Here is a 72,089-nt window from a genome sequence, read left to right on the forward strand (position 1 = left end):
GTGGATGTGGAGAGGATGTATCCACTGGTGGGAAAGTCTAGGACTAGAGGTCACAGCCTCAGAATTAAAGGACGCTCTTTTAGGAAGGAGATGATGCTGTGATAGGGTGAATGCATGGTCAAGGGACAGTAGTAATAGGCAGGTCAGGGGGAGGTCAACACAACCACCCCATAATGTCTGTCATTATAAACGTGACACACTTAGGTCAACACCAAATTTAGGAACAGCATTTTATTTTGTAGTCACTGAAATCATCATGCTCCTGTCCCGTGGAAGGGCTTGTGTTGAATCAGTGGAAGGTTTCACTGCACTGCCAGCTTGGTGTTTAGTTTACACGGCACGTTATTAACCAGCCAAGCGCAGGAATATTTCCCAGCATCTTCCTCTTCCAGCCCCATCAGGACCAACGAGGCGTCCCGTGTCTCAACCACGTTTGTTTTCATGAACTTCCTGCGTCCGGGTGACCCTGGATATTGCGCACCGTTCCTCTCAGTAAACACAGCGATCGTATCTTTTCCTTTCGTCCACAGCACCACAAATTTATCGGCTCCACCGTCTTCTTTGGGCATTTTGCAGGATAGTTGAGCAGAACCACCCTTACTGGCCGTCACCACCGTCCATCTCATCTCATCCGGAGCGAGGTTAACAGCGCAATGTGGAGTTGGATTTTCGTTGACTTGCCGAGGAGCCCGTGCGTTCCACCCGGGCAAATTTGCTTCCTCTCCCCATTCTCTGGAGATCGGACCTGTTCCAGTTCCGGAGACTTGCCACACCATCTCCACAAGGACCATGAATCCTATCCATCTCTGCAGTCCCATGGTCCTGTGGGTGAAACAATGAGTCACCTTATTGCAACCCAGTAGGATTCATGATGACATTCCCTGAACCTGCCCAGAGTTGGGGAATCGAGAACCAGAGGACATCGGTTTAAGGCGAGGGGGGGAAAGATTTAATGGGAAACTGAGGGGTGACTTTTTTACACAAAGGGTAGAGGGTGTTTGGAACGAGCTGCCGGAATAGGTAGTTGAGGCAGGTACTATCACAATGATTAAGAAACAGTTAGACAGGTACATTGATAGGACAGGATTAGAGGGGTAAGGGTCAAACGCAGGCAGATGGGTCTAGTTTTAATGGGACACGTTGGTGGGCGCGGGCAAGTTGGGCCGAAGGTCTCGCTGTATGACTCTATGACTCCATCACTTGTCCCACCCCAGTCAATCCTCCTTCTCCCTGGTCCTGTCTAGCAGAAGGTACAGAAGCTTGAAAGCGCGCACCACCAGACTCAGGAACAGCTTCTTCCCCTCTGTTATCAGGCTTCTGAACTGGGGGAACAGTGAACAGAGACAATCCCACCCCCATCACTCACAGACACTTGAAGGATCCACAGGGTTGGTTACCAGCTCCGGAGTCTCCACACAGGGTGACGGGGTCGGTCTTGTTCACATCTCCTGCCATCGCTCGCTCCTTTTATACCGACTCCCGGCTTCTCCTGACCCTCATTGTCAGCCCTCACGTACTTTCAACCAATCACTGCCTCCCACGGAGCATTGGCCGGAGTCAGCCGCGACCTCTCCACCCTCTGCCAAATGTGTCGTTGCATCAGCCGTTAACGTTTAACAAGAACAACGTCATCCCAGCTGCCAGCGGCCAACCAGGCGCCCCACACATCCTGCTTGTGTCTCCACCACGTCTCGTTCTGGCCACCCACCCGCTCCACTGTGATTGAGAAGACGATGTAACATAGAACATTGAATAGTGCAGCACAGGTACAGGCCCTTCGGCCCACAATGTCCGTGCTGAACATGATGTTGATCATGATGCCAAGAAGTTAAACTAATCTCTTCAGCCTGCACGTAATCCACTAGTGGGGGAGTCTCGGATAAGAGGTCAAAACCTCAGAATTAAAGGGTGGTCGTTTAAGAAGGAGATGAAGAGGAATTTCTTTAGTAAGAGGGTGGTGAATCTGTGGAATTCATTCCCACGGAAGGCTGTCTGTGGAGGCTAAGTCGACGGATATTTTTAATGCAGAGATGGATAGATTGTTGATTTGTACAGGTGTCAGAGGTTATGGGGAGAATGTAGATTATTATCTGAATGTTGTCAGATTAGGAAAAGGGAAGATGCAATGAGACCTCGGTGTGCTTGTACACCAGTCACTAAAAATAAACATGCGGTACAGCAGGCAGTGAAGAAAGCAAATGGCATGTTGGCCTTCATAGCGAGAGGATTTGTGAAGCGGGACAAGGAGGTCCTACTGCAGTTGTATAGGGCCATGGTAAGACCACACCTGCAGTTTTGGTCTCGTAATTTGAGAAAGGGCATTCTTGCTATTGAGGGAATGCAGCGTAGGTTCACCTGGTTAATTCCTGGGATGGCGAGACTGTCATATGATGAAAGAATGGGTCGACTGGGCTGATATTCACTGGAATTTAGAAGAATGAGAGGGGATCTTACAGAAACATACAAAATTCTTAAGGGATTGGACAGGCAAGATGCAGGAAAAATGTCCTCGATGTTGGGGGAATCCAGAACCACGGGTCACAGTTTAAGAATAAAGGGTAGGTCATTTAGGACTGAAATGAGGAAAAACATTTTCACCCAGAGTTATGAATCTGTGGAATTCTATGCCTCAGAAGGCAGTGGAGGCCAATTCACTGGATGTTTTCAAGAGAGTTAGCTCATAGGGCTAATGGAATCAAGGGATATGGGGAGAAAGGAGGAACAGGGTACTAATTGTGGACGAATAGCTATGATCATAATTGAATGGCGGTGCTGGCTAAATGCCCTACTCCTGCGCCTACTTTCCATGTTTCTACGTTTCTAAGTCATTTCCAATCAAGCTCAGAAACAGTCTTGAGGTGAAAATGAAGGTGAACAATCTGAATGACATTGAACAGGGGACGAGGTATTATTGAAGAGAAAATATTGAAGTCAAGATAAGAACTATTATTTTCCCTTTGTAAATAGCAGGAGGATCATCGTGACTGCCCTTTCTTTCCGATAAAGGGAACGACAAGCAGATTGGATTATTGTTCGTGATAAGCTCATTGTATAAAAGAGGCAGCTCAGGTCTAGTCAGCAACAGTAACAAGATGGCAAAGCTACTTCTTGGAACAGGTAAGAGCCTTTTGTTGTTTCATTCCTTTTGATATTGGAATACTTTTTGAAAGAATCAGGTTTAGACATTAAATGATGAGAACAGGTTAAATTGTTTCTCAAGTTTTATTATAAAGGTGTCTGAAGAAGGGTCTCGACTCTACCCAACCTTTTTCTCCAGAGATGCTGCCTGACCCATTGAGTTACTCCAGCACTTTGTGTCTATCTTTGGTGTAAATCAACTTCTGCAGTTCGTAGTTTCTTAATATTTTGTATTTTCCAACGGACCCGAAACGTCACCCATTCCTTCTCTCCGGAGAAGTTGCCTGACCCGCTGAATTACACCAGCTCTCTGTGAAAATCTTCAGAGACATTTAGAAAATCACGAGGGGCAGAGATTGAAGGATGGTCTCTGCCTTTCTCCAGGGAAGGGGAGTCTAAAACTACAGGACATTGACACTGAACGTGAGAGGGCAAAGAATTAAAGGTGAATCCAGGGGCAACTGGGACAAGCTTAGATGGGGCATCTTGGTCAGCATGGACAAATTGGGCCAAAGGGCCTGTTTCTGCGCTGTGTGACTCTATGACTCTAACCTGTTGCCCAGAGGGTGGTGAGTATATGGAACGATCTGCCAGAGGAGGCAGATGAGGCAAGTATAATAACATTTAAAAGATATTTGGACGAGTACATTTGGGAGGAAACCAGAGCTCCTGGAGAAAACCCACTTGGTCACAGGGGGAGGGAGTTAAGAGTGTTATTGTCATATGTACCAGAAACAGAACAATCAAATTTATACTAGAATTGTAAGCATAACAGGGTTGATGTACAAATTCCACACACGTTCAACACCCATAGTCAAGATCGAACCTGGGGCTCTGGCGCTGTGAGGCAGCAACTCTACCACTGCTCCACCGTGCTACCCACAAGGTAGATCTTCATAGTTTCACAACCACTTACATAACAGTGTCATTGTGTAGAGGCCGTAATACAGCCAAGGTTTCATAATTTCATACGTGATAGGAGCAGAATTAGGCCATTCGGCCCATCAAGTGCACTCTAGCCACACAATCATGGCTGATCTATCTTTCCCTCTCAACCCCATTCTTCTGTCTTCTCCCCATAACCCCTGACTTATTACGGTTTGTCATAATTCTAACACGCTGCTCTGTTTTCTGTTCCAGCGGTGGTCTTACTGGCCTGCCTGCAACTGGGTGAGTCTTTGTGCAATTGCAGCCTTGCTTTGCTTTGCTTTGTGTGAGTGCCACAGAGACATTGTCCTGACCACCCTGTCCCTCCCTTGCCCAGGCTCTGCCTACAGGCTGGTGTGTTACTTCACCAACTGGGCGCAGTACAGACCAGGAGAGGGTAAATACATGGTCCAGAGCGTGGACCCTTGCCTCTGCACGCACATCATCTACGCCTTCGCTGGAATGAAGAGCAATCAGATCGCCACCTACGAATGGAACGACCCAAAACTCTACAAGGAGGTCAACAGCCTGAAGAACAAGTACAGTCGCTGAATAAATACTAACGCCTCTGTCCCACTTTCCCGAGTTACCCACAAATTCTCCCGAGTTTTTCCCGTTGATTCAAACTCGGACAATGTCCGTAGCGAGTCCGTAGAGCCGTAGGTACTCGGGGCATCAGGTAAGTCGGGACGTTTTTTCAGCATGTTGAAAAATGTCCACGAGTAAAAAAAAATAGCCCCGAGTACCTACGGCTGGCATCTCCGAGTTTGAATCAAGGGGAAAACTCGGGAGAATTCGGGAGTAACTCGGGAAAGTGGGACAGGGGCTTAACCTTGTTTCTCAAATGCTGGGCATTGTACGCGATGTTTACATTGTCCAGTTTAGTTCATTGTCAACCTGTACTGATACAGTGAAAAGTTTTTGTTGCTTGCTAACCAGTCACTGTATTGGATATTCCCCAAATCCATATTCCATAACCCATATTCCACAGTTAATTTAGTTTAGTTTATTATTGTCACGTGTACCATGGTACAACAAAAAGCTTTTTGTTGCGTGCTAACTAGTCGGCGGAAAGACTGTACATGGTTACAATCAGGCCGTCCACACTGTACAGACACAGGATCAAGGGTATAATGTTTAGTGCAAGATAAAGTCCAATGACGTCTGATTAAATATAGTCCGAGGGTCTCCAATGAGGTAGATGGGAGGTCAGGACTGCTCTCTAGTTGGTGAGAGGACGGTTCAGTGGGATAAGGCCACTGTATGGGTTATTTAGACTAAGTACCAAGGTGATGCCTAACTTCTCAGAGACAGCTCGGTGGAGACAAATCGGTGGAGAGGAACCCTGCTGATTTGGGACTGATTTAACCATGAAGCGAAGGGACATCCAGTGTTTAATGAACATTCCATTTCAAACTCTTCAAAATGGTCGATCCAAGTGAACAAGTCGTTTGGAAGCGTATGTGGCAAGAATCCACCTGTTGTACGTACCGGGTGGCACAGTGTCGCAGCGGGTAGAGCCACTGCCTCACCGCGCCAGAGACCTGGGTTTGTTCCTGACCTCGTGCACTGTTTGTGTGGAGTTTGCACGTTCGTCATATGACCGTGAGGGTTTTCTCTGGATTACCGGTTTTCTCCCACATTCCAAAGGGTTTCCAGGTTAATTGGCCTCTACAATTTGCCCCAAGTGCATAGGGAGTGGATGAGAAAGTGGGATGAAATAGTACTGGTGTGAATGGGTGATCGATGGTCAGCGGGGTCTTTGACATGACCCTGTTACACATCCATTTGTTGAAGGTTTTCTCATCTCATCCACCTCCCCTGTCTGAAAGGTGACTTGGTTTAGGGGGATATTCAGGAGAAAGCTATTGGACAGGCCAACAGAATCATTGTCATAGATTGAGGAAATAGGCACTTCAGCCCAGTGAGACTGGCCCATTGCTTATGAAGCCTTGTTGCATAAACTTGCACCTCATTTTCTGTGACCCCCTTGAGATCCAGACTGAGGCAAATCCCCTCAACTAAACGTAACACCAAAGGGGCGAAAAAAACAGAAGATCCAGAAGTTCCTGAGAAGTTCTGAAAATGTTTTGTTGTTCTAAACATCATTCTAAAACCACATTTTGTCTATTTTTTTTTAAGGAATTCAAACCTCAAGACTCTGCTGTCCGTTGGAGGCTGGAACTTTGGCACCCAGAAGTAAGATGGAAACGTTTACATTAGCATTAGATTAAAAAAAGTTATTTTCCAATTGACTGTGATATGGAATTAATATTGAAAGACACAACGTGTTGGAGTAACTCCTCAGTAACTCAGCCTGAAGAAGGGGCTTGACCCGAATCGTCACCTATCCATGTTCTCCAGAGATGCTGCCTGACCCGCTGATTTACTCCAGCGCTTTGTGTCTTTTCTTTTTGTAAACCAGCACCTGCAGTTCGATGCGCCCGACGTAAACAGTGGGTGTGTTTGGTAATTTTGCCATAAATGCCATGTGCCGTTTCATGCCTTTTTTTTGATGATTTTACCAAGATGCCTTTTTCACGATCGAGTGGCTAAATCAGCCATTTTTTGCTGTTTTGCTAAAAGGTCATGCTATTTTGTCTAGTTGTACCATGATTACAATGACATTTTCTATATTAACACGTTAATATTAATGTTATTATTCAAGTGTTAACATAGTATAAATTACAAGAAGATTTTCACCACCGGGATGAAACTGGGGGCGCCACTGTCAGTCATTCATTCATTCGTGCCGCTGCCCGCTGGTTCAGTCTTCCCCAACACCTATTCATTGCTTCCAATTTTGCAAACTTCCCACAAGCTACCACTTCCCTTGAGAAAGGTGGTAAGACGTTAGTGAATAACTTGCAGGTTTTCCACAAAGTAACTGAAGATATTCGTAAAGTTCCTGGCGATGTAGGTAAAGACATATAAGGAAATTATGAGAGAGTGATTTTAGCTAACAAAGATCATGAAGAAATACAAAACATAGCTAAAGTTCTCAAAGGTAATTGTAATGCACAAGATATCGACATGAATACAGAGTCTTAGCTTGTTTCTGGTATGCACCAGTGACCTCAGCTGGGGTACAAATAAGTTTTTCACAACTGAAGAATATTCTGTCTGACAGACGGCATAGTTTAACACCAGATAATTTGAAAAATGCTAGTAACCAGGCAACTTTGGTCATTTAATATACTATAACTTAATATTTTCATTTTTAACCATATTTTGGTGGTGGAAATACATGCCTTTTTATGTCAATAAATGCCTTTGTAGTTTTATTATGCCTTTTTGCCTGCCTATTTCAGAGTTTTTTAGTGCCTAAACATCCTGTAATGATATACACAGAGATAAATATCAAGGGGATAATTTTACAGTGAACTGTTTCAGGAGTATTATTAAACAGAGCAGTTTGCAAATTGTACTTTGAACAATATAGGATATTGTTTGCCAAAAAGTAAAATAACATAATTTTCCGAAAGAATCCTTTCAATAGTGTGTGGCACAGCGGTAGAGTTGCTGCCTTATTGCGCTTACAGCACCAGAGACCCAGGTTCGATCCTGACTACGGGTGCTGTCTGTACGGAGTTTGTACGTTCTCCCTGTGACCTCCTGGGTTTTCTCAGAGATCTTCATACAAATTTGTAGGTTAATTGGCTTGTTATAAATGTAAATTGTCCCTTGTGTGTGTGTAGGATAGTGTTAGTGAGCGGACATCGCTGGTCGGTGCAGACTGGGGGGGGCCGAAGGGCATGTTTCCACGCCGTATCTCTGAACTAAACGTCATTTTCAGAAATAATAATTTCACATGAAACTTCGGATAATAGCAGGAGAAAGGAGTAATTTTTTAACCACGAACATTTAATGAAGGCGAAGGTGAATCCGTACATGATAGGATATAACAGCAGATTCACTGCGTCACTGAGTACAGCGGCCGTTACTACAGTTCCTTGTGTCTCCGGCACATTTAATTTCTAACTCCTCTCCCCACATTCATCCCTCCTGCAGATTCACCGCGATGGTCGCCTCATCAGGAACTCGGCAAATCTTCATCAAGTCAGTCATCGCCTTCCTGAGAGGATACGGCTTTGACGGTCTGGACATCGACTGGGAATATCCTGGATCTCGAGGAAGTCCTCCCGTTGACAAGCATCTCTACACTATCCTGGTTCAGGTTCGGTCAAGTACATCTCACTATGAGTTTCTTTAAAATAAATGGGCCAAACGCAGGCCAAACCTATCCTTTATCTCCGCAGATGCTGCCTGACCCGCTGAGTTCTCCAGCACTCTGTGAAACGAAACGTCACCTATCCATGTTCTCCACAGATGCTGCCTGACCCGCTGTGTTACTCCAGCACTCTGTGAAACGTCACCTATCCATGTTCTCCACAGATGCTGCCTGACCCGCTGAGTTACTCCAGCACTTTGTGGGACTAGTGTAGATGGGACATATTGGTCGGTGTGGGCAGGTTGGGCTCCACGCAGCATAACTCTATGACTTGAAAATGTATCCAATAAATGTAACCTTATTGTCAAGATCACCAAGGACAGATTTTCACAAAGGATTTTAAGAATTCAGAATTTAAGAATTTAATAAAGTTTAATAAAGTTTGAACCAAGCACCATTTTGAGTGGGGATTAAAAGGTTTCTTCCCCACTCTTGGCTGACACGGTGGCGCAGCGGTAGAGTTGCTGCCCCACAGCGCCAGAGGCGCGTGATCGATCTGACCATGGATGCTGTCTGTACGGAGTTTGTACGTTCTCCCTGTGACCTCAGGTGCTCTTGATTCCTCCCACACTCCAAATATGTGTGGGTTTGTAGGTTAATTGGCTTCAGTAAATTGTCCCAAGTATGTAGGATATAACTAGAGTGAAAGGGTAATCGCTGATCAGCATGGACTCGATGGGCCGATGGGCCTGTTTCCAAGCTGCATCTCTAAACCAAACTGAACTAAAATTGAAATTGACACAAAGTGTTGGAGTGACTCAGCGGGTCAGGCAGCATCTCTGAGGAAAAAGGATAGGCGATGTTTCTGGTCAGGACCCTTCCTAAGACTAGACTTGACCTTTTGCTAAAGGAGCCCTCGATCTCTCTGACCCACAGGAGCTGATGGCTGCCTTCGAGGCCGAAGGGAAAAGCGCAGGAAAGCCACGACTGCTGCTCTCGGCTTCCGTTGCTGGTGGGAAGAGCAACATCGATACTGGCTACGAGGTTCCTCAGCTCAGCAAGTGAGTGTCCTTCCACATGCAAAGAAACCCAACTTTTCCTGTGGGCGTTTAGCGAGTTTGACGTCGTATTTGAACTAGTTTTTCATGGCTCCGCAATTTCAATGGAGGGAGCTTCCAGCACGGTGATTGAGATCCATCCACAACCCTAAAGCATTCAATGCCTTCATCAGTCGGGGTATTGAGTGTGAGAGTCAGGAAGCCAACTTGCAGCTCTGTAGGTCTTTAGCCAGGAGGCATTTAGAGCATTGCGTGCAGGTCTGGTCGTCTCCATTACAGGAAGCATGTGGAGGCTTTAGAGACGGTTCAGAGGAGAGTTACCAGAGTGCTGCCTGGATTAGAGGGGATTAGCTACAGGGAGAGGCTCGACAAACTTGCATTGTTTCCTCTGGAACGTCAGAGGTTGAGGAGAGACTTGATAGAAATTTATAAAATCACTAGAGGCATAGATAGTGTAGACAGTCAGAACCTGCTGAGGTGGTGGTTGAAACAGATATCTTAGTGGCATTTAAAAGACCTTTAAATAGGCACATGATCATGCCAGGCATGGAGGGATGTTGGTGATGTGCAGGTAGATAAGTGATGGACTTGGCATCATGTTCAAGTTTAAAGGAGATGTGCATGTTTTTTTTACAGAGATAGTGGTGGGTGCCTGGAACGTGCTGCCAGGGGTGGTGGTGGAGGCAGATGCGATAGTGGTGTTTAAGTGGCTTGTAGATATACAAGGAATGGAGGGATATGGATCACGTGTAGACAGAGGAGATGAGTTTATCTTGCCGTCATGTTTGGCACGGACATTGTGGGCAGAAGGGCCTGTTCCTGTGTTGTACTGTTCTGCATTCTGATGTTAATTTGGTGCATGGAGTATCAGGGTGACTCGTCTCCTCTCTTGCAGGGTAATTGACTTCTTCAACGTGATGACCTACGATTTCTATGGTCCCTGGAGCCACGTTACTGGAGAGAACAGCCCCCTCTATCCCCTGCCTAATGACAAGGATTACACCAACATCTACTTCAATGTGGTAAGTGCTCAAGAAAAATAAATCCTGCTCAACTTTTTCAATTCCTCTCTCGAATTAATAAACCCATTTTGCCAAGTCCATATAAGTGTTCCATACACCATGGAGAGCAGACTGTGGAGTTGCATCACAACTAGGTTTGGGAACAGCTCTGAGCCCAAGACCACAAGAAATTGCAGAGAGTTGTGGATGGAGCCCAGTCCATCACACAGACCACACTCCCCACCATTAACTCCATCTACACTTCACGCTTCCTCAGAAAAGCAGCCAACAGAACAAAGACTTGTCCCACCCCAGTCATTTCTCCTTCACCCTGGTCCTGTCTAGCAAAGGTGCAGAAGCTTGAAAGCGCGCACCACCAGACTCAGTAACAGCTCCTTCCCCTCTGCTATCAGGCTTCTGAATGGTCCTTCCATAAGCTAGGGTACTGTCCGATTCACCTCTACCCCATTGCGGACATTGGACTTTGTCTCTGGAACTGATGCGCTACGATGCTGAGAACTATATTCTTCACTCTGTATCTTCCCCTTTGTTCCACCTATTGTACCCGAGTTCGATTTGATTGTATTTATGTACGGTATTATCTGATTTGTTTGGAGACTTTTCACTGTGCCTCGGTACACGTGACAATAATAAACCTAAACGTAAACATGAGCCTAAAGTCCTTTGATACCAACTGTGTCTCTGCAGGAATACGCCATGAACTACTGGAAGGGCAAGGGGGCTCCATTGGAGAAGTTGAATGTGGGCTTCCCCACCTACGGACACACATTCAGACTGACCTCGTCCAGCACGGCCGTGGGTGCCCCAGCAGGAGGCGCTGGTCCAGCTGGCAAATACACCCGCACAGCCGGCTTCCTGGCCTACTATGAGGTACTGTACCTACCGACCAATCCAACCGCATGGCTCTTTACTCAATGTTATCTTCCAATCCAATACTGAATAACCACACACAACATAGATGGACACAAGGTGCTGGAACCTGAGGAAGGATCTCCACCCGAAACATCGCACACCCACATTCTCCATTCCCCTCCTCTCAAGAGATCCCCATTTCCCTTCTATCCTCCCCTTCCTCTTTGCCCTCCCCACTATCTCCTTCTCTCCACATCCCTCCCTCCGGCTTTATATCTCTCTCCTCCACTTTCTGGACATATCGCTCTTTCCTCTCTTTATATATCTTTCTCCTCTTTCTTTTTTTCTCTTTCATGTATTTCTCCTCAACATCTCTCTCTACTCTTTCTTCCTCTTTGCACATCTCTCTTCCCCTCTCCTCTCAGTATCTGACACTATTTTGTCTCCTGTTCCCCTCCAGCCTTTGTCACTATCTCCACCCACCACCTTTGGAGTCAAATGGTTACCTCTCAGATTTAATAGACAATAGGTGCAGGAGTAGGCCATTCGGCCCTTCAAGCCAGCACCATTCCTATTAAACCTTTCTCCCTCACCTTATGTCCTCTGGTTCTCGATTCGCCGACTCTGCGTTTGTGTTTACCTGATCGGTTCCTCTCATGATTTTTTTCCACCTCGACAAGATTGGTCCCTAACATCTCCGTCTCTGGACAGATCTGCGGGTTCCTGAACGGTGCCACCAGCGAATGGAACGCCCCACAAGACACCCCGTACGCCTTCAAGACTGGAATATGGATCGGCTATGACAACGTCAAGAGCTTCGGAGACAAGGTACATCTGACCATCGAAGTTCCACCCTTTCCACGTGAACCATCGTGGTCTCGTTTATCTCAATATCTACTGCAGTTTCCAACAGTGAGCTCCAGAATTATGCTTCAAAATCCTTAGAATCTTTTGTCGTTACATTGTGCATAAAATTTCCAGCTCACCATAAATTCATGGTGTTCATGTGTCATGGGTTATGGGGAGAAGGCAGGAGAATGGGGTTAGGATTCACATCGGGGAAACTTGGAATTTCTGTTTTTATTTCCCAAACCGTGCTGTGATGAATCCCGATAGAAAGCTTTCTACAGCGCATTGTAGACGCCATTATTGACTGAGGGGTGCTGGTGTAAAGTTGTGAACCGTGTCTTCCAGGTTGAGTGGCTGAAGAAGAACAACTTTGGAGGAGCTATGGTCTGGGATCTGGCTCTGGATGACTTCTCTGGTGCCTTCTGTCACCAGGGACCCTACCCCCTCATCAACAGTCTGCACTCTGGCCTTGGCATCTCTGGAGGTAATGGGGATGTGCGGGACAAGTCCTTCACACAGAGGGTGGTGGGTGCCTGGAACACGCTACCAGGGGTGGTGGTGGAGGCAGATAGTGGTGGGACTAGGTATGATAGCTACGTTTTCCCACACAGAGGGTGGTGGGTATAGGGAACAAGCAACTGAGTTACTCCAGCACATTGTGTCTCTTTTTATAGACCAGCATCTGGGGTAGATGGGAGGTCAGGACCGCTCAGGAGTTGGTGAGAGGGGGGGTTCAGTGGCATAATCCCATTGACTGGGATATTCACACTTTGTAGACCTGCATCCACAGTTCCTTGTTATTATGGGGAGAAGGCAGGAGAATGGGGTTGAGAGGGAGGGATAGATCAACCATGATTGAATAGTGGAGTAAACCCAATGGGCTAAATCGCCTAATTCTCCTATGAATTTAGGAGAACTTATAACAAACTGTGTTTCTTTGCAGCTTGCGTCCCATCCAAGACCACATTGAAGCCGGCGGTCCCACCTACTGATGCTCCTAGTGGTGGTGGAGGTGGTGGCAGCAGCGGTGGTGGAGGCAGTGGCGGTGGAGGCAGTGGCTTCTGTAAGGGCAAAGCGAACGGTACCTTCCCCGATCCCAAGGACAAGAACAAGTTCTACCAGTGCGCCAATGGTCGGACCTACCTGAAGAGCTGTGCCACTGGATTAGTCTTCGATTTATCCTGTAAATGTTGCAACTGGCCTTAATGGCAGAAGGTGAGTGCCTGCCGACCTCACACTCTATACTAGGCATCGGGTCATACAGTTCAGAACCAGCCCTTCAGCCCAACAAGTCCATACTGACCCTACTTGACCCTAATGCTCGTAGGGTAAGAAACACAAGAGTAGTATGTGACTGGCCGTCCTAAACATTCATTGGTCATAGTATTTTCACCTCTAGTCTTTAGAGATACAGCGCGAAAACAGGCCCTTCGCCCCATCGAGTCCACGCCGACGAGCGATCACCCTGTACACTAGCACTATCCTACACACTGGGGAAAGTTTACAATTTACAGAAGCCAATTAACCGACAAACCTGTACGATTTTGGAATGTGGGAGGAAACCGGAGCACCCGGAGAAAACCCGCGCAGTCACAGCGAGAACGTGCAAACTCTATACCGACAGCACCTCTGGGGTCAGTATTCTCTGGGGTGGAACCCTCTCCAAGACAGACGTGAAGCTCACCGTTTGACCAGTTTTTACAAAATGTTAAATGGTCAGCTCGACATAGATCACAAGACCTACACCAAACCCAAACCAATTAGGAGCAGACGAGGGCATTCGATCCAATTTGTGATCCCAGCTACAAAGACAGATGTGTTGGTACAGCAATTCGTTCTTCCCCCACACAATTAAATCATGGAATAATCTCCACCCTACTATAGTTACCCAACCAGATGCAACTACATTTAAAGTAGCTCTTTCTTCCCAATAACCCTTTCTGGCTTAAGTCCTCCCTCCCCAACCTCCAGTTTAAATTCCATTTGGAATATTTTGGAGGACCAAGAAACCAAGAAACCCGAGGTCAGGATGGAACCCGGGTCTTTGGCGCTGTAATGTAAGCGGTATGTCTACCACCGCACCACCGTGCCACCTCGTCTCTGGGTGAAGATTGTGGTGGTGGGGGTGGGCAAGGGAACCAACAGGCCAGGAAACAGGCGACCATCCCAGTAAATGCTCCAGAGAATGTAGCTGTGCAGCGGGTAGAGCAGCTGCCTCACAGCTCCAGGGTCACGGGTTCAATCCTGACTGCTGGAGCTGTCTGTGTGTGTAGTTAGGAAAAATGTAGGTGCGGGAGTAGGCTATCCGACCCACACACACACACTCACGCTCACCCACTGACACACACGCTCACCCACACACTCACACACACACACTCACACACACACACACACACACCCTCTCACACACACACACACACACACTCACACACACACACCCTCACACACACACACACACCCTCACACACACCCTCACACACACACACACACACCCACACACACACCCTCACACACACACACCCTCACACTCACTCACACACACACACACACCCTCACACACCCCCCCCTCACACACACACACACCCTCACACACACACACTCCCTCACACACACACACACCCTCACACACACCCTCACACACCCACACACACACACAGCCACACACCCACACACCCACCCACATACCCTCACACACACACACCCTCACACACACCCTCACACCCACACACACCCTCACCCTCACACCCACACCCACACACACCCTCACACACACCCTCACACACACACCCTCACACCCACACACACACACACACACTCCCCCACACACACACACACCATCACCACACCAAAACCCCTTTCCCACACCCACACACCCACACCCTCACCCTCACACCCACACTCACACACACACCCTCACACACACCCTCACACCCACACACCCACACACACACGCCCACACACACACCCACACAACAACCCAACCCAGCACCCACACACACACCCACACACACCCAACCACCACGAGGCCGGGATGGCCACCACCAGGAGCAGCAACAACACCCACCGCCTCCCCGGCCAAACCCAGGCCCGGAGTCGGACACCGAACCCGACTCTCCCCGGTCGGGCGGGGCCGGGACAGAGTCGCTGGCGTCGACCCTCACCCCCCCCCCCCCCCCCCCCCGGCCACAGATCTATGCTGCTGCCGCCGACGCCTGTCTCTATCTACGGGCCACCGCCGACCCGACCCTCGCCTCGCCTCGTCCCCCCACCGGTCACCGGGCCGGAGCCGACACTCACCTCACCAGAGGCCCAGGCGCAGCACGAGGCCCACAACCAACCGCCACGTGGCGGGCAGCACGTGGTCTGTCCCTGCTGGGTCCTAGTGCCCCCCCCCTCCTCCTCCCCCCCACAGGGAACACCCATCAGTAGTGATGACTCTGCTGGGTCCTAGTGCCCCTCTCCCTCTTACTTCCTCCTTCCTCCTTCCTCCTTCCTCCTTCCTCCTTCCCTCTATAGGGAAGATCCATCAGTAGTGATGACTCTGCTGGGTCCTAGTGCCCCTCTCCCTCTTCCTTCCTCCTTCCTGCTTCCTCCTTCCTCCTTCCTCCTTCCCTCTATAGGGATGATCCATCAGTAGTGATGACTGCTGGGTCCTAGTGCCCCCAACCCCTCTATAGGGAAGATCTATCAGTAGTGATGTCTCTGCTGGGTCCTAGTGCCCCCCCTCCTCCTCTCACCCCACCCACACTCCTATAGGAAAGACCCATCAGTAGTGATGGCTCTGCTGGGTCCTAATGCACCACCCTATAGGGAAGACAAATCAGTAGTGATTGAAAACCCATCAGTAGTGAAGGGTCTTCCCCTTCCCCCTCTTTTAATCAGGTTACCCCGACCTCACACCCGCTCGTTAAAATTCCCCATTATTTTGGTGTTTTGTATACAGGGGTGCCCTCCGGCAGCACTGCACCCCTGGCCCTAAGAGCTATATCCAACTCTCTCTTGAAAGCATCCGGTGAATTGGCCTCCACTGCCTTCTGTGGCAGGGAATTCCACAGATTCACAACTCTCTGGGTGACGGAGTTTGCACGTTCACCCCATGACCGCGTGGGTTTTTCTCCAGGAGCTCCGGTTTCCTCCCACATCCCAAAGTCGCGCAGGGTTTGTAGGTTGACAGGCCCTCTGTAAATTGCTCCTCGTGTGTAGGTGAGGGTTGGAATCTGGGGAGAACTGATGGGAATGTTGGGGAAAATGAGTGAGGGTCAGGTCTGCACTGAACGGGGTGTCTCCCTGCTGTGTAGACCCATCACACTTTGGACTATCTCTGATCGGACTTTACTGGACTTTACCTCGCACTGAACGTTAACCCCTCCATCCTGTATCTGTACACTGTAGGCGGCTCGACTGTAATCATGTGTAGTCTTTCCACTGACAGGACAGCACGCACACAAAAAAAAAATTTCACTGCACCTCGGTACACGTGACAATAATAAACTAAACTAAAAACTTTAAAAATAAAGACGTACTTTAGATATTGTTTTTGATGTGATGTGTAGACATCCTTCCTAGTTGTGAGAAATCTAAGATGATCTTTCTGTTGCAGATTGCGCTGGACAAACAACTGGGAACTTCCACCACCGATCGATTGTCCATCACAAAGATAATTGTTGCTGTTAAAACAATAAAATAAAGTCATAATTTCAAGCACATAACAGCGTACTTTGTGTCTGTTTATGTGCATCAGTTCCAGGAGCAGAATTAGGCCATTTGCCCCATCAAGTCTACTCTGCCGTTCAATCATGGCTGATCTGTCTCTCCCTCTCAACCCCATTCTCCTGCCTTCTCCCCATAACCTCTGACACCCGTACTAATCAAGAATCTGTCAATCTCCACTTTAAAAATACCCACCGTCTGATTAAGGAAATTCCTCCTCATCTCCTTCCTAACGGTACTTCCTTTTATTCTGCCCTCTGGTCCTGGACTCCGTAAATAATGGAAACATCCTCTCCATATCCACGCTGTCCAGGCCTTTCACTATTCGGTAAGTTTCAATGAGGTCCTCCTCTCATCCTTCAAAATTCCCCTCATCCTGATAAACAGTTTATCAATTAAAGTCAGCAATTTCAGTTGCTATGAATTGACTTGAATAAATGTTATTAGCCAAGTATGTATACATACAAGAATTTGCCTTGTTGCTTTGCTCACAAGTTACAACACGATATACAGTTAACAATTAAGAATGAAACGTTACAATTTAGCCAGGTGAAGAATGACATAAAATACCAGCGCATAAGGAGGCTACAGACTTCTGGTTGTTGAGTAGAGGTACTGCTCGTGGAAAAAAAGCTGTTTTTATGTCTGGTTGTGGAGGCTTTGACAGTCCAGAGTCGCCTTCCAGAGGGAAGGAACACATCAGTATGAATGTCACAATCACGTATAGTTATTACCTTTCAAGCTTTGGACCATCTTGTTTTCAGAGAGACACAGACCCTTTGTGTCCATGCCATCCATCAGCCATCCATTTACACTAATCCTACACTAATCTAATCCAACGTTATTCTCTCTATATGGTTTTCAATTTCTCCCAGATTCCACCATTCACCTGCGGACAGGTTAAACTAATCTCCTCTGCCTGCACGTGATTCGTATCCCTCCATTCCCTACATATCCATGTTCCAATATAAAAGCCTCTTAAACACCACTATCGTATCTGCCTCCACCACCACCTCTGGCTGCGCGTTCCAGGCACCCACCACCCTCTGTGTGGAAAAAAACTTGCCCAGCACATCTCATTTAAACTTTGCCCCTCTAACCTTAAAGCTGTGCCCTCTAGTTCTTTACATTCCCACCCTGGGAAAATAGTTCTGATGATCTACTCCAACTGTCTGTCTGACGTCCTCTAGTAATTGGTATTTCTCTTCTGGTGAAAAGGGTCTGGCCCTTGTCACGGGGAGAGCGTGCAAACACTGTATAGGCAGCACCCATAGTCAGGATCGAACCCGGGTCTCTGGCGCTGTGAAGCAGCAACTCTACAGCTATGCTACCACTGTGTCACCCCAATACAAACTGGTATCAAGCAAACATTGTCATTCACAGTGGTGCCCAGACTTGTCTCTGTGTGGTTGCTAGTCAGCCACCGTTAATTACTAACGAGATTGTGGTCATCAAAGATGTCCCAACAGTTGACAACGTGTCCCACACATCCTCGTTGTGGTTCCAGCGTGTCACAGAAACTTAGAAACATAGAAAATTGGTGGAGAAGTAGGCCATTTGGCCCTTCGAGCCAGCACCGCCATCCAATATGATCATGGCTGATCATCCAAAATCAGTACCCCATTCCTGCTTTTTGCTCATATCCCTTGATTCCGTTAGCACTAAGAGCTAAATCTAACTCTCTCTTGAAAACATCCAGTGAATTGGCCTCCACTGCCTTCTGTGGCAGAGAATTCCACAGATTCACAACTCTCTGGGTGATTTTTTTCCCCCTCATCTCAGTCCTAAATGGCCAAACCCCTTATTCTTAAACTGTGACCCTGGTTCTGAACTCCTTTGATGAAGTGCCACACGTGAGGCTGCTAAGGAAGACGAGTGCCCACGGTATTAAAGGGATACAAAAATAGGTGGAAGGGCAGAGTCTCTACAGGAGGACTTGGACAGGTTGGGAGAGTGAGCAGAGAGAGGGGGACCTCACTGAAACATACAGAATAGTGAAAGTCTTGGATAGAGTGGATGTGGAGAGGATGTATCCACTGGTGGGAAAGTCTAGGACTAGAGGTCACAGCCTCAGAATTAAAGGACGTTCTTTTAGGAAGGAGATGATGCTGTGATAGGGTGAATGCATGGTCAAGGGACAGTAGTAATAGGCAGGTCAGGGGCAGGTCAACACAACCACCCCATAATGTCTGTCATTATAAACGTGACACACTTAGGTCAACACCAAATTTAGGAACAGCATTTTATTTTGTAGTCACTGAAATCATCATGCTCCTGTCCCTTGGAAGGGCTTGTGTTGAATCAGTGGGAGGTTTCACTGCACTGCCAGCTTGGTGTTTAGTTTACACGGCACGTTATTAACCAGCCAAGCGCAGGAATATTTCCCAGCATCTTCCTCTTCCAGCCCCATCAGGACCAACGAGGCGTCCCGTGTCTCAACCACGTTTGTTTTCATGAACTTCCTGCGTCCGGGTGACCCTGGATATTGCGCACCGTTCCTCTCAGTAAACACAGCGATCGTATCTTTTCCTTTCGTCCACAGCACCACAAATTTATCGGCTCCACCGTCTTCTTTGGGCATTTTGCAGGATAGCTGAGCAGAACCACCCTTACTGGCCGTCACCTCTGTCCATCTCATCTCATCCGGAGCGAGGTTAACAGCGCAATGTGGAGTTGGATTTTCGTTGACTTGCCGAGGAGCCCGTGCGTTCCACCCGGGCAAATTTGCTTCCTCTCCCCATTCTCTGGAGATCGGACCTGTTCCAGTTCCGGAGACTTGCCACACCATCTCCACAAGGACCATGAATCCTATCCATCTCTGCAGTCCCATGGTCCTGTGGGTGAAAGAATGGGTCACCTTATTGCAACTCAGTAGGATTCATGATGACATTCCCTGAACCTGCCCAGAGTTGGGGAATCGAGAACCAGAGGACATCGGTTTAAGGCGAGGGGGGGAAAGATTTAATGGGAAACTGAGGGGTGACTTTTTTACACAAAGGGTAGAGGGTGTTTGGAACGAGCTGCCGGAAGAGGTAGTTGAGGCAGGTACTATCACAATGATTAAGAAACAGTTAGACAGGTACATTGATAGGACAGGATTAGAGGGGTAAGGGTCAAACGCAGGCAGGTGGGTCTAGTTTTAATGGGACACGTTGGTGGGCGCGGGTAAGTTGGGCCGAAGGTCTCGCTGTGACTCTATGACTCCATCACTTGTCCCACCCCAGTCAATCCTCCTTCTCCCTGGTCCTGTCTAGCAGAAGGTACAGAAGCTTAAAAGCGCGCACCACCAGACTCAGGAACAGTTTCTTCCCCTCTGCTATCAGGCTTCTGAACTGGGGGAACAGTGAACAGAGACAATCCCACCCCCATCACTCACAGACACTTGAAGGATCCACAGGGGTGGTTACCAGCTCCGGAGTCTCCACACAGGGTGACGGGGTCGGTCTTGTTCACATCTCCTGCCATCGCTCGCTCCTTTTATACCGACTCCCGGCTTCTCCTGACCCTCATTGTCAGCCCTCACGTACATTCAACCAATCACTGCCTCCCACGGAGCATTGGCCGGAGTCAGCCGCGACCTCTCCACCCTCTGCCAAATGTGTCGTTGCATCAGCCGTTAACGTTTAACAAGAACAACGTCATCCCAGCTGCCAGCGGCCAACCAGGCGCCCCACACATCCTGCTTGTGTCTCCACCACGTCTCGCTCTGGCCACCCACCCGCTCCACTGTGATTGAGAAGACGATGTAACATAGAACATTGAATAGTGCAGCACAGGTACAGGCCCTTCGGCCCACAATGTCCGTGCTGAACATGATGTTGATCATGATGCCAAGAAGTTAAACTAATCTCTTCAGCCTGCACGTAATCTACTAGTGGGGGAGTCTCGGACAAGAGGTCAAAACCTCAGAATTAAAGGGTGGTCGTTTAAGAAGGAGATGAAGAGGAATTTCTTTAGTAAGAGGGTGGTGAATCTGTGGAATTCATTCCCACGGAAGGCTGTCTGTGGAGGCCAAGTCGACGGATATTTTTAATGCAGAGATGGATAGATTGTTGATTTGTACAGGTGTCAGAGGTTATGGGGAGAATGTAGATTATTATCTGAATGTTGTCAGATTAGGAAAAGGGAAGATGCAATGAGACCTCGGTGTGCTTGTACACCAGTCACTAAAAATAAACATGCAGGTACAGCAGGCAGTGAAGAAAGCAAATGGCATGTTTGCCTTCATAGCGAGGGGATTTGTGAAGCGGGACAAGGAGGTCCTACTGCAGTTGTATAGGGCCATGGTAAGACCACACCTGCAGTTTTGGTCTCGTAATTTGAGAAAGGGCATTCTTGCTATTGAGGGAATGCAGCGTAGGTTCACCTGGTTAATTCCTGGGATGGCGAGACTGTCATATGATGAAAGAATGGGTCGACTGGGCTGATATTCACTGGAATTTAGAAGAATGAGAGGGGATCTTACAGAAACATACAAAATTCTTAAGGGATTGGACAGGCAAGATGCAGGAAAAATGTCCCCGATGTTGGGGGAATCCAGAACCACGGGTCACAGTTTAAGAATAAAGGGTGGGTCATTTAGGACTGAAATGAGGAAAAAAATTTTCACCCAGAGTTATGAATCTGTGGAATTCTATGCCTCAGAAGGCAGTGGAGGCCAATTCACTGGATGTTTTCAAGAGAGTTAGCTCATAGGGCTAATGGAATCAAGGGATATGGGGAGAAAGGAGGAACAGGGTACTAATTGTGGACGAATAGCTATGATCATAATTGAATAATATTAATAATAATACATTTTATTTATGGGCGCCTTTCAAGAGTCTCAAGGACACCTTACAAAAATTGAGCATGTATAGGAAAAACATGTAAGGGGAATGAAATAAATAGTAGAGACACAAAGTAAAGACAGAATTCAATACAAAACACAGCATGAGGCAATTAATGCACAGATGAAAAGGGACGGGGACGTGGGGCTAAGGATAGGCAGAGGTGAAGAGATGGGTCTTGAGGCGGGACTGGAAGATGGGGAGGGACACGGAATTGCGGATCAGTTGGGGGAGGGAGTTCCAGAGCCTGGGAGCTGCCCTGGAGAAGGCTCTGTCCCCAAAACTGCGGAGGTTGGACTTGTGGATGGAGAGGAGACCGGCTGATGTGGATCTGAGGGACCGTGAGGGTTGGTAGGGGGAGAGGAGGTCAATGAGATATGTGGGGGCCAGATGGTGGAGGGCTTTGTAGGTGAGGACCAGGATTTTGTAGGTGATCCGGTTGGAGATGGGAAGCCAGTGAAGTTTTTTGAGGACTGGAGTGATGTGATGCCAGGATTTGGTGTGGGTGATGAGTCGGGCGGCTGCGTTCTGGACCAGTTGGAGTCGGTTGATGTAGGTGGAGCTGATGCCAAGGAGAAGTGAGTTGCAATAGTCCAGTCGGGAGGAGATGAAGGCATGGATGAGTCTTTCAGCAGCAGGCGGTGTGAGAGAGGGTCTGAGTTTGGCGATGTTGCGGAGATGAAAGAAGGAGGTTTTAATGACATGGCGGATGTGAGGCTCAAGGGAGAGGGTGGAATCAAAGATCACGCCAAGGTTGCGGGCCTGGGGAGATGGGGAGACAGTGGTGCCGTCGATGGTGAGAGTGGGGTTATTGATTTTGCTGAGTGTGGCTTTGGAGCCTATGAGGAGGAATTCTGTCTTATCACTGTTGAGTTTGAGGAAATTATGTTGCATCCAGGTTTTTATAGCTGACAAACAGGAGTTGATATGGGAGAGGGGGGGGTTGTGGGGGGATTTGGTGCCAAGGTAAATCTGGGTGTCATCAGCGTAACAGTGGAAGTCCAGATTGAAGTGGCGGAGTATCTGACCAAGGGGGAGGATGTAGATGATGAAGAGGAGGGGGCCGAGTACGGAGCCTTGGGGAACGCCTTGAGTGACTGCGGCTGTAGCAGAGGTGTGGTTGTGGAGAGAGATGAAGTGGGATCTGTTGGAAAGGTAGGAACGGAGCCAGCTGAGTGCAGAGCCTTCAATGCCGAGGTCCTTGAGTCTAGTGAGCAGGATGTTATGGTTCACTGTATCGAAGGCTGCGCTCAGGTCGAGGAGGATGAGGATGTTGAGGGAACCAGTGTCAGCAGAGGTGAGGAGGTCGTTGAGGACTTTGAGGAGAGCAGTTTCTGTGCTATGGAGGGGGCGAAAGCCAGATTGGAGGGGTTCAAGTAGGTTATACGCAAGGAGGTGGGAATGAAGTTGCGACGCAACGATACGCTCCAGGGTTTTTGAAAGAAAGGGGAGGTTTGAGATTGGGCGGTAGTTAATGAGAGAGGAGGGATCAAGACCAGGTTTCTTTAAGATTGGTGTAACGGCAGCAGTTTTGAAAGCGGAGGGGACAATTCCTTGGGACAATGAGGAGTTGAAGAGATTAGTGAGGTAGGGGCAGAGTACGGGGAGGCAGGACTTCAACAGGGGAGTGGGGAGAGGGTCGAGGGAGCAGGTGGTGGGTTTGGAAGAGCTGATGAGTTTGGAGATTTCAATAGGGGTGACCAGGTCAAACTGGGAGAGGAAGCAGTGTGGAGGAGGGGTAAGGAGGTCTGTGGAGATGTTGAAAGGAGGGGCCGTGGTAGGTGGTGGAGTAGATGCTGGGGAGTCGGGTACAGGGGATAAAGATTGATAGATGGTGCTGATTTTATCAGCGAAAAAGTGGAGGAATGAGTTGCAGAGAACCGGAGTAGAGGTAGGGAGAGTGTTGGCTCGAGGCTTGAGGAGGTTGCCCACTGTGGAGAAGAGGGTTCTGTGGTTTAGGCAGGGATCGGTGAATATGGAGGAGAGGTAGGCAGATTTTGCAGCAATGAGGGCATCTTTGTAGTAAGTGAGGTGGAGTTTGTAAGCTTCAAGGTGGACTGTGAGAGATGATTTCTTTATTAGTCGTTCGAGTTGGCGACCAGTCTGTTTCAGTTTACGAAGTGCAGGTGTGTACCAGGGTGAGGATGTGTTGAAAGTTACGGTTCTTGTTTTGAGGGGGGCCAGAGTGTTGAGGGAGGTAGACAAGGTGGAGTTGAGATGGTTTGTGAGATCATCAGGTGAGATATGGGTTGAGTCCAGTGGGAGAGTGGTGGAGAGCAGGTCAGAGAGATGGAGGGAATCAATGGATTTTAGATTCCGGAAGGTGATTTCTCGGAGGAAGCGGGGGCGAGGTGTTGGAGAAGGGATGGTGAACCGTATAAGCTTATGATCAGAGAGGAGGAAGAGGCAAGGGTGGAGGTCGAGTACCGGTTGATTTATGGAGCAGACCAGATCAAGGATGTGACCTTTGTCATGGGTGGGAAAGGTGACGTGCTGAGAGAGAGAGAAGTTGTCCAGTAAAAAGGCGAATTCAGATGCGAGCTTGCAGGTGGGGGAGTCCATGTGAATATTTAAGTCACCAAGTAGCAGCAGACGTGAGGAGAGGGATGAGGCAAGTGTGAGGAGTTCAGTGAAGTCAGATAGGAAGGAGGGGTTTGGTTTAGGTGGCCGGTAAATGAGGATGACTGTCATGGAGGAAAGGGCTTTGAAGGCGAGGAATTCAAATGATGCTACTGGGGGGAAGGTGAGTTCAGTGATACGAAAATTCTGGTTAAAAATAACAGCGAGGCCACCTCCATGGCGGGAGGGGCGGGGTTTGGAAATGTAATTAAATCCAGGTGGGGATGTTTGATTGAGGGAGAAGAAGACATTGGGTTGTTGCCAGGTCTCAGTGAGCAGAAGGAAGTCCAGAGTGTTGTCAAGGATTAGTTCATGGAGGGCAAGGGCTTTGTTGTTGAGCGACCTGGTGTTGAGGAGGGCAAAGTTGGCATTGTGAGAGGGTGGAGGGATGGGGGCAGGCTGGAGAGATCTGAGGTTGTCCCGGTTGACAGTGCGTGCGGTCAGCTGGGATGGGGGGTGACGCGGTTGAGGGGGGGTAGAGCGTGGTAGTGAGCAGACGGATGGAATGGAACGTCCGTGGTTGAAGCAAACACGCCTGCGCTGAGAGCCTCTGTGGATGTAACGGGGTCGACGCAGAAGTCCAAGCTGTTTAACGACCTGGATGCAGGATGGGATGTGGTTGTTGCAGAAACCAGCCATCTGCAGAGTTGAGTATTTGAGCATGATGGTGAGGGTGCAGAGAGGTGTTCAGCGGTGCAGGTGCAGGTGGAGAGAGTATCCAGCGGTGAGGGAGCAGAGAGGTTGTCCAGCAGAGCGGGTGCAGCGAGGTGTCGAGCAGTGAGGGAGCAAAGAGGTTGACCAGCAATGCAGATGCAGCGAGGTGTCCAGCATTGAGGGAGCAAATAGGTTGTCCAGCAGAGCAGGTGTAGAGGTAGTCCAGTGATGAGGGTGCAGAGGTAGTCCAGTGATGAGGGTGCAGAGAGTATCCAGCAGTGCAGGTGCAGAGAGGTTGTCCAGCAGTGCAGGTGTAGAGATGATCCAGCTGGTGCAGGGAGGTGTCCAGCGTCCAGCGTCGATGGTGCACAGGCACAGGAGGTGCCCAGCATCCAGCGTCCAGCATCGATGGAGAACAGGCACAGGAGGTGTCCAGCGTCGATGGTTCACAGGCACAGGTACAGGCAGGTAGGTAACAGTTAACAGGTAGGTAACAGACGTCGGGGTGGGGGACAGCGGGCGGAGAAGCGGCGAACAGTCAACGCCAGCGTCCTCTCCGGGAAGCGGGCAGGGATTCAAGCGGTTCTGGCGGCTAGCTGTATAGGCGGTGCTGGCTAAATGCCCTACTCCTGCGCCTACTTTCCATGTTTCTACGTTTCTAAGTCATTTCCAATCAAGCTCAGAAACAGTCTTGAGGTGAAAATGAAGGTGAACAATCTGAATGACATTGAACAGGGGACGAGGTATTATTGAAGAGAAAATATTGAAGTCAAGATAAGAACTATTATTTTCCCTTTGTAAATAGCAGGAGGATCATCGTGACTGCCCTTTCTTTCCGATAAAGGGAACGACAAACAGATTGGATTATTGTTCGTGATAAGCTCATTGTATAAAAGAGGCAGCTCAGGTCTAGTCAGCAACAGTAACGGAGTCCACGCCGACCATTGTTCAGCCTTTCACACTATTTCCATGTTATCTCACTTATGCAACGACTCCATACACACGAGGAGCAATTTTACAGAGGGACAATTAACCTTCAATCCCTCACATCTTTGGGATTTGGGAGGAAACCAGAGCTCCTGGAGAAAACCCACTTGGTCACAGGGGGAGGGAGTTAAGAGTGTTATTGTCATATGTACCAGAAACAGAACAATCAATTTATACTAGAATTGTAAGCAAACAGGGTTGATGTACAAATTCCACACACGTTCAACACCCATAGTCAAGATCGAACCTGGGGCTCTGGCGCTGTGAGGCAGCAACTCTACCACTGCTCCACCGTGCCACCCACAAGGTAGATCTTCATAGTTTCCCAACCACTTACATAACAGTGTCATTGTGTAGAGGCCGTAATACAGCCAAGGTTTCATAATTTCATACGGATAGGAGCAGAATTAGGCCATTCGGCCCATCAAGTGCACTCTAGCCACACAATCATGGCTGATCTAATCTTTCCCCCTCAACCCCATCTTCTGTCTTCTCCCCATAACCCCTGACTTATTACGGTTTGTCATAATTCTAACACGCTGCTCTGTTTTCTGTTCCATGCGGTGGTCTTACTGGCCTGCCTGCAACTGGGTGAGGTCTTTGTGCAATTGAAGCCTTGCTTGCTTTGCTTTTGTGTGAGTGCCACAGAGACATTGTCCTGACCACCCTGTCCCTCCCTTGCCCAGGCTCTGCCTACAGGCTGGTGTGTTACTTCACCAACTGGGCGCAGTACAGACCAGGAGAGGGTAAAATACATGGTCCAGAGCGTGGACCCTTGCCTCTGCACGCACATTATCTACGCCTTCGCTGGAATGAAGAGCAATCAGATCGCCACCTACGAATGGAACGACCCAAAACTCTACCAGGAGGTCAACAGCCTGAAGAACAAGTACAGTCGCTGAATAAATACTAACGCCTCTGTCCCACTTTCCCGAGTTACCCACAAATTCTCCCGAGTTTTTCCCGTTGATTCAAACTCGGACAATGTCCGTAGCGAGTCCGTAGAGCCGTAGGTACTCGGGGCATCAGGTAAGTCGGGACGTTTTTTCAGCATGTTGAAAAATGTCCACGAGTAAAAAAAAATAGCCCCGAGTACCTACGGCTGGCATCTCCGAGTTTGAATCAAGGGGAAAACACGGGAGAATTCGGGAGTAACTCGGGAAAGTGGGACAGGGGCTTAACCTTGTTTCTCAAATGCTGGGCATTGTACGCGATGTTTACATTGTCCAGTTTAGTTCATTGTCAACCTGTACTGATACAGTGAAAAGTTTTTGTTGCTTGCTAACCAGTCACTGTATTGGATATTCCCCAAATCCAATATTCCATAACCCATATTCCACAGTTAATTTAGTTTAGTTTATTATTGTCACGTGTACCATGGTACAACAAAAAGCTTTTTGTTGCGTGCTAACTAGTCGGCGGAAAGACTGTACTTGGTTACAATCAGGCCGTCCACACTGTACAGACACAGGATCAAGGGTATAATGTTTAGTGCAAGATAAAGTCCAATGACGTCTGATTAAATATAGTCCGAGGGTCTCCAATGAGGTAGATGGGAGGTCAGGACTGCTCTCTAGTTGGTGAGAGGACGGTTCAGTGGGATAAGGCCACTGTATGGGTTATTTAGACTAAGTACCAAGGTGATGCCTAACTTCTCAGAGACAGCTCGGTGGAGACAAATCGGTGGAGAGGAACCCTGCTGATTTGGGACTGATTTAACCATGAAGCGAAGGGACATCCAGTGTTTAATGAACATTCCATTTCAAACTCTTCAAAATGGTCGATCCAAGTGAACAAGTCGTTTGGAAGCGTATGTGGCAAGAATCCACCTGTTGTACGTACCGGGTGGCACAGTGTCGCAGCGGGTAGAGCCACTGCCTCACCGCGCCAGAGACCTGGGTTTGTTCCTGACCTCGGGCACTGTTTGTGTGGAGTTTGCACGTTCGTCATATGACCGTGAGGGTTTTCTCTGGATTACCGGTTTTCTCCCACATTCCAAAGGGTTTCCAGGTTAATTGGCCTCTACAATTTGCCCCAAGTGCATAGGGAGTGGATGAGAAAGTGGGATGAAATAGTACTGGTGTGAATGGGTGATCGATGGTCAGCGGGGTCTTTGACATGACCCTGTTACACATCCATTTGTTGAAGGTTTTCTCCTCTCATCCACCTCCCCTGTCTGAAAGGTGACTTGGTTTAGGGGGATATTCAGGAGAAAGCTATTGGACAGGCCACCAGAATCATTGTCATAGATTGAGGAAATAGGCCCTTCAGCCCAGAGTGAGACTGGCCCATTGCTTATGAAGCCTTGTTGCATAAACTTGCACCTCATTTTCTGTGACCCCCTTGAGATCCAGACTGAGGCAAATCCCCTCAACTAAACGTAACACCAAAGGGGCGAAAAAAACAGAAGATCCAGAAGTTCCTGAGAAGTTCTGAAAATGTTTTGTTGTTCTAAACATCATTCTTAAACCACATTTTGTCTATTTTTTTTTAAGGAATTCAAACCTCAAGACTCTGCTGTCCGTTGGAGGCTGGAACTTTGGCACTCAGAAGTAAGATGGAAACGTTTACATTAGAATTAGATTAAAAAAAGTTATTTTTCAATTGACTGTGATATGGAATTAATATTGAAAGACACAACGTGTTGGAGTAACTCCTCAGTAACTCAGCCTGAAGAAGGGGCTTGACCCGAATCGTCACCTATCCATGTTCTCCAGAGATGCTGCCTGACCCGCTGATTTACTCCAGCGCTTTGTGTCTTTTCTTTTTGTAAACCAGCACCTGCAGTTCGATGTGCCCGACGTAAACAGTGGGTGTGTTTGGTAATTTTGCCATAAATGCCATGTGCCGTTTCATGCCTTTTTTTGATGGTTTTACCAAGATGCCTTTTTCACGATCGAGTGGCTAAATCAGCCTTTTTTTGCTGTTTTGCTAAAAGGTCATGCTATTTTGTCTAGTTGTACCATGATTACAATGACATTTTCTATATTAACACGTTAATATTAATGTTATTATTCAAGTGTTAACATAGTATAAATTACAAGAAGATTTTCACCACCGGGATGAAACTGGGGGCGCCACTGTCAGTCATTCATTCATTCGTGCCGCTGCCCGCTGGTTCAGTCTTCCCCAACACCTATTCATTGCTTCCAATTTTGCAAACTTCCCACAAGCTACCACTTCCCTTGAGAAAGGTGGTAAGACGTTAGTGAATAACTTGCAGGTTTTCCACAAAGTAACTGACGATATTCGTAAAGTTCCTGGCGATGTAGGTAAAGACATATAAGGAAATTATGAGAGAGTGATTTTAGCTAACAAAGATCATGAGGAAATACAAAACATAGCTAAAGTTCTCAAAGGTAATTGTAATGCACAAGATATCGACATGAATACAGAGTCTGTAGCTTGTTTCTGGTATGCACCAGTGACCTCAGCTGGGGTACAAATAAGTTTTTCACAACTGAAGAATATTCTGTCTGACAGACGGCATAGTTTAACACCAGATAATTTGAAAAATGCTAGTAACCAGGCAACTTTGGTCATTTAATATACTATAACTTTATATTTTCATTTTTAACCATATTTTGGGGGTGGAAATACATGCCTTTTTATGTCAATAAATGCCTTTGTAGTTTTATTATGCCTTTTTGCCTGCCTATTTCAGAGTTTTTTAGTGCCTAAACATCCTGTAATGATATACACAGAGATAAATATCGAGGGGATAATTTTACAGTGAACTGTTTCAGGAGTATTATTAAACAGAGCAGTTTGCAAATTGTAATTTGAACAATATAGGATATTGTTTGCCAAAAAGTAAAATAACATAATTTTCCGAAAGAATCCTTTCAATAGTGTGTGGCACAGCGGTAGAGTTGCTGCCTTATTGCGCTTACAGCACCAGAGACCCAGGTTCGATCCTGACTACGGGTGCTGTCTGTACGGAGTTTGTACGTTCTCCCTGTGACCTCCTGGGTTTTCTCAGAGATCTTCAGTTTGTTCCCACACTCCAAAGACATACAAATTTGTAGGTTAATTGGCTTGTTATAAATGTAAATTGTCCCTTGTGTGTGTGTAGGATAGTGTTAGTGAGCGGAGATCGCTGGTCGGTGCAGACTGGGGGGGGCCGAAGGGCATGTTTCCACGCCGTATCTCTGAACTAAACGTCATTTTCAGAAATAATAATTTCACATGAAACTTCGGATAATAGCAGGAGAAAGGAGTAATTTTTTAACCACGAACATTTAATGAAGGCGAAGGTGAATCTGTACATGATAGGATATAACAGCAGATTCACTGCGTCACTGAGTACAGCGGCCGTCACTACAGTTCCTTGTGTCTCCGGCACATTTAATTTCTAACTCCTCTCCCCACATTCATCCCTCCTGCAGATTCACCGCGATGGTCGCCTCATCAGGAACTCGGCAAATCTTCATCAAGTCAGTCATCGCCTTCCTGAGAGGATACGGCTTTGACGGTCTGGACATCGACTGGGAATATCCTGGATCTCGAGGAAGTCCTCCCGTTGACAAGCATCTCTACACTATCCTGGCTCAGGTTCGGTCAAGTACATCTCACTATGAGTTTCTTTAAAATAAATGGGCCAAACGCAGGCCAAACCTATCCTTTATCTCCGCAGATGCTGCCTGACCCGCTGAGTTCTCCAGCACTCTGTGAAACGTCACCTATCCATGTTCTCCACAGATGCTGCCTGACCTGCTGAGTTACTCCAGCACTCTGTGAAACGTCACCTATCCATGTTCTCCACAGATGCTGCCTGACCCGCTGAGTTACTCCAGCACTTTGTGGGACTAGTGTAGATGGGACATATTGGTCGGTGTGGGCAGGTTGGGCTCCACGCAGCATAACTCTATGACTTGAAAATGTATCCAATAAATGTAACCTTATTGTCAAGATCACCAAGGACAGATTTTCACAAAGGATTTTAAGAATTCAGAATTTAAGAATTTAATAAAGTTTAATAAAGTTTGAACCAAGCACCATTTTGAGTGGGGATTAAAAGGTTTCTTCCCCACTCTTGGTTGACACGGTGGCGCAGCGGTAGAGTTGCTGCCCCACAGCGCCAGAGACGCGTGATCGATCCTGACCATGGATGCTGTCTGTACGGAGTTTGTACGTTCTCCCTGTGACCTCAGGTGCTCTTGATTCCTCCCACACTCCAAATATGTGTGGGTTTGTAGGTTAATTGGCTTCAGTAAATTGTCCCAAGTATGTAGGATATAACTAGAGTGAAAGGGTAATCGCTGATCGGCATGGACTCGATGGGCCGATGGGCCTGTTTCCAAGCTGCATCTCTAAACCAAACTGAACTAAAATTGAAATTGACACAAAGTGTTGGAGTGACTCAGCGGGTCAGGCAGCATCTCTGAGGAAAAAGGATAGGCGATGTTTCTGGTCAGGACCCTTCCTAAGACTAGACTTGACCTCTTGCTAAAGGAGCCCTCGATCTCTCTGACCCACAGGAGCTGATGGCTGCCTTCGAGGCCGAAGGGAAAAGCGCAGGAAAGCCACGACTGCTGCTCTCGGCTTCCGTTGCTGGTGGGAAGAGCAACATCGATACTGGCTACGAGGTTCCTCAGCTCAGCAAGTGAGTGTCCTTCCACATACAAAGAAACCCAACTTTTCCTGTGGGCGTTTAGCGAGTTTGACGTCGTATTTGAACTAGTTTTTCATGGCTCCACAATTTCAATGGTGGGAGCTTCCAGCACAGTGATTGAGATCCATCCACAACCCTAAAGCATTCAATGCCTTCATCAGTCGGGGCATTGAGTGTGAGAGTCAAGAAGCCAACTTGCAGCTCTGTAGGTCTTTAGCCAGGAGGCATTTAGAGCATTGCGTGCAGGTCTGGTCGTCTCCATTACAGGAAGCATGTGGAGGCTTTAGAGACGGTTCAGAGGAGAGTTACCAGAGCGCTGCCTGGATTAGAGGGGATTAGCTACAGGGAGAGGTTCGACAAACTTGCATTGTTTCCTCTGGAACGTCAGAGGTTGAGGAGAGACTTGATAGAAATTTATAAAATCATTAGAGGCATAGATAGTGTAGACAGTCAGAACCTGCTGAGGTGGTGGTTGAAACAGATATCTTAGTGGCATTTAAAAGACCTTTAGATAGGCACATGATCATGCCAGGCATGGAGGGATGTTGGTGATGTGCAGGTAGATAAGTGATGGACTTGGCATCATGTTCAAGTTTAAAGGAGATGTGCATGTTTTTTTTTACAGAGATAGTGGTGGGTGCCTGGAACGTGCTGCCAGGGGTGGTGGTGGAGGCAGATGCGATAGTGGTGTTTAAGTGGCTTGTAGATATACAAGGAATGGAGGGATATGGATCACGTGTAGACAGAGGAGATGAGTTTATCTTGCCGTCATGTTTGGCACGGACATTGTGGGCAGAAGGGCCTGTTCCTGTGTTGTACTGTTCTGCATTCTGATGTTAATTTGGTGCATGGAGTATCAGGGTGACCCGTCTCCTCTCTTGCAGGGTAATTGACTTCTTCAACGTGATGACCTACGATTTCTATGGTCCCTGGAGCCACGTTACTGGAGAGAACAGCCCCCTCTATCCCCTGCCTAATAACCAGGATTCCACCAACCTCTACTTCAATGTGGTAAGTGCTCAAGAAAAATAAATCCTGCTCAACTTTTTCAATTCCTCTCTCGAATTAATAAACCCATTTTGCCAAGTCCATATAAGTGTTCCATACACCATGGAGAGCAGACTGTGGAGTTGCACCACAACTAGGTTTGGTAACAGCTCTGAGCCCAAGACCACAAGAAATTGCAGAGAGTTGTGGATGGAGCCCAGTCCATCACACAGACCACACTCCCCACCATTAACTCCATCTACACTTCACGCTTCCTCAGAAAAGCAGCCAATAGAACAAAGACTTGTCCCACCCGTCATTTCTCCTTCACCCTGGTCCTGTCTAGCAAAGGTACAGAAGCTTGAAAGCGCGCACCACCAGACTCAGGAACAGCTCCTTCCCCTCTGCTATCAGGCTTCTGAACGGTCCTTCCATAAGCTAGGGTACTGTCCGATTCACCTCTACCCCATTGCGGACATTGGACTTTGTCTCTGGAACTGATGCGCTACGATGCTGAGAACTATATTCTTCACTCTGTATCTTCCCCTTTGTTCTACCTATTGTACCCGAGTTTGATTTGATTGTATTTATGTACGGTATTATCTGATTTGTTTGGAGACTTTTCACTGTGCCTCGGTACACGTGACAATAATAAACCTAAACGTAAACATGAGCCTAAAGTCCTTTGATGCCAACTGTGTCCCTGCAGGAATACGCCATGAACTACTGGAAGGGCAAGGGGGCTCCAGTGGAGAAGTTGAATGTGGGCTTCCCCACCTACGGACACACATTCAGACTGACCTCGTCCAGCACGGCCGTGGGTGCCCCAGCAGGAGGCGCTGGTCCAGCCGGCAAATACACCCGCACAGCCGGCTTCCTGGCCTACTATGAGGTACTGTACCTACCGACCAATCCAACCGCATGGCTCTTTACTCAATGTTATCTTCCAATCCAATACTGAATAACCACACACAACATAGATGGACACAAGGTGCTGGAACCTGAGGAAGGATCTCCACCCGAAACATCGCACACCCACGTTCTCCGTTCCCCTCCTCTCAAGAGATCCCCATTTCCCTTCTATCCTCCCCTTCCTCTTTGCCCTCCCCACTATCTCCTTCTCTCCACATCCCTCCCTCCGGCTTTATATCTCTCTCCTCCACTTTCTGGACATATCGCTCTTTCCTCTCTTTATATATCTTTCTCCTCTTTCTTTTTTTCTCTTTCATGTATTTCTCCTCAACATCTCTCTCTACTCTTTCTTCCTATTTGCACATCTCTCTTCCCCTCTCCTCTCAGTATCTGACACTATTTTGTCTCCTGTTCCCCTCCAGCCGTTGTCACTATTTCCACCCACCACCCTTGGAGTCAAATGGTTACCCCTCAGATTCAATAGACAATAGGTGCAGGAGTAGGGAATTGAAGAATACAGTTGAACAGAGGGATCTGGGAATAACCGTGCATAGTTCCTTGAAGGTGGAATCTCATATAGATAGGGTGGTAAAGAAAGCTTGTGGTATGCTAGCCTTTATAAATCAGAGCATTGAGTATAGAAGCTGGGATGTAATGTTAAAATTGTACAAGGCATTGGTGAGACCAAATCTGGAGTATGGTGTACAATTTTGGTCGCCCAATTATAGGAAGGATGTCAACAAAATAGAGTGAGTACAGAGGAGATTTACTAGAATGTTGCCTGGGTTTCAACAACTAAGTTACAGAGATAGGCTGAATAAGTTGGGTCTTTATTCTCTGGAGCGCAGAGGGTTAAGGGGGGACTTGATAGAGGTCTTTAAAATAATGAGAGGGATAGACAGAGTTGATGTGATCAAGCTTTTCCCTTTGAGAATAGGGAAGATTCAAACAAGAGGACATGACTTCAGAATTAAGGGACAGAAGTTTAGGGGTAACATGAGGGGGAACTTCTTTACTCCGAGAGTGGTAGCGGTGTGGAATGAGCTTCCAGTGGAAGTGGTGGCGGCAGGTTCGTTGGTATCATTTAAGAATAAATTGGATAGGCATATGGATGAGAAGGGAATGGAGGGTTATGGTATGAGTGCAGGCAGGTGGGACTAAGGGAAAAAAAATTGTTCGGCGCGGACTTGTAGGGCCGAGATGGCCTGTTTCCGTGCTGTAATTGTTATATGGAGTAGGCCATTCGGCCCTTCAAGCCAGCACCATTCCTATTAAATCTTTCTCCCTCACCTTATGTCCTCTGGTTCTCGATTCGCCGACTCTGCGTTTGTGTTTACCTGATCTGTTCCTCTCATGATTTTTTTCCACCTCGACAAGATTGGTCCCTAACATCTCCATCTCTGGACAGATCTGCGGGTTCCTGAACGGTGCCACCAGCGAATGGAACGCCCCACAAGACACCCCGTACGCCTTCAAGAATGGAATATGGGTCGGCTATGACAACGTCAAGAGCTTCGGAGACAAGGTACATCTGACCATCGAAGTTCCACCATTTCCGCGTGAACCATCGTGGTCTCGTTTATCTCAATATCTACTGCAGAGTTTCCAATAGTGAGCTCCAGAATTATCCTTCAAAATCCTTAGAATCTTTTGTCGTTACATTGTGCATAAAATTTCCAGCTCACCATAAATTCATGGTGTTCACGTGTCATGGGTTATGGGGAGAAGGCAGGAGAATGGGGTTAGGATTCACATCGGGGAAACTTGGAATTTCTGTTTTTATTTCCCAAACCGTGCTGTGATGAATCCCGATAGAAAGCTTTCTACAGCGCATTGTAGACGCCATTATTGACTGAGGGGTGCTGGTGTAAAGTTGTGAACTGTGTGTCTTCCAGGTTGAGTGGCTGAAGAAGAACAACTTTGGAGGAGCTATGGTCTGGGATCTGGCTCTGGATGACTTCTCTGGTGCCTTCTGTCACCAGGGACCCTACCCCCTCATCAACAGTCTGCACTCTGGCCTTGGCATCTCTGGAGGTAATGGAGATGTGCGGGACAAGTCCTTCACACAGAGGGTGGTGGGTGCCTGGAACACGCTACCAGGGGTGGTGGTGGAGGCAGATAGTGGTGGGACTAGGTATGATAGCTACGTTTTCCTACACAGAGGGTGGTGGGTATAGGGAACAAGCAACTGAGTTATTCCAGCACATTGTGTCTCTTTTTATAGACCAGCATCTGGGGTAGATGGGAGGTCAGGACCGCTCAGGAGTTGGTGAGAGGGGGGGGTTCAGTGGCATAATCCCATTGACTGGGATATTCACACTTTGTAGACCTGCATCCACAGTTCCTTGATATTATGGGGAGAAGGCAGGAGAATGGGGTTGAGAGGGAGGGATAGATCAACCATGATTGAATAGTGGAGTAAACCCAATGGGCTAAATCGCCTAATTCTCCTATGAATTTAGGAGAACTTATAACAAACTGTGTTTCTTTGCAGCTTGCGTCCCATCCAAGACCACATTGAAGCCGGCGGTTCCACCTACTGATGCTCCTAGTGGTGGTGGAGGCGGTGGCAGCAGCGGTGGTGGAGGCAGTGGCGGTGGAGGCAGTGGCTTCTGTAAGGGCAAAGCGAACGGTACCTTCCCCGATCCCAAGGACAAGAACAAGTTCTACCAGTGCGCCAATGGTCGGACCTACCTGCAGAGCTGTGCCACTGGATTAGTCTTCGATTTATCCTGTAAATGTTGCAACTGGCCTTAATGGCAGAAGGTGAGTGCCTGCCGACCTCACACTCTATACTAGGCATCGGGTCATACAGTTCAGAACCAGCCCTTCAGCCCAACAAGTCCATACTGACCCTACTTGACCCTAATGCTCGTAGGGTAAGAAACACAAGAGTAGTATGTGACTGGCCGTCCTAAACATTAATTGGTCATAGTATTTTCACCTCTAGTCTTTAGAGATACAGCGCGAAAACAGGCCCTTCGCCCCATCGAGTCCACGCCGACGAGCGATCACCCTGTACACTAGCACTATCCTACACACTGGGGAAAGTTTACAATTTACAGAAGCCAATTAACCGACAAACCTGTACGATTTTGGAATGTGGGAGGAAACCGGAGCACCCGGAGAAAACCCACGCAGTCACAGCGAGAACGTGCAAACTCTATACCGACAGCACCTCTGGGGTCAATATTCTCTGGGGTGGAACCCTCTCCAAGAGAGACGTGAAGCTCACCGTTTGACCAGTTTTTACAAAATGTTAAATGGTCAGCTCGACATAGATCACAAGACCTACACCAAACCCAAACCAATTAGGAGCAGACGAGGGCATTCGATCCAATTTGTGATCCCAGCTACAAAGACAGATGTGTTGGTACAGCAATTCGTTCTTCCCCCGCACAATTAAATCATGGAATAATCTCCACCCTACTATAATTACCCAACCAGATGCAACTACATTTAAAGTAGCTCTTTCTTCCCAATAACCCTTTCTGGCTTAAGACCTCCCTCCCCAACCTCCAGTTTAAATTCCATTTGGAATATTTTGGAGGACCAAGAAACCAAGAAACCCGAGGTCAGGATGGAACCCGGGTCTTTGGCGCTGTGATGTAAGCGGTATGTCTACCACCGCACCACCGTGCCACCTCGTCTCTGGGTGAAGATTGTGGTGGTGGGGGTGGGCAAGGGAACCAACAGGCCAGGAAACAGGCGACCATCCCAGTAAATGCTCCAGAGAATGTAGCTGTGCAGCGGGTAGAGCCGCTGCCTCACAGCTCCAGGGTCACGGGTTCAATCCTGACTGCTGGAGCTGTCTGTGTGTGTAGTTAGGAAAAATGTAGGTGCGGGAGTAGGCTATCCGACCCACACACACACACTCACGCTCACCCACTGACACACACGCTCACCCACACACACACACTCACACACACACACACACACACACACACACCCTCTCACACACACACACACACCCTCTCACACACACCCTCACACACACACACCCTCACCCACACCCTCACGCACACACCCTCACCCACACCCTCACACACTCACCCACACACCCTCACCCACACCCTCACACCCTCACACACCCTCACCCACACCCTCCACGCACTCCACCCTCCCCCCCCCCCTCACACCCACACACAACACCCTTCCACCCTCACCCACAACACCCGCACCCACCCCTCACAACACTACCCGCACCCACACCACCCCCACACCCACCCACCTGACCCGCACCAAGCACACACACACACCCACACGCACACCCACACACCCACCCACACACACACCCTCACACCCACACACACCCACCACACCCTCACACACACCCACACACACACCCTCACACCCACACACACCCTCACACCCACACACACACCCACACACACACACACACACACACACACACACCCACACACACACACACCCACACACACACACACACACACACCCACACCCAACCACCACGAGGCCGGGATGGCCACCACCAGGAGCAGCAACAACACCCACCGCCTCCCCGGCCAAACCCAGGCCCGGAGTCGGACACCGAACCCGACTCTCCCCGGACGGGCGGGGCCGGGACAGAGTCGCTGTCGTCGACCCTCACCCCCCCCCCCCCCCCCCCCCGGCCACAGATCTATGCTGCTGCCGCCGACGCCTGTCTCTATCTACGGGCCTCCGCCGACCCGACCCTCGCCTCGCCTCGTCTCCCCACCGGTCACCGGCCGGAGCCGACACTCACCTCACCAGAGGCCCAGGCGCAGCACGAGGCCCACAACCAACCGCCACGTGGCGGGCAGCACGTGGTCTGTCCCTGCTGGGTCCTAGTGGGTCCTAGTGCCCCTCCCTCCTCCCCTCCACAGGGAACACCCATCAGTAGTAATGACTCTGCTGGGTCCTAGTGCCCCTCTCCCTCTTACTTCCTCCTTCCTCCTTCCTCCTTCCTCCTTCCTCCTTCCTCCTTCCTCCTTCCTCCTTCCTCCTTCCTCCTTCCTCCTTCCTCCTTCCTCCTTCCCTCTATAGGGAAGATCCATCAGTAGTGATGACTCTGCTGGGTCCTAGTGCCCCCATCCCCTCTAAAGGGAAGATCTATCAGTAGTGATGTCTCTGCTGGGTCCTAGTGCCCCCCCCCCCTCCTCCTCTCACCCCACCCACACTCCTATAGGAAAGACCCATCAAGTAGTGATGACTCTGCTGGGTCTTAATGCACCACCCCCCCATCTCCCCTATAGGGAAGACAAATCAGTAGTGATTGAAAACCCATCAGTAGTGAAGGGTCTTCCCCTTCCCCCTCTTTTAATCAGGTTACCCCGACCACACACCCGCTCGTTAAAATTCCCCATTATTTTGGTGTTTTGTTTACAGGGGTGCCCTCCGGCAGCACTGCACCCCTGGCCCTAAGAGCTATATCCAACTCTCTCTTGAAAGCATCCGGTGAACTGGCCTCCACTGCCTTCTGTGGCAGAGAATTCCACAGATTCACAACTCTCTGGGTGACGGAGTTTGCACATTCTCCCCATGACCGCGTGGGTTTTTCTCCAGGAGCTCCGGTTTCCTCCCACATCCCAAAGTCGCGCAGGGTTTGTAGGTTGACAGGCCCTCTGTAAATTGCTCCTCGTGTGTAGGTGAGGGTTGGAATCTGGGGAGAACTGATGGGAATGTTGGGGAAAATGAGTGAGGGTCAGGTCTGCACTGAACGGGGTGTCTCCCTGCTGTGTAGCCCCATCACACTTTGGACTATCTCTGATCGGACTTTACTGGGCTTTACCTCGCACTGAACGTTAACCCCTTCATCCTGTATCTGTACACTGTAGGCGGCTCGACTGTAATCATGTGTAGTCTTTCCACTGACAGGACAGCACGCACACAAAAAAAACCTTTCACTGCACCTCGTTACACGTGACAATAATAAACTAAACTAAACTAGAAACTTTAAAAATAAAGACGTACTTTAGATATTGTTTTTGATGTGATGTGTAGACATCCTTCCTGGTTGTGAGAAATCTAAGATGATCTTTCTGTTGCAGATTGCGCTCGACAAACAACTGGGAACTTCCACCACCGACCGATTGTCCATCACAAAGATAATTGTTGCTGTTAAAACAATAAAATAAAGTCATAATTTCAAGCATATAACAGCGTACTTTGTGTCTGTTTATGTGCATCAGTTCCAGGAGCAGAATTAGGCCATTTGCCCCATCAAGTCTACTCCGCCGTTCAATCATGGCTGATCTGTCTCTCCCTCTCAACCCCATTCTCCTGCCTTCTCCCCATAACCTCTGACACCCGTACTAATCAAGAATCTGTCAATCTCCACTTTAAAAATACCCAATGACTTGGCCTCCACGGCCGTCTGTGGCAATGAATTCCAAAGATTCACCACCGTCTGACTAAGGAAATTCCACCTCATCTCCTTCCTAACGGTACTTCCTTTTATTCTGCCCTCTGGTCCTGGACTCCGTAAATAATGGAAACATCCTCTCCATATCCACTCTGTCCAGGCCTTTCACTATTCGGTAAGTTTCAATGAGGTCCTCCTCTCATCCTTCAAAATTCCCCTCATCCTGATAAACAGTTTATCAATTAAAGTCAGCAATTTCAGTTGCTATGAATTGACTTGAATAAATGTTATTAGCCAAGTATGTATACATACAAGAATTTGCCTTGTTGCTTTGCTCACAAGTTACAACACGATATACAGTTAACAATTAAGAATGAAACGTTACAATTTAGCCAGGTGAAGAATGACATAAAATACCAGCGCATAAGGAGGCTACAGACTTCTGGTTGTTGAGTAGAGGTACTGCTCATGGAAAAAAAGCTGTTTTTATGTCTGGTTGTGGAGGCTTTGACAGTCCAGAGTCGCCTTCCAGAGGGAAGGAACACATCAGTATGAATGTCACAATCACATATAGTTATTACCTTTCAAGCTTTGGACCATCTTGTTTTCAGAGAGACACAGACCCTTTGTGTCCATGCCATCCATCAGCCATCCATTTACACTAATCCTACACTAATCTAATCCAACGTTATTCTCTCTATATGGTTTTCAATTTCTCCCAGATTCCACCATTCACCTGCGGACAGGTTAAACTAATCTCCTCTGCCTGCACGTGATTCGTATCCCTCCATTCCCTACATATCTATGTTCCAATATAAAAGCCTCTTAAACACCACTATCGTATCTGCCTCCACCACCACCTCTGGCTGCGCGTTCCAGGCACCCACCACCCTCTGTGTGGAAAAAAAACTTGCCCTGCACATCTCATTTAAACTTTGCCCCTCTCACCTTAAAGCTGTGCCCTCTAGTTCTTTACATTCCCACCCTGGGAAAATAGTTCTGATGATCTACTCGAACTGTCTGTCTGACGTCCTCTAGTAATTGGTATTTCTCTTCTGGTGAAAAGGGTCTGGCCCTTGTCACGGGGAGAGCGTGCAAACACTGTATAGGCAGCACCCATAGTCAGGATCGAACCCGGGTCTCTGGCGCTGTGAAGCAGCAACTCTACAGCTATGCTACCACTGTGTCACCCCAATACAAACTGGTATCAAGCAAACATTGTCATTCACAGTGGTGCCCAGACTTGTCTCTGTGTGGTTGCTAGTCAGCCGCCGTTAATTACTAACGAGATTGTGGTCATCAAAGATGTTCCAACAGTTGACAACGTGTCCCACACATCCTCGTTGTGGTTCCAGCGTGTCACAGAAACTTAGAAACATAGAAAATTGGTGGAGGAGTAGGCCATTTGGCCCTTCGAGCCAGCACCGCCATCCAATATGATCATGGCTGATCATCCAAAATCAGTACCCCATTCCTGCTTTTTGCTCATATCCCTTGATTCCGTTAGCACTAAGAGCTAAATCTAACTCTCTCTTGAAAACATCCAGTGAATTGGCCTCCACTGCCTTCTGTGGCAGAGAATTCCACAGATTCACAACTCTCTGGGTGATTTTTTTTTTCCCTCATCTCAGTCCTAAATGGCCAAACCTCTTATTCTTAAACTGTGACCCTGGTTCTGAACTCCCTTTCGGAAGCCTTTGATGAAGTGCCACACGTGAGGCTGCTAAGGAAGACGAGTGCCCACGGTATTAAAGGGATACAAAAATAGGTGGAAGGGCAGAGTCTCTACAGGAGGACTTGGACAGGTTGCGAGAGTGAGCAGAGAGAGGAGGACCTCACTGAAACATACAGAATAGTGAAAGTCTTGGATAGAGTGGATGTGGAGAGGATGTATCCACTGGTGGGAAAGTCTAGGACTAGAGGTCACAGCCTCAGAATTAAAGGACGTTCTTTTAGGAAGGAGATGATGCTGTGATAGGGTGAATGCATGGTCAAGGGACAGTAGCAATAGACAGGTCAGGGGCAGGTCAGCACAACCACCCCATAATGTCTGTCATTATAAACGTGACACACTTAGGTCAACACCAAATTTAGGAACAGCATTTTATTTTGTAGTCACTGAAATCATCATGCTCCTGTCCCTTGGAAGGGCTTGTGTTGAATCAGTGGGAGGTTTCACTGCACTGCCAGCTTGGTGTTTAGTTTACACGGCACGTTATTAACCAGCCAAGCGCAGGAATATTTCCCAGCATCTTCCTCTTCCAGCCCCATCAGGACCAACGAGGCGTCCCGTGTCTCAACCACGTTTGTTTTCATGAACTTCCTGCGTCCGGGTGACCCTGGATATTGCGGACCATTCCTGTCAGTAAACACAGCGATCGTATCTTTTCCTTTCGTCCACAGCGCCACAAATTTATCGGCTCCGCCGTCTTCTTTGGGCATTTTGCAGGACAGCTGAGCAGAACCACCCTTACTGGCCGTCACCTCCGTCCATCTCATCTCATCCGGAGCGAGGTTAACAGCGCAATGTGGAGTTGGATTTTCGTTGATTTGCCGAGGGGCCTGTGCGTTCCACCCGGGCAAATTTGCTTCCTCTCCCCATTCTCTGGAGATCGGACCTGTTCCAGTTGCGGAGACTTGCCACACCATCTCCACAAGGACCATGAATCCTATCCATCTCTGCAGTCCCATGGTCCTGTGGGTGAAACAATGGGTCACCTTATTGCAACTCAGTAGGATTCATGATGACATTCCCTGAACCTGCCCAGAGTTGGGGAATCGAGAACCAGAGGACATCGGTTTAAGGCGAGGGGGGGAAAGATTTAATAGGGAAACTGAGGGGTGACTTTTACACAAAGGGTAGAGGGTGTTTGGAACGAGCTGCCAGAAGAGGCAGTTGAGGCAGGTACTATCACAATGATTAAGAAACAGTTACACAGGTACTTTGATAGGACAGGATTAGAGGGGTAAGGGCCAAAAGCAGGCAGGTGGGTCTAGTTTTGATGGGACACGTTGGTGGGCGCGGGTAAGTTGGGCCGAAGGTCTCGCTGTGACGCTATGACTCCATCACTTGTCCCACCCCGGTCATTCCTCCTTCTCCCTGGTCCTGTCTAGCAGAAGGTACAGAAGCTTGAAAGCACGCACCACCAGACTCAGGAACAGCTTCTTCCCCTCTGCTATCAGGCTTCTGAACTGGGGGAACAGTGAACAGAGACAATCCCACCCCCATCACTCACAGACACTTGAAGTAGGTATGTTGCAAAGCCTACCTGAAGCGTCGTTGAAGATCTGCTGCTGAGGGTGTGCGCGATTTTGGCGCCGTTTAGAGGGGGCGGGTTTAAAACGCGATTTTCTCTAAGCTGTTCCAATCGAAAATGTTCAGCCTAGTTAATTATTAACGAAAAATCGCTGGAAGACCCCGTCGCAAAAGCTATTATTAGGTTTAAAGGCCTTGAATAATAGTTATAGTAGTTTAAAAATCAATCTCTAAACCCGCGACCGCCAGCAACCGCAGGGTCTCATAAAGCAAATAGCAGAAGTTAGGTTGTATATTTTTACATTAAAAAGGGCTTCTAAAGATCCCTTTATACAAAGTTTAATATTGCGAGTAGCTCAATTTGGGCCCATTATATCGCGCAGTGTTTTTCTCAGCATTTGGGGCACAAATCTACCGCAATGTGACGTTCTAAACCAGCGCGTTCCACAGGGACCCACTGGAAAGCTGATTTAAATGGGCATTTATTTACAGCAATTAAACACTAAATTCCTTCCATTTGGCCTATAAATTAATGTAAATGAGATTTAAAAATCATGTTTTATTGTGAATTATTTGTGAATATTATTTGGACATTTAGGCTATTTAAAAATGTTAATCATTTATTAAGAAATGGATAGATGTTTAGATCTAGTAATTGAAGTCTGAAATTAGCTACAATTAGGTAACTAACTAATTATATGCTTTAATTTCAGGTCATCCAAGTAAGATTATTTTATATTTGTTTCAGAATGCTTCAATCTATGATAACTGAAAATTTCATTCAGTTCTTTTAATTTTTAAGAAAGTTATGGGCTTTTGACTGTTCACGATCACAGCTTTTTTGTTATGTCCATAGAAAATCAATAGGGAACAAGATGCTCATTTCCCAGTATGAAAATGGCCATAACTTTTTAAATACTTGAGATATGAAAGTGAATTAGGTGTCAAATTAAACTTATTTTTATGCTTTATCTGATGGGATAAATTACAGACTTGATTTTTAAAATCTCAAAATTTTGTAACATTGCTACTTGAAGGATCCACAGGGTTGGTTACCAGCTCCGGAGTCTCCACACAGGGTGACGGGGTCGGTCTTGTTCACATCTCCTGCCATCGCTCGCTCCTTTTATACCGACTCCCGGCTTCTCCTGACCCTCATTGTCTGCCCTCACGTACATTCAACCAATCACTGCCTCCCACGGAGCATTGGCCGGAGTCAGCCGCGACCTCTCCACCCTCTGCCAAACGTGTCGTTGCATCAGCCGTTAACGTTTAACAAGAACAACGTCATCCCTGCTGCCAGCGGCCAACCAGGCGCCCCACACATAGCGCCGTAAGCCAACAACACTACCGCTGCGCCACTGTGCTGCCCTTGCATTGGCCTCTTGCACAAGTTATAAAAGCATGAGATCCAGATAGGGTAGACAGTCAGAACCAATGTTCCATGGTGAAAATGCCAAGGACTAGAGGGCAACTCGTCAGGGTGAAAAAGGAAACAATTTACGATGTGCGGGGCATGTCTTTTTGGTGGGTGCCTGAAACACGCTGCTGTGGGTGGTTGAAGCAGATACAATAGTTTGGTGGCTTTATCTAAAAAATCTCATGGATATACAGCAAATGGAGGATTATGGTTCACATGCAGGCAGAGGAGATTTGTTTAACTTGGCAGCATGTTCAGCACGAATCTTGTGGGCCGAAGGGCCTGTTCCTGTGCTGTTCCATGTTCTATGTTACATCATCTTCTCAATCACATCTTGAGAAGAACATTTTCCAGAGGTGCCCTGGTACCACCAGTGTGACATTCATTGTATCTGCTGCAGTCAATGAGTGTGTTGTGTAGACAGCCAGAGGGGAAGATGGGATTTACGTGGAGTTTCATTTTTTAATCATTATTTATTTTATGTCATAGTGTAATAGAGTCATAGAGTGATACAGCGTGGAAACAGGCCCTTCGGCCCAACTTGCCCACACTGGCCAACATGTCCCAGCTACACTAGTCTCACCTGCCTGTGTTTGGTCCATATCCCTCCAAACCTGTCCTCTCCATGTACCTGACTCACTGTTCCTTAAACATTGGGATCTAAATGTTGCCTCACCAACGCAAGATGACCTCCCAACCTCTATACTCCATACTCTGACTGATACTATGCACCTTCACCCATAGATCTCTCTGCTCTACAACATTCTTACACATCCTCTGTTCTGGACTTTATAAACTCCACCATCAATAGTGTCACCGCCCTCAAACAGGTGACCATATTCCCAAATCAGAAGCCATGGATGAACAGCGAGGTCAGGCTACTGCTGAAAGCACGGGACACCGCTTTCAGGTCAGGCGATGCTCGAGCCTACAGTTCAGCCAGGTCTAACCTGAAGAGGGGCATCAAGAAGGCCAAGCACTGCCATAAGCTCAGGATTGAGGAGCACTTCAACAACAACTCCGACCCCCGACGCATGTGGCAAGGCATCCAGGCCATCATGGACTACAGACCCTCCAACACCACCCCCACATCCAGCGACGCCTCCTTCCTTGAGGAGCTTAACCACTTCTATGGCCGCTTCGACAGGGACAATCTAGAGACAGCCATCAAGGCTGTGCTACCTGCCAATCACCAACCCCTCACACTCACTCCCTACGACGTGTACGTGGCACTGAGTAGGACTAATGCACGTAAAGCTGCTGGCCCTTACGGCATCCCCGGGCGCGTGCTCAGGGCCTGTGCTGCGCAGCTGACAGACGTCTGGACTGACATCTTCAACCTGTCACTTGCCCAAGCAGTTGTCCCCACGTGCCTTAAAACCACCTCCATCGTGCCAGTGCCAAAACACTCCACTGCGGCAAGCCTCAACGACTTCCGCCCAGTTGCACTTACCCCCATCATCACCAAGTGCTTCGAGAGGCCGGTCCTGGCACACCTCAAAAGCTGCCTACCACCCACACTGGATCCCTATCAGTTTGCCTACCGCAAGAACAGGAGTACGGAGGATGCCATCTCAACGGCACTTCACTCCGCCCTCTCCCACCTCGACAACAGAGACACTTACGTAAGAATGCTGTTCATCGATTACAGCTCAGCATTCAACACCATTATACCATCAAAACTGATCACCAAACTCAGTAACCTGGGCATTGACCCCTCCCTCTGCAACTGGATACTGGACTTTCTAACCAACAGACCCCAGTCTGTTAGGTTAGACAAGCACACCTCTTCAACCCTCACCCTGAACACCAGCGTTCCACAGGGCTGTGTGCTGAGCCTCCTCCTCTACTCCCTCTTCACCTATGACTGCACACCTGTACATGGTACTAACACCATCATCAAGTATGCAGATGATACAACGGTGATTGGCCTCATCAGCAACAACGATGAGTCGGCCTACAGGGAGGAGGTCTAGCACTTAGCAGCATGGTGCGCTGACAACAACCTGGCCCTTAACTCCAAGAAGACCAAGGAGCTCATTGTAGACTTCAGGAAGTCCAGGGGCGGCACGCACACCCCCATCCACATTAACGGGACGGAGGTGGAACGTGTTTCTAGCTTCAGGTTCCTGGGAGTCAACATCTCCGATGACCTCTCTTGGACCCACAATACCTCAACTCTGATCAAGAAGGCTCACCAGCGTCTCTTCTTCCTGAGGAGACTGAAGAAGGTCCATCTGTCTCCTCAGATCCTGGTGAACTTCTACCGCTGCACCATCGAGAGCATCCTTACCAACTGCATCACAGTATGGTATGGCAACTGCTCTGTCTCCGACCGGAAGGCATTGCAGAGGGTGGTGAAAATTGCCCAACGCATCACCGGTTCCTCGCTCCCCTCCATTGAGTCTGTCCAAAGCAAGCGTTGTCTGCGGAGGGCGCTCAGCATCGCCAAGGACTGCTCTCACCCCAGCCATGGACTGTTTACCCTCCTACCATCCGGGAGGCGCTACAGGTCTCTCCGTTGCCGAACCAGCAGGTCCAGGAACAGCTTCTTCCTGGCGGCTGTCACTCTACTCAACAACGTACCTCGGTGACTGCCAATCACCCCCCCACCCCCCGGACACTTATTATCACTTATTATTATTTATTCAAATCATTTGCTATGTCGCTCTTCCAGGGAGATTCTAAATGCATTTCGTTGTCTCTGTACTATACACTGACAATTACAATTAAAATTGAATCTGAATCTGAATCTGATCGTCCCCAGAGCCGAAGGGCCTGGTCCTGTGCTGTACTGTTCCATGTTCTATGTTACATAGTCTTCTCAATCACATCTTGAGAAGAACATTTTCCATAGGTGCCCTGGTACCACCAGTGTGACATTCATTGTATCTGCTGCAGTCAATGAGTGTGTTGTGTAGACAGCCAGAGGAGAAGATGGGATTTATGTGGAGTTTCATTTTGTAATCATTATTTATTTAACGTCATAGTGTAATAGAGTCATAGAGTGATACAGCGTGGAAACAGGCCCTTCGGCCCAACGTGCCCACACTGGCCAACATGTCCCAGCTACACTAGTCTCACCTGCCTGTGTTTGGTGCATATCCCTCCAAACCTGTCCTCTCCATGTACCTGACTCACTGTGACTTAAACATTGGGATCTAAATGTTGCCTCACCAACGCAAGATGACCTCCCAACCTCTATACTCCATACTCTGACTGATACCATGCACCTTCACCCATAGATCCCTCTGCTCTACAACATTCTTACACATCCTCTGTTTTGACCACCGTATCTACCTGCAACTGCAACTTCAAGGAACCATGTACCTTCACCCAGAGATCCCTCTGCTCTACAACATTCCCCAGAGCTGGACTATTCACTGTGTAGGTTCTGCACATGTTAGACTCCCCAAAACACAACACCTCACATTACTGTATTAAATTCCATCAACCGTTCCTCAGCCCAACTGGCCAATATATCAGGATCCTGCTGCAATTTTTCACAACAATCTCCACTATCTGCAAAACCGCCTACTTTTGTGTCATAGAAACATAGAAACATAGAAAATAGGTGCAGGAGTAGGCCATTCGGCCCTTCGAGCCTGCACCGCCATTCAATATGATAATAGATGATCATCCAACTCAGTATCCTGTACCTGCCTTCTCTCCATACCCCCTGATCCCTTTAGCCACAAGGGCCACATCTAACTCCCTCTTAAATATAGTCATCTGCCTTTACTTTTGTTCCTGTTTTGTTCCTGACAACATTCCCCGTTATTTTTGTTCCTGTTCTCAACATCTGCAGACTCCTGATTTTCCACATGTTGTTCCGTCCCCGTGTGGTCATGGACAATGTTGGACACAGCTCATAGAAGCCGGCGATGTTGCCTGTAGTGAGCAAGAGTTGCACAAAGTTCACACCCAGCTCAATGCTGGCGTACAAAGAATCACTCACACCGGCTGTCTTCAAGAGAGTTTATTTCCATTAATGGTACATTTACCGATGCAAGCACGATCTGTCCCATTGCACTACATTCGCCCCATAGCCCCTAAACCTTTCCCTGTCCCAAGTGTGTATTAAATATTGTTACAATTCCCACCCCACCAGACAGTTCTATAAACCCACCTGAGTGAAAATGTTGCCCCTCAGGTTCCTATTAAATCTTGCCCCTCTCACCTTAAACTTATGTCCCCCTGGTTCTTGATTCCCGTACCCCAGGTAAAAGATGTTTTGTGTTCACCCCTCTATTCCCCACATGATGAATTATGTGACTACAATATAGAATGCTGTTGTTGGTCTAAGTGTGTGAAGATTATAATGATGGATGTTATTGTGTGTTTGTGCTGTCCTGCCACTGCCTGTTGCTTCTGTCACTTGGGGGGGCCTGTGCGGAATCTGTGTGAGGTTTCACTTCACTGTCAGCAAGATATTTAGTCTACATTCCTTTTGGCCAGTGAACCAAGCGCAGGAATATATCCCAATATCAGTCTCGAGTAAACCTGTGATGACCAACGAGGCATCCCGTGTCTCATCCACGTTTGTTTTCATGAACCTCCAGCGCCCGACCCCCCCTGGATAGGTCGCACCGTTCCCTTTAGTAAACACGGCCAGTGTCCCCCTCCCTTTAGTCCAGGTGATCATAAAATTCGCGGGTCCATCCTTCCCTGTGGGTACTTTACAGGGTAACGTAGCAGAACCACCCTTGCGTACCGTCACATCCGTGAATTTCATCTTGGTCGAAGCTGACATAGCACCGCATTGTGGAGTACTTTGTTTTTTGACTTGCCGAGGCGCCCGTGCGTTCCACCCAGCCAAGTTTGCTTCCTCTTCCCATTCTCTGGAGATTGGACCTGTTCCAGTTCCGGAGACTTGCCACACCATCTCCACAAGGACCATGAATCCTATCCATCTCTGCAGTCCCATGTTCCTGTGGGTGAAACAATGGGTCACCTTATTGCAACACAGTAGGATTCATGATGACATTCCCTGAAGCTGCTGCCACCACACTGGGCAATGTCGCTGTGCAGCTTCTACAGCTCCCGCCTGGTTTAGTTTAAGTTGCTTTGACCTGTCGTGGACCAACAACATTGAAGTGGCAGCCAAGGAGGCACACCAATGCATCTACTTCCTCAGAGACAGAGGAAATACTGCAAGTCTCCAATGTCTCTTAGAACCTTCTACAGATGCACCACAGATAGCAGACTGTGGGGTTGCATCCCAGTTTGGTTTGGGAACAGCTCTGAGCCCAAGACCACAAGAAATTGCAGAGTTGTGGATGGAGCCCAGTCCATCACACAGACCACACTCCCCACCAGTGACTCCATCTACAACCAAATAAATCAAAGACTTGTCCCACCCCGATCATTCCTCCTTCTCCCTGGACCTGTCTAGCAGAAGGTACAGAAGCTTGAAATCGCGCACCACCAGACTCAGGAACAGCTTCTTCCCCTCTGCTATCAGGCTTCTGAACTGGGGGAACAGTGAACAGTGAACAGTGAACAGTGAACAGAGACAATCCCACCCCCATCACTCACAGACACTTGAAGGATCCACAGGGTTGGTTACCAGCCCCGGAGTCTCCACACAGGGTGACGGGGTCAGTCTTATTCTCATCTCCTGCCATCGCTCGCTCCTTTTATACCGACTCCCGGCTTCTCCTATTTGCAGAGACTGATTGAGGCACACCACTTGCAGAGACTGATTGAGGCACACCACTTGCAGAGACTGATTGAGGCACACCACTTGCAGAGACTGATTGAGGCACACCACTTCCTGATTGAGGCCTTTCTCACCATTCGCCTGGGGTGTGCAGTAGCAAGGTTCGTTTGATTTAACGGACGTGAGCACACAGTTAGCTGCAGACTCCGCCCAGGACAGGAAGGCTCTGCAGGAACGGAAGGGACGTCACGACCGCGGTGCCACAGGTGCTGTCGCCGAGGGAGGACGGACGGAGCCGCGGCTCGAGAGACTAACAGAGACTAACAGAGGCAAAGAGGTTTGCCTCGCACTGCAAGGGAGCAGTGGACCAGACAGGAAGAGCGGACGGAATTACCACTAGACAGCCAAACCAGTAGGTAATTTACGGCTGGGGTGAGTACTTTCCCATTTATAGGAGGTAGGATTATATAAATAAGGGGTGTATCAATACAGTAGGGGATTCTTAAACAGGACCAGTAAATTACCTATATAAGATGGGCGGTCAGGAGATGTGCCAATACTGCGAGATGTGGGAATTTGTCGACACCATTGATGTAGAAGATCCCTACAGCTGCAGTAAGTGTTTGAGGCTAGAGGAACTCCAGCTCCGCATTGATGAGCTGGAGACCCAACTTCATACGCTGCGGTACATCAGGGAGGGGGAGTATTACCTGGATGTTTTGTGCCAGGGGATGGTCACACCGACCAGTTTAACTAATTCAGTAGGCAGTGAGCAAGGAAAGGAAGGTGTGGCCATAAGCGAGGCAGGTAGGGGGAACCAGGAGGAGATGCGGCAGGAGCCACAGCCCTTGTCCCTGACAAGCATGACCGAGGCTCTTACTCAATGTAAGGACGGGATCAGGGGCTGTGGGAGGGATGAGCAACCTGGCTGCAGCACCGTGGATCAGGAGGCCATTCAAGAGGGGGGAGTTAGAAGAAATGCCGTAGTGATAGGGGATAGTATTATTCGGGGGGTAGATAAGGTTCTCTGCGGCCAGCAGAACATGTCCCGAAGGCTGTGTTGCCTACCCGGTGCTAGGGTTAAGGATATCTCTGCGATGCTGGAGAGAAATTTGCAGAGGGAGGGGGAGGATCCAGTGGTCGTGGTCCATGTGGGGACCAATGACATAGGAAGGACGAGGAAGGAGGATCTGCTGAAGGAGTTTGAGCAGTTAGGGAATAAATTAAAAAGCAGAACCTCGAGGGTACTGATCTCCGGATTGCTACCTGAGCCACGGGCCAAATCGGCGAGGGTACGTAAAATTAAAAAGCTAAATGCGTGGCTCAAAGACTGGTGTGGGAATAATGGGTTTGGTTTCTTGGGCCACTGGCACCAGTACTGGGACAGGGGGGATCTGTTCTGTAAGGACGGACTTCACCTGAACGGTGCTGGGACTGGGGTCCTGGCAAATCATATAACTAGGGCAGTAGAGAGGTCTTTAAACTAAGTAGCGGGGGGGAGGTATCAAGGGGGGTAATAACGGCAGGGGTAGAGGAAATAGAGCAGGGTATCAGTGGGGAAGCGGAAATTCAAAATGTGACAGGAGACAGAATTTGTGAAGATAAAGATCTAGATGTAAAAGGGGCAAAAACGGAAAGGAAGGGTAGTAAAAATCATCTGAAAGTGCTTTATCTAAATGCACGGAGTATTCGTAATAAGATAAATGAATTAACGGTGCAATTAAGTATATATAGTTATGATATCGTGGCCATTACGGAGACATGGCTGCAAGGAGATCAGGACTGGGAGTTAAATATAGAGGGGTACTCGACAATTAGGAAAGATAGACAGGAAAGAAAGGGAGGAGGGGTGGCCCTTTTAATAAGGGAGGGAATAACGGCAATAGAGAGGAAGGATATTGCGTTGAAGGATCAGGATAGTGAAACAGCTTGGGTACAGATAGAGAATAATAAGGGGAAAAAAAACACTAGTGGGTGTAATTTATAGACCTCCAAATAGCTGTGACGCTGTTAGTCAGAACATAAATCTGCAAATAGTTGACGCATGTAAAAAGGGAACTGCTGTAATCATGGGGGACTTCAATTTTCATATTAATTGGGCAAACCAAACTGGGCAGGGTAGACTAGAGGAAGAGTTTATAGAATGTATTAGAGACGGGTTCCTAGAACAGTATGTCACCGAACCGACAAGGGGGGAGGCAATCTTGGATCTGGTCCTGTGTAATGAAGCAGGATTAATTAAAAATGTCATAGTTAGGGACTCGTTGGGAACAAGTGACCACAATATGGTCGAATTCCATATTCAAATAGAAGGGGAGCAGGTTGAAACTCAGGCTAGGGTGCTTAGTCTAAATAAGGGGGATTATGAAGGTATGAGGACTGAGCTGATCAAAGTTGACTGGGATAGCAGACTCAAGAATAAGACGGTACATGAGCAGTGGTGTACGTTTAAGGGTATACTGTATAACCTTCAAGAAAAATTTATTCCTATGAAGAAAAAAAGGGGTAAGGGTAAGAACAGTCAGCCATGGCTCAGTAAAACTATAAAGGATAGTATTCGGCTGAAGGCAAGGGCATATAAGGTAGCCAGAGATAGTGGGAGGGTAGAGGATTGGGAAGCATTTAAAGGTCAGCAAAAAATAACTAAGAGATTAATTAAGACGGGGAAAATAGACTATGAAAGGAATTTAGCGAACAACATAAAAACTAATAGTAAGAGTTTTTATAGCTATATAAAAAGAAAAAGGGTGGCTAAGGTGAACGTTGGTCCATTGGAGGGTGAGACTGGAGAGTTGTTGGTGGGGAACATGGAAATGGCAAAGGCATTAAACGAGTATTTTGTATCAGTCTTCACCATAGAAGACACAAAAAATATTCCAACGCTGGATAAACAGGGGGCGGTAGGAATGGAGGAGCTAAATACTATTAAGATCACCAAGGAGGTGGTATTAGGGAAATTAATGAGACTGAAGGAGGATAAATCCCCTGGGCCTGATGGATTACATCCAAGGGTCTTGAGGGAGATAGCGGTGGGGATTGTGGATGCATTGGTGATAATTTTCCAAAACTCCCTGGAGGCAGGAACGGTCCCAGTGGATTGGAAAATGGCCAATGTAACACCTATATTTAAAAAAGGAAGTAAACAGAAGGCGGGTAACTATAGACCGGTTAGTCTAACATCGGTGGTGGGTAAAATGTTAGAGACAATTATTAAAGAAACACTAACGGGGCACTTGGATAAACATGACTTCATCGGACAGAACCAGCATGGTTTTGTGAAGGGGAAGTCCTGTTTAACGAATCTGCTCGAATTCTTTGAGGAAGTAACAACCCGGGTGGATAAAGGGGAACCGGTGGATGTGGTATACTTGGACTTCCAAAAGGCTTTTGACAAGGTGCCACATAAGAGACTATTGCTAAAAATAAAAAATTATGGGATTGGGGGTAATATATTAGCATGGGTAGAGGATTGGCTAACAAATAGGAAGCAGAGAGTGGGGATAAATGGTTCATACTCGGGATGGCAACCGGTAACTAGCGGGGTTCCGCAAGGGTCGGTGCTGGGACCCCAGTTGTTCACAATTTATATAAATGATTTGGAGGAGGGAACCAAGTGTAATATATCAAAATTTGCGGACGATACAAAAATGGGAGGAAAAGTAGGGGATGAGGAGGATAGGAAGAGTCTGCAAAAGGATATAGATAAGCTAGGTGAGTGGGCAACAACTTGGCAGATGAAATTTAATACTAATAAATGTGAAGTCATTCACTTTGGGAAAAAAAATGATAGGGCAAGTTATTTTCTAAATGAGGAGGAGCTGCGTTGTAATGCAACGCAAAGGGATCTAGGGGTATTAGTACATGAATCACTAAAAGTTAGTATGCAGGTGCAGCAAGCAATCAGGAAGGCCAATGGAGTTTTGGCCTTTATTGCTAGGGGGATTGAGTATAAAAACACGGAGGTCTTGCTGCAGCTGTACACAGTATTAGTGAGACCACATTTGGAATACTGTGTACAGTTCTGGGGTCCATACTTAAGAAAGGATGTACTAGCCCTGGAGGCAGTGCAGCGAAGTTTTACAAGATTAATTCCTGCAATGAGGGGATTGACATATGAGGAAAGGTTAAGTAGGCTGGAACTCTACTCTTTGGAGTTTAGAAGAATGAGAGGCGATCTCATTGAAACATATAAGATCGTGAGGGGCCTTGATCGGGTGGATGCACCGAGGATGTTCCCAATGATCGGGGAAACTAGAACTAGGGGACATAGTTGCAGAATAAGGGGGGGCTCTTTTAAAACGGAGATGAGGAAGAACTTCTTCACCCAGAGGGTGGTTAATTTATGGAATTCACTGCCCCAGGGAGCAGTGGAAGCAGAAACTTTAAATATATTTAAGACTAAAATAGATGGTTTTTTAGCTGCCAAGGGGATAAGGGGCTACGGGGAGAGGGCAGGGATATGGACCTAGGTATGGTTAGTATAGTAAGACCTGAGTGATCTCCTGGACAAGTGTCGATCGCCTGGATTGGGGTCGGAGAGGAATTTCCCGGATTTTTTTCCCGAATTGGACCTGGGTTTTTATCCGGTTTTTTGCCTCCCCCAGGAGATCGCGAGGTTCTTGGGGTGGAGAGGGGTGATAGCGGTATAAAGGGGAGGGTAGTGTCTTGTGTTCTGTGTCTTGTGTCTACTGTTTGTGGGTAAGTGTGTCTGTTTAGTGTTCAGCCATGAGCGAATGGCGGTGCGGGCTCGACGGACCTGGTGGTCTACTCTCGCACCTACTTTCTATGTTTCTATGTTTCTATGTTTCTATGTTTCTCCTGACCCTCATTGTCAGCCCTCACGTACTTTCAACCAATCACTGCCTCCCACGGAGCATTGGCCGGAGTCAGCCGCGACCTCTCCACCCTCTGCCAAACGTGTCGTTGCATCAGCCGTTAACGTTTAACAAGAACAACGCCATCCCAGCTGCCAGCGGCCAACCAGGCGCCCCACACATCCTGCTTGTGTCTCCACCACGTCTCGCTTTGGCCACCCATTGGTCCGGATGTCCCAGCCACGCCACGTCACCACCACAGCCCTTGGCACCTGCGCTGGTTCTACAGTTTATACTCAATCTGAGCCGGCAGCTGGGATGGCGTTGGATCAAATCTTCCTTCCCAACAACCATCAGGCTGTTGAACACGACACGACACTGAGGTCAACGATGAACGTCTATGGAATGTCCAAGTTTGCACTAATGCCCCTGTCCCACTTGGGAAACCTGAACGGAAACCTCTGGAGACTTTGCGCCCCACCCAAGGTTTCCATGCGGTTTCCGGAGGTTTTTGTCTGTCTCCCTACGTGCTTCCACTACCTGCAACCTCCGACAACCACCTGCAACCTCCGGGAACCTTCGGGACGAAACGTTGCCTATTTCCTTTGCTCCATAGATGCTGCTGCACCCGCTGAGTTTCTCCAGCATTTTTGTGTACCTTTGATTTTCCAGCATCTGTAGTTTCTTCTTCAACATCAAATAGAACAAGTTGTCCTACAACTTTAGGCTGTGCACGCCACACGAAAGAAGAAGAAGTTCACATGTCAGTCCCACCATCCCGGGTATTAACCTGGTGAACCTGCGTTGCAATCCCTCAATAGCAAGAATGCCCTTCCTCAAAATGACAGTGGAAGGCTGCCACTACAGAGACATCAAATAGACCTGATAGAATGATATAAAAGATAACCAGAAGCCATTTCCCAAAGGCTTTGGAGAGGGTGCAGAAGCGGTTCCCCAGAATGATGTCTGGATCGGAGGTTGTTAGTTATATGGACAGGTTGGATAATCTTGGATTGGTTTCTCTAGAACTTCAGATGTTGAGCGGAGACCTGACAGAAGGTAATAAAATTCTTAAGGGGTTGGACAGGCTAGATGCAGGAACGTTGTTCCCGATGTTGGGGAAGTCCAGAACAAGGGGTCACAGTTTAAGGATAACGGGGAAATCTTTTAGGACTGAGATGAGAAAAACATTTTTCACACAGAGAGTGGTGAATCTGTGGAACTCTCGGCCACAGAAGATATTTGAGGCCAGTTCATTGGCTTTATTTAAGAGGGAGTTAGATGTGGCCCTTGTGGCTAAAGGGATCAGGGAGTATGGAGAGAAGGCAGGTACAGGATACTGAGTTGGATGATCAGCCATGATCATATTGAATGGCGGTGCAGGCTCGAAGGGCCGAATGGCCTACTCCTGCACCTAATTTCTATGTTTCTATGTTTCTATGAGAGCCAGATAGGGTAGACAGTCAGAACCAATTTGCGCAGGGTGGAAATGCCAAAGACTAGAGGGCATCGCTTTAGGGTAGGAGGCTTTCAAGAGAGAGTTAGATAAAGCTCTGAAAGATAGCGGAGTCAAGGGATATGGGGAGAAGGCAAGAATGGGGTACCGATTGTGGATGGCGGTGATCACAGTGAATGGCGGTGCTGGCTCGAAGGGCCGAATGGCCAACTCCTGCACCTATTGTCTATTGTCCATTGTCTATTGTCTATTGAGATAGGAAACATTTAAAGATACAAGCGGAGGCAGATACAATAGTTAAGAGTCTTTATCTAAAAAATCTCATGGATATGCAGGGAATTGAGATTATGGATCAGGTGCAGGCAGAGGAGATTCGTTTAACTTGGCATCATGTTCAGCACGGACCTTGTGGGCCGAAGGGCCTGGTCCTGTGCTGTACTGTTCCATGTTCTAAGTTACATAGTCTTCTCAATCACATCTTGAGAAGAACATTTTCCAGAGGTGCCCTGGTACCACCAGTGTGACATTCATTGTATCTGCTGCAGTCAATGAGTGTGTTGTGTAGACAGCCAGAGGAGAAGATGGGATTTATGTGGAGTTTCATTTTGTAATCATTATTTATTTAATGTCATAGCGTAATAGAGTCATAGAGTGATACAGCGTGGAAACAGGCCCTTCGGCCCAACTTGCCCATACTGGCCAACATGTCCCAGCTATACTAGTCTCACCTGCCTGTGTTTTGTCCATATCCTTCCAAACCTGTCCTATCCATGTACCTGTCTAGCTGTTTCTTAAACGTCGGGATAGTTTCTGCCTCAACTGCGATGGGTTGACCAGAACGAGACGTGGTGGAGACACAAGCAGGATGTGTGGGGCGCCTGGTTGGCCGCTGGCAGCTGGGATGGCGTTGTTCTTGTTAAACGTTAACGGCTGATGCAACGACACGTTTGGCAGAGGGTGGAGAGGTCGCGGCTGGCTCCGGCCAATGCTCCGTGGGAGGCAGTGATTGGTTGAATGTACGTGAGGGCAGACAATGAGGGTCAGGAGAAGCCGGGAGTCGGTATAAAAGGAGCGAGCGATGGCAGGAGATGTGAACAAGACCGACCCCGTCACCCTGTGTGGAGACTCCGGAGCTGGTAACCAACCCTGTGGATCCTTCAAGTGTCTGTGAGTGATGGGGGTGGGATTGTCTCTGTTCACTGTTCCCCCAGTTCAGAAGCCTGATAGCAGAGGGGAAGAAGCTGTTCCTGAGTCTGGTGGTGCGTGCTTTCAAGCTTCTGTACCTTCTGCTAGACAGGACCAGGGAGAAGGAGGAATGATCGGGGTGGGACAAGTCTTTGATTTATTTGGTTGTAGATGGAGTCACTGGTGGGGAGTGTGGTCTGTGTGATGGACTGGGCTCCATCCACAACTCTGCAATTTCTTGTCGTATTTCCTCTGTCTCTGAGGAAGTAGATGCATTGGTGTGCCTCCTTGGCTGCCACTTCAATGTTGTTGGTCCACGACAGGTCAAAGCAACTTAAACTAAACCAGGCGGGAGCTGTAGAAGCTGCACAGCGACATTGCCCAGTGTGGTGGCAGCAGCTTCAGGGAATGTCATCATGAATCCTACTGAGTTGCAATAAGGTGACCCATTGTTTCACCCACAGGAACATGGGACTGCAGAGATGGATAGGATTCATGGTCCTTGTGGAGATGGTGTGGCAAGTCTCCGGAACTGGAACAGGTCCGATCTCCAGAGAATGGGAAGAGGAAGCAAACTTGCCCGGGAGGAACGCACGGGCGCCTCGACAAGTCAACAAACAAGATACTCCACAATGCGGTGCTATGTCAGCTTCGACCAAGATAAAATTCACGGATGTGACGACAAGCAAGGGTGGTTCTGCTACGTTACCCTGTAAAGTACCCACAGGGAAGGATGGACCCAAGACTTTTGAGGTCACCTGGACTAAAGGGAAGAAGACACTGGGCGTGTTTACTCTAGGGAAAGGTGCGACCTATCCAGGGGCTCCCGGCCGCTGGAAGTTCAAGGAAACAAACGTGGGTGAGACACGGGATGCCTCGTTGGTCATCAGGGGTTTACAGCAGAGTGATATTGGGATGTATTCCTGCACTTGGCAAACGGGCCAAAGGAAATGTAGACTAACTACTAAGCTGACATGAAGTGAAACCTCCCACTGATTCAGCACAGGCCCCCCCAAGTGACAGGAGACACAGGCAGTGGTAGGACAGCACAAACACACAATAACATCCATCATTATAAACTTCACACACTTAGGCCAACAACAGCATTCTATATTGTAGTCACTTAATTCATCATGAGGGGAATAGAGGGGTGAACACAAAACATATTTTACCTGGGGTACGGGAATCAAGAACCAGGGGGACATAAGTTTAAGGTGAGAGGGGAAAAATTTAATAGGAACTTGAGGGGCAACATTTTCGCTCAGGGGGCGGTGGGTTTATAGAACTGTTCGGTGGGGTGGGAATTGTAACAATATTTAATACACACTTGGGACAGGGAAAGGTTTAGGGGGCTATGGGGCGAATGTAGTGCAATGGGACAGATCGTGCTTGCATCGGTAAATGTACCATTAATGGAAATAAACTCTCTTGAAGACAGCCGGTGTGAGTGATTCTTTGTACGCCAGCATTGAGCTGGGTGTGAACTTTGTGCAACTCTTGCTCACTACGGGCAACATCGCCGGCTTCTATGAGCTGTGTCCAACATTGTCCATGACCACACGGGGACGGAACAACATGTGGAAAATCAGGAGTCTGCAGATGTTGAGAACAGGAACAAAAATAACGGGGAATGTTGTCAGGAACAAAACAGGAACAAAAGTAAAGGCAGATGACTATATTTAAGAGGGAGTTAGATGTGGCCCTTGTGGCTAAAGAGATCAGGGGGTATGGAGAGAAGGCAGGTACAGGATACTGAGTTGGATGATCATCTATGATCATATTGAATGGCGGTGCAGGCTCAAAGGGCCGAATGGCCTACTCCTGCACCTATTTTCTATGTTTCTATGTTTCTATGACACAAAAGTAGGCGGTTTTGCAGATAGTGGAGATTGTTGTGAAAAATTGCAGCAGGATCCTGAAATATTGGCCAGTTGGGCTGAGGAACGGTTGATGGAATTTACTGCAGTAATGTGAGGTGTTGTGTTTTGGGGAGTCTAACATGTGCAGGACCTACACAGTGAATAGTCCAGCTCTGGGGAATGTTGTAGAGCAGAGGGATCTATGGGTGAAGGTACATGGTTCCTTGAAGATGCAGTTGCAGGTAGATACGGTGGTCAAAAAGGCTTTTGGCACTTTGGTCTTCATCAGTCAGAGTATGGAGTATAGAGGTTGGGAGGTCATCTTGCGTTGGTGAGGCAACATTTAGATCCCAATGTTTAAGTCACAGTGAGTCAGGTACATGGAGAGGACAGGTTTGGAGGGATATGGACCAAACACAGGCAGGTGAGACTAGTGTAGCTGGGACATGTTGGCCAGTGTGGGCAAGTTGGGCCGAAGGGCCTGTTTCCACGCTGTGTCACTCTATGTCTCTATTACACTATGACATTAAATAAATAATGATTACAAAATGAAACTCCATGTCAATCCCATCTTCTCTTCTTGCTGTCTACACAACACACTCATTGACTGCAGCAGATACAATGAATGTCACACTGGTGGTACCAGGGCACCTATGGAAAATGTTCTTCTCAAGATGTGATTGAGAAGACTATGTAACATAGAACATGGAACAGTACAGCACAGGACCAGGCCCTTCGGCCCACAAGGTCCGTGCTGAACATGATGCCAAGTTCAGCTAATCTCCTCTGCCTGCACGTGATCCATAATCTCTATTCCCTGCATATCCATGAGATTTTTTAGATAAAGATTCTGAACTATTGTATCTGCCTCCACCACCCACAGCATCGTGTTCCAGGCACCCACCACCCTCTGTGCCCCGCACATCTTTAAATGTTTCCTATCTCAATAGACAATAGACAATGGACAATAGACAATAGGGGCAGGAGTTGGCCATTCGGCCCTTCGAGCCAGCACCGCCATTCACTGTGAACACCGCCATCCACAATCGGTACCCCATTCTTGCCTTCTCCCCATATCCCTTGACTCCGCTATCTTTAAGAGCTCTATCTAACTCTCTCTTGAAAGCCACCTACCCTAAAGCGATGCCCTCTAGTCTTTGGCATTTCCACCCTGCGCAAATTGGTTCTGACTGTTTACCCTATCTGGCTCTCATAGAAACATAGAAACATAGAAATTAGGTGCAGGAGTAGGCCATTCGGCCCTTCGAGCCTGCACTGCCATTCAGTATGATCATGGCTGATCATCCAACTCAGTATCCTGTACCTGCCTTCTCTCCATACCCCCTGATCCCTTTAGCCACAAGGGCCACATCTAACTCCCTCTTAAATATAGCCAATGAACTGGCCTCAACTATCTTCTGTGGCAGAGAATTCCACAGATTCACCACTCTCTGTGTGAAAAATGTTTTTCTCATCTCGGTCCTAAAAGATTTCCCCCTTATCCTTAAACTGTGACCCCTTGTTCTGGACTTCCCCAACATCGAGAACAACGTTCCTGCATCTAGCCTGTCCAACCCCTTAAGAATTTTATTACCTTCTGTCAAGTCCCCACTCACCAATCCAAAATTATCCAACCTGTCTTTATAACTAACAACCTCCGATCAGACATCATTCTGGGGAACCGCTTCTGCACCCTCTCCAAAGCCTTTGGGAAATTGCTTCTGGTTATCTCAGCTATCTACGCTTCTCATAATTTTATATCAATCTATCAGGTCTAGTTGGTGTCTCTGTAGTGGCAGCCTTCCACTGTCATTTTGAGGAAGGGCATTCTTGCTATTGAGGGATTGCAACGTAGGTTCACCAGGTTAATACCCGGGATGGTGGGACTGACATGTGAACTTCTTCTTCTTTCGTGTGGCGTGCACAGCCTAAAGTTGTAGGACAACTTGTTCTATTTGATGTTGAAGAAGAAACTGCAGATGCTGGAAAATCAAAGGTACACAAAAGTGCTGGAGAACCTCAACGGGTGCAGCAGCATCTATAGAGCGAAGGAAATAGGCAACATTTCGGGCCGAAACACTTTCGGGTTTTGGCCCGAAACGTTGCCTTTTTCCAGAAGGGTTTCGTTCCGAAACGTTGCCTATTTCCTTCTCTCCATAGATGCTGCTGCACCCGCTGAGTTTCTCCAGCACTTTTGTCTACCTTTGTTCTATTTGATCTTCCGTTTGTGCACGTCGAGTTGATTGCATTAGTCGAAACAGGGCGAACCACGTGAAGTTTGCAAGCTTCAACCCCTGACATATGACGAAGGAATGGATCGACTGTGCTTGTATTCACTGGAATTTAGGATGAGACTGGAACTTATAAAAACATATAAAATTCTTAAGGGATCGGACAGACTAGATAGATGCAGGAAAAATATTCCCGATGTTGGGGGAGTCCTGAACCAGGGGTCACTGTTTAAGAATAAGGGGTCGGCCATTTAGGACTGAGATGAAAAAAACCTTTTCACTCAGAGAGTTCTGAATCTGTGGAATTCTCTGCCACAGAAGGTAGTGGAGGCCAATTCATTGGATGTCCTCAAGAGAGAGTTAGATTTAGCTCTTAGTACTAACGGAATCAAGGGATTTAGGGAGAAAGCAGGAACGTGGTAATGATTTAGGATGTTCAGCCATGATCATATTGAATGGCGGTGCTGGCTCAAAGGGCCGAATGGCCTACTCCTGCACCAATTCAGTAAATTGTCCCTTGCGTGTAGGTTAGAACTAGTGTACGGGCGATCACTCAAGTTCAAGTGTTCAAGTGAGTTTATTGTCATGTGTCCCTGATAGGACAATGAAATTCTTGCTTTGCTTCAGCACAACAGAACATAGTAGGCATTGACTACAGAACAGACCAGTGTGTCCATATGCCATTGTATAAATCTAAACAAATCTGAACTAAACTCAAGTCAACTCGACTCAACTCAGCTAAAGGCAACTCCATGACACATCTTTGCTGCTCAGACCTGTTAAAATATTCTGGATTGGAACAAGTAAGGGAAGACAAAAATGCTGGAGAAACTCAGCGGGTGCAGCAGCATCTATAGAGCGAAGGAAATAGGCAACATTTCGGCCCAAAACCCTTCTGGAAATAGGCAACGTTTCGGGCCAAAACCTGGAAGGGTTTCGTCCTGAAACGTTGCCTATTTCCTTCGCTCCATAGATGCTGCTGCACCCGCTGAGTTTCTCCAGCACTTTTGTCTACCTTCGATTTTCCAGCATCTGCAGTTCCTTCTTAAACACAAATAAGGGCAGTTCAGTTTGACTTGGGATGCAAATAATAATGGTTCCGAACTGTTAATGTTGAGGAGAGATTTCAATGCATTGATCGAGGGATAAACACCTTCTTTACATCTTGTTCCACTGAAGTCATCAAAATCTAGAGACCACAACATGGCTCCTCCACAGTTGTTGGTCATCAGTCACTAAGCCTGGGGAAAATGAAGGAAAACCATGACTGGAAAGTGTCCTTTGTTGAGGAGCATTTTAAGCAATAAACCACACGGATATAATATGTAACGAGCAAGAAACATGGAAACATAGAAACTAAGTGCAGGAGTAGGCCCTTCAAGCCTGCACCGTCATTCAATATGATCATGGCTGATCATCCAACTCAATATCCTGTACCTGCCTTCTCTCCGTACCCCCTGATCCCTTTAGTCACAAGGGCCACATCTATGGGAAAGGAATGGAGGGTTATGGTCTGAGCGCAGGTATATGGGACTAGGGGAGATTATGTGTTCGGCACGGACTAGAGGGGTCGAGATGGCCTGTTTCCGTGCTGTAATTGTTATATGGTTATATTATATTATATCTAACTCCCTCTTAAATATAGCCAATGAACTGGCCTCAACTACCTTCTGTGGCAGAGAGTTCCAGAGATCCACCACTCTCTGTGTGAAAAATGTTTTTCTCATCTCGGTCCTAAAGGATTTCCCCTTTATCCACAAACTGTGACCCCTTGTTCTGGACTTCCCCAACATCGGGAACAATCTTCCTGCATCAAGCCTGTCCAACCCCTTAAGAATTTTGTAAGTTTCTATAAGATCCCCCCTCAAACTTCAAAGAGAATTCAATAAATGAGAGAGCACAATACTAGTGTGAAAAGCCAACATCCGTAGTGCAACCAAAGACGTTCCATAGATGTTCATCGTTGACCTCAGTGTCGTGTCGTGTTCAACAGCCTGATGGTTGTTGGGAAGGAAGAATTGATCCAATCACTGCCTCCCACGGGGCAATGGCTGGTGTCAGCTGTGACCAATCCCACCGCACAGCCGGCTCAGATTGAGTATAAAATGTGGAACCAGCGCAGGTGCCAAGGGCTGTGGTGGTGACGTGGCGTGGCTGGGACATCTGGTCCAATGGTTGGCCAGAACGAGACGTGGTGGAGACACAAGCAGGATGTGTGGGGCGCCTGGTTGGCCGCTGGCAGCTGAGATGGCGTTGTTCTTGTTAAACGTTAACGGCTGATGCAACGACACGTTTGGCAGAGGGTGGAGAGGTCGCGGCTGGCTCCGGCCAATGCTCCGTGGGAGGCAGTGATTGGTTGAAAGTACGTGAGGGCAGACAATGAGGGTCAGGAGAAGCCGGGAGTCGGTATAAAAGGAGCGAGCGATGACAGGAGATGTGAACAAGACCGACCCCGTCACCCTGTGTGGAGACTCCGGAGCTGGTAACCACCCCTGTGGATCCTTCAAGTGTCTGTGAGTGATGGGGGTGGGATTGTCTCTGTTCACTGTTCCCCCAGTTCAGAAGCCTGATAGCAGAGGGGAAGAAGCTGTTCCTGAGTCTGGTGGTGCGTGCTTTCAAGCTTCTGTACCTTCTGCTAGACAGGACCAGGGAGAAGGAGGAATGACCGGGGTGGGACATGTCTTTGATTTATTTGGTTGTAGATGGAGTCACTGGTGGGGAGTGTGGTCTGTGTGATGGACTGGGCTCCATCCACAACTCTGCAATTTCTTGTGATCTTGGGCTCAGAGCTGTTCCCAAACCAAACTGTGATGCAACCCCACAGTCTGCTCTCTGTGGTGCATCTGTCGAAGGTTCTAAGAGACATTGGAGACGTGCATTATTTCCTCTGTCTCTGAGGAAGTAGATGCATTGGTGTGCCTCCTTGGCTGCCACTTCAATGTTGTTGGTCCACGACAGGTCAAAGCAACTTAAACTAAACCAGGCGGGAGCTGTAGAAGCTGCACAGCGACATTGCCCAGTGTGGTGGCAGCAGCTTCAGGGAATGTCATCATGAATCCTACAGAGTTGCAATAAGGTGACCCATTGTTTCACCCACAGGAACATGGGACTGCAGAGATGGATAGGATTCATGGTCCTTGTGGAGATGGTGTGGCAAGTCTCCGGAACTGGAACAGGTCCGATCTCCAGAGAATGGGAAGAGGAAGCAAACTTGGCCGGGTGGAACGCACGGGCGCCTCGGCAAATCAAAAAACAAAGTACTCCACAATGCGGTGCTATGTCAGCTTCGACCAAGATGAAATTCACGGATGTGACGGTACGCAAGGGTGGTTCTGCTACGTTACCCTGTAAAGTACCCACAGGGAAGGGTGGACCCGCGAATTTTATGATCACCTGGACTAAAGGGAAGGGGACACTGGCCGTGTTTACTAAAGGGAACGGTGCGACCTATCCAGGGGGGGTCGGCCGCTGGAGGTTCATGAAAACAAATGTGGATGAGACACGGGATGCCTCGTTGGTCATCATAGGTTTACTCGAGACTGATATTGGGATATATTCCTGCGCTTGGTTCACTGGCAAAGAGGAATGTAGACTAAATATCAAGCTGACAGTGAAGTGAAACCTCACACAGATTCCGCACAGCCCCCCCAAGTGACAGGAGCAACAGGCAGTGGCAGGACAGCACAAACACACAATAACATCCATCATTATAAACTTCACACACTTAGGCCAACAACAGCATTCTATATTGTAGTCACTTAATTCATCATGAGGGGAATAGAGGGGTGAACACAAAACATATTTTACCTGGGGTACGGGAATCAAGAACCAGGGGGACATAAGTTTAAGGTGAGAGGGGAAAAATTTAATAGGAACTTGAGGGGCAACATTTTCGCTCAGGGGGCGGTGGGTTTATAGAACTGTTCGGTGGGGTGGGAATTGTAACAATATTTAATACACACTTGGGACAGGGAAAGGTTTAGGGGGCTATGGGGCGAATGTAGTGCAATGGGACAGATCGTGCTTGCATCGGTAAATGTACCATTAATGGAAATAAACTCTCTTGAAGACAGCCGGTGTGAGTGATTCTTTGTACGCCAGCATTGAGCTGGGTGTGAACTTTGTGCAACTCTTGCTCACTACGGGCAACATCGCCGGCTTCTATGAGCTGTGTCCAACATTGTCCATGACCACACGGGGACGGAACAACATGTGGAAAATCAGGAGTCTGCAGATGTTGAGAACAGGAACAAAAATAACGGGGAATGTTGTCAGGAACAAAACAGGAACAAAAGTAAAGGCAGATGACTATATTTAAGAGGGAGTTAGATGTGGCCCTTGTGGCTAAAGAGATCAGGGGGTATGGAGAGAAGGCAGGTACAGGATACTGAGTTGGATGATCATCTATTATCATATTGAATGGCGGTGCAGGCTCGAAGGGCCGAATGGCCTACTCCTGCACCTATTTTCTATGTTTCTATGTTTCTATGACACAAAAGTAGGCGGTTTTGCAGATAGTGGAGATTGTTGTGAAAAATTGCAGCAGGATCCTGAAATATTGGCCAGTTGGGCTGAGGAACGGTTGATGGAATTTAATACAGTAATGTGAGGTGTTGTGTTTTGGGGAGTCTAACATGTGCAGGACCTACACAGTGAATAGTCCAGCTCTGGGGAATGTTGTAGAGCAGAGGGATCTATGGGTGAAGGTACATGGTTCCTTGAAGATGCAGTTGCAGGTAGATACGGTGGTCATAAAGGCTTTTGGCACTTTGGTCTTCATCAGTCAGAGTATGGAGTATAGAGGTTGGGAGGTCATCTTGCGTTGGTGAGGCAACATTTAGATCCCAATGTTTAAGTCACAGTGAGTCAGGTACATGGAGAGGACAGGTTTGGAGGGATATGGACCAAACACAGGCAGGTGAGACTAGTGTAGCTGGGACATGTTGGCCAGTGTGGGCAAGTTGGGCCGAAGGGCCTGTTTCCACGCTGTATCACTCTATGACTCTATTACACTATGACGTTAAATAAATAATGATTACAAAATGAAACTCCACATAAATCCCATCTTCTCCTCTGGCTGTCTACACAACACACTCATTGACTGCAGCAGATACAATGAATGTCACACTGGTGGTACCAGGGCACCTCTGGAAAATGTTCTTCTCAAGATGTGATTGAGAAGACTATGTAACATAGAACATGGAACAGTACAGCACAGGACCAGGCCCTTCGGCCCACAAGGTCCGTGCTGAACATGATGCCAAGTTCAGCTAATCTCCTCTGCCTGCACGTGATCCATAATCTCTATTCCCTGCATATCCATGAGATTTTTTAGATAAAGATTCTGAACTATTGTATCTGCCTCCACCACCCACAGCATCGTGTTCCAGGCACCCACCACCCTCTGTGCCCTGCACATCTTTAAATGTTTCCTATCTCAATAGCCAATAGACAATGGACAATAGACAATAGGGGCAGGAGTTGGCCATTCGGCCCTTCGAGCCAGCACCGCCATTCACTGCGATCACCGCCATCCACAATCGGTACCCCATTCTTGCCTTCTCCCCATATCCCTTGACTCCGCTATCTTTAAGAGCTCTATCTAACTCTCTCTTGAAAGCCTCCTACCTAAAGCAATGCCCTCTAGTCTTTGGCATTTCCACCCTGCGCAAATAGTAAGATTAAACGAGAACTTGCCAGTTTGAAGTTTGATCTGTATTTTATGAGGAGTTACGATGAGGGATTACGTGAAGAACCCGCTCAGTGCGCAGGTGCGGCATACTTCCAAGCAGCGGTGTGGAATCACAGATAGACACAGTTATTTTGAAGTAAACATAGTAAAGATAAGGAGACATCAATTTATTAGTTTGATCCATATAATGAGGGTGGGAGCGGAGGGCACGTAATCCCTCATCGTAACTCCTCATAAAATACAGATCAAACTTCAAACTGGTAACTCGTTTAATCTTACTATTTTACTTCGGAGTCACGTGAGTGACTACGTGAAGACTTCAAAGCTCTGTGATTTCAAACCGTGTAACAGTTTCATTTCACTCACTGCCGAAGTTCTTGAGGGAGGAAGTGTTATCGTAATGAACCAATGAGTCTATTTGTAGAAAAACACAATGGTATTTTTTAAACAATAACAACAAAGAATTAAGTTGCTCCCCTGGGCTTAAATTAAATATTTGCAGTTCGTAAATCTTTACTGCAAATAAACCAGGTTTTGCCAACGGCTTATTATAAAATTTCTGAACGGTCTTTTCCCTTCCCACCATCCTGCTGTAGCCAGGATGTGGTCTATAGGCATGTCCATTCTTTAGCCGTCGACATGGATGCTGCACTGGTGGAATAAAATTTGTACATGTTAGTGTTTATCCCAGCAGTTTCTGGCACCTGCTTGAGCCATCTCGCAATGGTTTGGCTCGTACCCCACCATAAGGTTTTTGTGACTGACCCACAAGGCTTTTCATCTCCCTCGAATATTCTGGTTGTGTCTATGTAGGATAGTAGGTGGGTCATGGCACATAACCGTGGTTCTGGTGGGTAAGCCACGACTGGATTAGGTGTTCCTGGTCTGCTCTGTTTGACCAGCCGCTGGATAACGACAGATCTGGTCTGGAGTTGTGATCATGTTGTCCAGTCGCAATAGGTGTAGTGACTGGACCCTCTGAGCGGATACAAGTGCCATCAACATGAGCGTCTTTAGTGTAGCTTGCTCGAGGCCGGGGGATCTGGCTGGTGGCCATTCCCTGAGATATGTCAGGACCACACTGATATCCCAAATATGGGTATACCTGGGCTTAGGGCTTGATATTGTAAATGCCCTTCATCAGTTTTACCACCAGTGGATGGGATCCCATCGCCTGTTGTCCTGGCGCTGGTTTGAGATAAACAGAAAGAGCACTCTGCGCTGTGTTGATGGCACTGTAGCTGATCCCTACATCGTGGTGTAGATGGCCAGGAACTCCAGTATGATGGTGGCTGTAGCTGTTGCGTATGTTGTCCATGTTTCCTGGCAGTACTTCTCCCTTTTTTGATGCTGGTTAAGTACTGCCTCTTGGTGGATGTTCGAAGGGATGCCGACATGGTGGTGATGGTTTGTTTGGACAATCCCAGTTCCAGGTAAGGTCTGTTCAAACTTGCAACCCAGGCGTTTAATTTTCTCATGGCATGGGTGTTTAGCTTACCTGGTAGGTAAGTAGCTGGTAGCCAAATATGTCTTTCGACACACCATTGCCAAATCATGTTGACCAATTTGTCGCATGATAATGATTTTATGCCACCCATATGGTTAATATGCCATCACCGTAGTATTTATCAATTTGTAACCGAACATGCAAGTGCTGTATATTAGATACATATGCTTTTAAACCATAAAAGGCGCCCAACATCTCTAGATAGTTAATGCCCAGTGTAAGTAGTAATGATGACTCTAGTTTAGTCCATCTACCACTTGTGCTGGATATGGAGTTAGTCGCTCCCCAGCCTTGAGCACTGGCATCTGTTTGAATAACTAAAGTAGGGTTAGTGATAAAGATAGGGCTGAAACTATGCCAAACGTTTTCTGCCCACCACTGTAGCTCTGATATTGCTTCAGTGGGTAAGTTCATGACACGATCATAGTGACCTGTATGTCGTTTTATTGCCCGTACCTTTGCTCTCTGTAAATTTTTTGATAGTGCAAAGGTCCGAATTGTGTAGCCGGAAATGCTGCTACCATTTCCCCAATTACTCTTGCTACTTGTCGAATAGTTGGTCGCTCGTTGGCCATTAATTTGTTGCATGATTGTGCTAATTCAACCATTTTTGCCTTTGGCAAGGTAACAGTCATATGGACTGAGTTAATTGTGAAGCCGAGGTAGTCCATGATAGTGAATGGCTTCAACTTAGATTTATCTGGATGTAGGACGAACCCCAGAGTTTCGAGGAGCTGTTTTGTAGCTGATACTGCTGCCACAGCCAATTCCATCGTTTTCCCTACTATCAGAATATCCTCCAGATATGCCATGACAATATGTTTTTGTTTTCTTAGTATTGCCATGGCTGGGTTCAATATTTTGGTGAATAATCTTGGCCTGAAGTTCGCCCATAGAGCAATGCTTTGTACCATCCAGATAAATTTTAGGTATCTGCGATGATCCTTGTATATGGGTACTAGATAGTAAGCATCTTTGAGATAAATGCTTGCCATGAAGTATCCTTTGGAATTCAGTTGTTTGGCAGTAACATATGTCTCCATTTTGAAATGTATATACTTAACAAATTTGTTTAGTGATGTTAAGTCAATGATGATGCGACAGACACCATCTTTTTTGGTTTTAGTGAATATATTCGATACAAATTCCAAAGGTTCATGTTTGGTCTTTTCGATGACACCCTTTGTGATAAGTCTCACCAGTTCAGCTTGTCCCTCACATTTCTCTTTGACGGAGGGAGAAATACCCTTTGGGGCCATTGTTGAACTGGCGGCGTTTTTTCTGACATGAATTGTATTTTATATCCTGTAATGTTGTTGAGTATATACTTGTCACTCGTGACCATACCCCATGCTTCTTTAAACAAGTGTAATCTCCCCCCTGTTAATAAAGCACCCTTATTCTCTATATGCTGGTAGGGACCAGACCCACCTACCTCCATGGTTATTGGCGATCTGTTTCTTCATTTTCCTGAAGATTTTGTTCTGACGTGCTGGCGATGTTGGGGGGAAGCGCATTTTCCAGAGGGTCGCTGCGGGCCCTGATCTAAAAGATCTTTGGGGATAATTTGCGGACCCCAAGCGTTCACTAGTCCCATATTGCGGATGTCGACTGGTGGATGCCGTGGGGTGCTGCCGCTTGGGTATCGAAGGTCTTGGTTTGCTCGTCCCGGGGCCTGCCCTCATTAGGCCGAAGGTTTTTGATGCTTCCTGCATCTCCTTCAGTTTTTTATTGAAATCTTTCCCAAATAGCAGCGCGTCCGTCTCCGCAGCTGGGGCTTTACACAAGCCAGCAAATTTGGGATTGAGGGCAGGTCTTATGTTTCCCTCCAGAGATTGTTGATCTCAAATTGTGTGGTACACATTAATGCCAGCACATCCTGCTGGCAGGTATCCATCTCCGTGGTCTCCACGGAACGAGCAAAGGCTGTGATGGCCGACGTCAGGAGCCTTAGGATCCGCTGTAGCTTGAGTTCTTGGGTCCGGATGTGTGACCCACATGCCCCCAGATTTGGCTGTTGACACTTTTTACTTTGAGTGCCTCACCGATTTCTGGTGCTGTGTTGTTTCAGCACCTCAGCGAGCACCTTTTCCAGTATTGGTTGATGCTGGCCGCCATTCTTGGTTCCAGCGGTGCTCCAGCCCGTGGGGTTGCTACAAGCGGTCCATCACACCCAACAGCTCTTCATGTTCCTGCACCCCTGGCATACTCCCGAATTCGTCCGCCTGCCCCTGTTCCAGACCAGCCCAGCCCTGGTCACCAATGCTAGCCTCCAGTAATGAGGGAGCAGAGGGCAGTGCATGAAGCACTGTGGAGGGGGTGCCTGACCTCCCTCCGCGAGAGCGCTCTTTCTGCGCATCTCGCTGGAGCTGCTCCAATAGCTGTTGGATGCAGCTCAGGCGGCTGTCTCTCCTCCATTTAGGTGGAAACATGTCCCCGTCCGACGAATCGGACGCCACCGGCCGGATGCCTGTTCGGATGGCTAGACATCCAGCCCGCAGTTCAGGCACTAGCGGGACTGGGCTCGGCGCGGTGATGGGGATAGCGGAGCGCCCGGTAATTGTTCCTACCGCCTTCTTCTGGAGCTTTTGTGCCTTGTAGTAGCAAGAGCGCCCCTCAAGCAGCGCGTCTCGCAGGCTCCTGCTCCGTGAGCCGCTCCAGCGGCTCAGGCGGCTCCCTCTCCCCCCGTGCGGGTGGAGAGACGTCCCGTCCGACATCGGGAACACCTGCCGGATGCCTCTCGAGTGGCTATGCATCCAGCCCGCTACTCAGGTACTAGCGGGCTGGCCTCGGCACGGTGTCGGGGAATTACAGAACACCGGGTAACGCTCCTACCGCCTGTTGCTGCCCCCCTCCCCAACGGGAAAACGGGGGACAGTTTTGTTCCAGAGCCTTTTTCTCTGCCTGTAAAAAACACAAGCAGAAAAAGTCTCACCTGTAAAAGAAAACCCGACCTCAGGGTACTCACCTGACGGTCCGGTTCATTCTGTAACGGGAGAGCCTAAATCCCGTGGCAGCCGCTGTTGCACTGCTGGCGTAATGCCGCGCCTGCGCACTGAGCGGGTTCTTCACGTAGTCACTCACGTGACTCCGAAGTAAAATTGGTTCTGACTGTCTACCCTATCTGGCTCTCATAGAAACATAGAAACATAGAAATTAGGTGCAGGAGTAGGCCATTCGGCCCTTCGAGCCTGCACTGCCATTCAATATGATCATGGCTGATCATCCAACTCAATATCCTGTACCTGCCTTCTCTCCATACCCCCTGATCCCTTTAGCCACAAGGGCCACATCTAACTCCCTCTTAAAAAAAGCCAATGAACTGGCCTCAAATA

General features: G+C 47.9%; 2 protein-coding genes across 2 annotated transcripts; both read left to right on the forward strand.

The window, feature by feature from the left end:
• The first annotated feature begins 3,012 nt into the window (after positions 1-3,012).
• Positions 3,013-16,721, forward strand: LOC116987049 (acidic mammalian chitinase-like). The gene is made up of 12 exons (XM_033042943.1): positions 3,013-3,117; positions 4,279-4,308; positions 4,403-4,604; positions 6,208-6,264; positions 8,077-8,242; positions 9,173-9,297; positions 10,190-10,316; positions 11,004-11,186; positions 11,880-11,996; positions 12,363-12,501; positions 12,961-13,232; positions 16,618-16,721. Exons 1-11 carry the CDS (start codon positions 3,093-3,095, stop codon positions 13,221-13,223), a joined length of 1,434 nt encoding a protein of 477 aa, XP_032898834.1. The 5' UTR covers positions 3,013-3,092; the 3' UTR covers positions 13,224-13,232; positions 16,618-16,721.
• A 9,658-nt stretch (positions 16,722-26,379) lies between these two features.
• LOC116987048 (acidic mammalian chitinase-like) lies at positions 26,380-39,464 on the forward strand. The gene is made up of 11 exons (XM_033042941.1): positions 26,380-26,404; positions 26,500-26,702; positions 28,309-28,365; positions 30,202-30,367; positions 31,294-31,418; positions 32,312-32,438; positions 33,124-33,306; positions 34,735-34,851; positions 35,222-35,360; positions 35,821-36,092; positions 39,359-39,464. The coding sequence occupies exons 2-10, from the start codon at positions 26,569-26,571 to the stop codon at positions 36,081-36,083; spliced, it is 1,311 nt and encodes a 436-aa protein (XP_032898832.1). The 5' UTR covers positions 26,380-26,404; positions 26,500-26,568; the 3' UTR covers positions 36,084-36,092; positions 39,359-39,464.
• Positions 39,465-72,089: the final 32,625 nt, after the last annotated feature.

Source organism: Amblyraja radiata, chromosome 24 (genome assembly GCF_010909765.2).
Source record: "Amblyraja radiata isolate CabotCenter1 chromosome 24, sAmbRad1.1.pri, whole genome shotgun sequence".
NCBI classification, from domain to species: Eukaryota; Metazoa; Chordata; class Chondrichthyes; order Rajiformes; family Rajidae; genus Amblyraja; species Amblyraja radiata.

Excerpts from the sequence above, each read along its gene's own strand:
- LOC116987049 (XM_033042943.1), top strand. The coding sequence starts at position 3,093 with ATGGCAAAGCTACTTCTTGGAACAG. Across the intron at positions 9,298-10,189 it reads GAGGTTCCTCAGCTCAGCAA|GGTAATTGACTTCTTCAACG; the intron begins GTGAGTGTCCTT and ends CCTCTCTTGCAG. Across the intron at positions 10,317-11,003 it reads CCAACATCTACTTCAATGTG|GAATACGCCATGAACTACTG; the intron begins GTAAGTGCTCAA and ends GTGTCTCTGCAG.
- LOC116987048 (XM_033042941.1), top strand. The coding sequence starts at position 26,569 with ATGGTCCAGAGCGTGGACCCTTGCCTCTGCACGCACATTATCTACGCC. Across the intron at positions 26,703-28,308 it reads GTCAACAGCCTGAAGAACAA|GAATTCAAACCTCAAGACTC; the intron begins GTACAGTCGCTG and ends TTTTTTTTTAAG. Across the intron at positions 31,419-32,311 it reads GAGGTTCCTCAGCTCAGCAA|GGTAATTGACTTCTTCAACG; the intron begins GTGAGTGTCCTT and ends CCTCTCTTGCAG.